The 53,117-nt window shown below is 29.6% G+C and overlaps 5 protein-coding genes across 8 annotated transcripts; 2 read left to right on the top strand and 3 right to left on the bottom strand.

Moving 5' to 3' along the window:
• Positions 1-13,400: 13,400 nt before the first annotated feature.
• On the bottom strand, positions 13,401-16,118 carry LOC112751337 (uncharacterized). Its single transcript, XM_025800433.3, has 3 exons — positions 15,604-16,118; positions 14,691-14,887; positions 13,401-13,935 (listed from the first exon to the last, which is right to left on the bottom strand). Exons 1-3 carry the CDS (start codon positions 15,965-15,967, stop codon positions 13,534-13,536), a joined length of 963 nt encoding a protein of 320 aa, XP_025656218.1. The 5' UTR covers positions 15,968-16,118; the 3' UTR covers positions 13,401-13,533.
• A 9,744-nt stretch (positions 16,119-25,862) lies between these two features.
• Positions 25,863-29,442, bottom strand: LOC112751336 (probable acyl-[acyl-carrier-protein]--UDP-N-acetylglucosamine O-acyltransferase, mitochondrial). 4 transcript variants are annotated; one of them, XM_025800427.3, is made up of 11 exons: positions 29,190-29,442; positions 28,932-29,041; positions 28,136-28,260; positions 27,918-28,026; positions 27,608-27,700; positions 27,391-27,507; positions 27,200-27,283; positions 26,737-26,841; positions 26,567-26,653; positions 26,353-26,483; positions 25,863-26,220 (listed from the first exon to the last, which is right to left on the bottom strand). In XM_025800427.3, the coding sequence occupies exons 1-10, from the start codon at positions 29,281-29,283 to the stop codon at positions 26,364-26,366; spliced, it is 1,044 nt and encodes a 347-aa protein (XP_025656212.1). In that variant the 5' UTR covers positions 29,284-29,442; the 3' UTR covers positions 25,863-26,220; positions 26,353-26,363. The 4 variants fall into 4 exon arrangements, with proteins under 4 accessions (XP_025656212.1, XP_025656215.1, XP_025656214.1 ...); XM_025800430.3 differs by having other exon boundaries at positions 26,353-26,432; positions 26,536-26,653; positions 29,190-29,432; XM_025800429.3 differs by having other exon boundaries at positions 25,863-26,238; positions 29,190-29,432.
• A 10,083-nt stretch (positions 29,443-39,525) lies between these two features.
• LOC112751335 (protein EFFECTOR OF TRANSCRIPTION 2) lies at positions 39,526-42,839 on the top strand. The gene is made up of 3 exons (XM_025800426.3): positions 39,526-40,726; positions 40,817-41,179; positions 41,909-42,839. Exons 1-3 carry the CDS (start codon positions 40,616-40,618, stop codon positions 42,599-42,601), a joined length of 1,167 nt encoding a protein of 388 aa, XP_025656211.1. The 5' UTR covers positions 39,526-40,615; the 3' UTR covers positions 42,602-42,839.
• Positions 42,840-44,564: 1,725 nt separating this feature from the next.
• On the top strand, positions 44,565-46,505 carry LOC112751332 (pentatricopeptide repeat-containing protein At2g15690, mitochondrial). The gene has a single exon (XM_025800424.3). The coding sequence runs from the start codon at positions 44,804-44,806 to the stop codon at positions 46,283-46,285; it is 1,482 nt and encodes a 493-aa protein (XP_025656209.1). The 5' UTR covers positions 44,565-44,803; the 3' UTR covers positions 46,286-46,505.
• A 303-nt stretch (positions 46,506-46,808) lies between these two features.
• Positions 46,809-49,380, bottom strand: LOC112751334 (mitochondrial carrier protein CoAc2). The gene is made up of 7 exons (XM_025800425.3): positions 48,956-49,380; positions 48,578-48,663; positions 48,253-48,460; positions 47,977-48,103; positions 47,712-47,896; positions 47,503-47,625; positions 46,809-47,333 (listed from the first exon to the last, which is right to left on the bottom strand). The coding sequence occupies exons 1-7, from the start codon at positions 49,115-49,117 to the stop codon at positions 47,196-47,198; spliced, it is 1,029 nt and encodes a 342-aa protein (XP_025656210.1). The 5' UTR covers positions 49,118-49,380; the 3' UTR covers positions 46,809-47,195.
• Between the last annotated feature and the right edge of the window lie 3,737 nt (positions 49,381-53,117).

The raw sequence follows: 53,117 nt of genomic DNA, 5'->3' as shown, positions 1-53,117 counted from the left end.
ATGGGGATCAGAGCAAACCACAGCTGTCAAAACCCTGAAGAATATAGCAGAGGACCCCCTCCTTTAAAGATTCCCAGCACAGGAAAGAGAATATTGTAGACAGATGCTAGTGATGAATTCTGGGGAGCTGTGCTGCTTGAAGAGATTGATGGGGCAAGACACTACTATGCGCATGCCAGCGAAAAATTCAAAGAATCTGAAAAACATTACCATGCCACTTACAAAGAGATTTTTGCTGTCAAAAGAGGAATAGAAAAATTCAATTTCCACCTCAGTTCTTATCATTTCACTGTGAAAATGAATAACACCTCTTTCCCATCAATGCTAGAGATCAAGAAAAAGATCTTACCAGACTCTCAACTCTTGCGATGGAAAGACTAGTTCTCCCGCTATAAATTCGAAGTGAGACACATAAAAGGCCACCAAAACACACTTGCTGATTTCCTATCCAGGCCAACCAAAGAACCACCCCCCAAAGCAATAGAATCACTCCCCAAACCAATCCATTACATTTGCACCATAAGTTCCTACAAGCCCTCATACATGATTCCATTCCCTGACTGCCCACTCCACAGAAGCCCATACAGAAGAAAGATTGGCCCTTTTCCACTCCAAGCAACACCCCAGACAGAATTTTAAATAGACAGTCTAGTCAGGCAAACCTTGTTTTACTGGCTACACCAGCTCCTTATCATAACCCAGATCCATCCAAACCCAAGGTACTTCAACATGGATACCCCCTTTTGCACTATACCAATAATCCAAAGACCTATCCCAGAGGAAATGATGTGGTATATCTGGGCTCTTTCTTCCATGTATACATGTGCTATCATATTGCCCATTTTTTCTATATATCACATCTTGTGTAACCGATCTCAAGCCCAGTCTCATCTAGTCAGGTTATTCTCTATGTATGCACCACTTGATGCATAGAGAGGAATGTTGTATAATATGCTCGAGCGACACCAACTATGGAATAAATCCTCTAAGGCAAAATAGAAATTCTGTTGTTTTGTCACCTTATAGAGGAGTTATTTCACTGGAAGAGATCCTCACACCATGAACAGAGTCGATATTGTTGGATACTCTACCATGTGGCCCACAGATGAGAAGACAGTCCTAAATGCTTTGGCCAAATACCTTTGTCAACTTTGGCAACCTGGTTTATATGGAGAAGGAGATGTAGTTGAAGGACTCCCATTTCAAACAGAGGTTCCCCCAATAACCCTCCAAGATCTAGTCCAGATTTATAACTTCTGGAATAGTCAATCAATTTGGACAATACTCTTTTTATGCTCCAAGAGACCAACCCAGCACGTCTACACATACTCCAAACAGAAATACTGAAGAAGATCTGAATTCTGAAGATCTAAGTGGAAGAGTGTATGCCTTACCACCAAGCCCAACTAGAATTGATGCAGGAATACCCAATGATGCTGAAGGCCCAAACTCAAACCCATATGACCCATATCTGCAAGATGCCCAAGATCCAAATGAAGAAAACACTGAAGACCCGCTTGCCTATCTACATGACTCGGATATGGATCTTAGAGCGGTCAACTTGGCTTCTAATTCATCCTTCTCAGATGGTGATGAGACCCTTCCAGAAGACTATTTCAAACCATCCCTTTATTAGGACACTGTTGTTCCCACTATGTATAATTATGAGTGTGCTGAAATAAAGTGACCTCAGTCACATGCCTAGAAAATGCCAAAAAAGATAAGGCTTGTCCTTATCTTCCAGTTGGCATTGTATGATAGGTTTGTTTAGATTTCGTAAGATATCACTTCTATCTAGAGACCTCTATAAAAGGAGGTGCTCACCCCAGTTGTAATCAGATCAGAAAAAACATTGTAATATATCCACTTTTTCTATCTTACAAAATGTTCTAAATACTCCTTCTCTCTCTGAAAGCTTAGCTAGTGTTGTTTCCTTCTTTCTCAATCCAGTGTCATAAAAGTATGCTCTGAGCCTGCCTCTCAAAGAGGATCCTGCTCATCAGAAAATGGCATGGATAGGATCCACGAAAATTTCTCATAGTGAAAAAGGGATTTAGTGTTTTAATGCTAAGTTTTGCTCGAACCCTTTAATCTTACTCGTTTTTATGGTTGCAAAGAATGATTGAGATAAACAAACAATGCATTGTTTCATTGTTATCCTGAAGTACCGGAGATCCACCCCTGTGGTGCCGTTTTGGTTTTATTTATTAAAAAAATTTAAATCATGTACAAAACGTTGGAAGTCTCCAACGTTTTGTATCTTCTGACAAAAAATTCTTTCTCTCCCATATCAGTGTTAAACTCACCTAAAAAAAATATTAAAGAGAAACACACACTTCTCACAGTATTTAAAAAACTCAGCCTTGTGATGAACCTCATCAAAGTTTTGCATTTTCTTTTCTTAAAGAAAAAAAATGAAAAAAAATTCAGTAATTAATAGAGAAAGCACGAAATGGACACTGAAAATGCGCTCTGCCAATTCCAGTTAATGTTCAGCGAGGCTATTTATTATTGTTTTTGAGTCACCGAAAAAAAAAATATTGTTTTCGACTGATTCAGAAATCAACATCAAGCAAAAAGGACATATAGGATATTCTCCAGATTTTTATTTTAACAAAAACGTTTCATTAAAAAAAAAAGAACGAGTAATTAATAATGAACTTTTCTGTAAAAATTTTATTACTAATGAACTAAGAATAAATACTTTATAAGGTTAATAATCAAATTCATCTTTAAAAGATCATTTATTCTTTAAATTAGTTTTTAAATAATTTTTTTAATTATATTAGTCTTTAAAAGATAAAACGTAAATCAAATTGGTATTTCTGTTAGTTAGATGATAACGTGTCAAGTTAAGTACCACGTGACATGATAATATGGTACGTTAATGCCATGTGTCACAAGATGATTGGTTGATATGTCAGGTCAGTGACATCTAACACGCCACGTGTCACTTGATATGTAAAAAAGTTATTTATAATTAAAATAGTCCCTTAAAATCCAGATATAAGTCATTTTCATTCATAAAATTTCAAAAATTAATCAAATTAGTTATTATATAATTTTTTTTATTTTTTTATAATATTAAATTTAAAATCTTTTTTTATAGTGCTAAGTTTAATATTATTTTTTAGAACTTAATAAACAAAATTATTTTCTTTATATAAAATAATAAAAATAATTAAATTATTATAAAATTATTTTGTCATTTATATTTTAAAATTTTACATTTTTAAATGGTAATTTTTTATAGTGAATTTTTTATTTAAACGAGTTTATTAAATTATGGTTGATTATATATTTAAAAATTTAATATTTTAAATTTCACTAAATAATATAGTAATTATTTTAAATTTTAAATATTTAAAATTTTTAATATTATAATTTTTATTATTGTTTAATTTATATGGTAGAACTCAATAATTAAAAAATCGATTTGTGGGATCACTTGTTGAATCTTAATATTTTAATATATTTTTTAAAATAACTACTATTTTTATTCAATAAGATAAAAAATTTTAAAATAACTACTACATTTATTTATTGAAATATAAAATATTAAAATTTTTAGCATATAACTAGTAAATAACTAGTTTTAATATTTTGGATTTTACTAAATAAATATAGTAGTTATTTCAAATGTTTTAATCTTTTAAATCTCACTAAATAAATATAATAATTATTTTTAAAAAATTATATTAAAATATTAATATTCAATAAATGATCCCAACAATTGGTTTTTTAATTATTAAATTCTACCATATAAATAAAATAATAATAAAAATTATAATTTTAAAAATTTAAAATATTTAAATTTCAAAATAAATATTATATTATTTAATAAGATTTAAAATATTAAATTTTTAAATATATAAACAACAATAATTTAATAAATTTGTTTAAATAAAAAAAATTCACTATAAAAAATTACAATTTAAAAATATAAAATTTTAAAATACAAATAATAAAATAATTTATAATAATTTAATTATTTTTATTATTTTATGTAGAGAAATTTTGTTTATTAAGGTCTAAAAAATAATATTAAAATTAGTACTATTAAAAAATATTTTAAATTTAATATTATGAAGAAAAAATAAAAAAAATTATATAAGAACTAATTTGATTCATTTTTTAAATTTTAGAGATAAAAATGACTTACGTCTAAACTTTTAGGGACTATTTTGATTATAAATAACTTTTTTACATGTCAAGTGATACGTGACGTACTAGGTGTCACTGACCTGACACAGTGACACGCTAATCAATCATCTTGTGACATGCGGTATTAACTGACTACGTCATCATGTCACGTGGCACTTAATGTGACACATTATTATCTAACTAACGAAATAACCAATTTGACTTATGTTTTATTTTTTAAAGATTACTATGACCAAAAAAATTATTTGAGAACCAATTTAAAAAATAAATAATATTTTAAAAATAAATTTAATTATTAATCCAAATATTTTCAAAATTCTGCAAATAAATTTTTATCCAATAATGTTTTCAGATCTAGTATCAGAATCAAAGCTAGGATCTGAGCTATATGTGCAGCTGAATAATGATATATAGATGGTGATGAATGAAGTAATTATATATATATATATATATATATATATATATATATATATATATATATATATAACGTGGCGGAAATTAGTTACCACACAACACAAGTTTTAATTTCATTCGAGACAAAATAATATGATTAAAAGTATTGTATATGTCATGAGTGACATAATAATGAGGGAACCAATAAAACAAAGTATATAAAGTTGTTAAGAAATAAAAACACCACATTGAAAATGATATTCATCAGTGGAGAATGTGACGGCATTTAATTTTTCCCCACCAGAAGAGTAAGAACAAAAGTTATTGTGGTCCTTCAGTTCTCAATGATTATTATTATTATTATATATTACGCTATGCTGTTTTGATTTTAAGTAGGGTGTACATGAGTTGGGCCATATTAGATTTGACTTAATTTAGATTCGATCCGAAATATAGATTGGACATCATTTTTAGACCCTAATCTGATCTTAGATCTGATGAAACTTACGCACTTTTAGACTGGATAAAAACCGAATAAAAATTGGGTAAAAATCGGATCTTTAGCATGTAAAAATTACCTAATCTCCAACCATTATTTCACAATTCACATAGTAAAATTCACTTAAAAGAAATAACAAGAATCAACCATTCTCTAAAATTAAAGCATAACTATAATCAATACTAATATTGTCTAATAACACCAAATATTTAAATCAATACAAATAACACAATATTATGCATTAGTCTAAAGTCTTATGCATTTTAAACATAAAATATTAACTTATAATCTTATAATGACTAATAACACAAAATATTAAGATTTACAATATTTAAATTCCACATAAGAATAGCCATCATCCATCACTAATAACACAAAATATTAATTGTGTATGATGACCAGGCACCGGGCCGAGTTCGGGTGACCCGAGTTATGGCCCGGACCTGATCCGAAATAATGACCGAGTCTATTTTTGAGACCCTTACCCGACTCTAGACCCGATGAAATCATACTAAATTAGTCCCTAAAGTGTTTGGGACCGGGTCGAGTCTTCCAACCAGGCCGAACCATGTACACCCCTACAATGAGATGAGACAAATATTAAAAATAAAATATAAAAAATAGAGATATAAAAATTAATATTTTTATATTTTGTTTAATAATAAATTAGAATAAATTATAAAAATTTTTATTTTATTTTTAATAAAAAATTAAAAAAAATATATAATAATAAAAAATATTATTATAAAAATTTGATAAAAATAAAAAAAATAAATTATATTATTTTTTTAGTGTTTTTGTATTTTTTATTAAAATACACTAATTTAATATATATAAATACAATTACATAATATAATTATAAAAATTTAATACAAAAATAAAAAAATAAAAAATAAATTATATTTCTTATTAATATTTTTATATTTTTTTAAATATAATTTTGTGTTTTTGTCTTTTTATCTCAATATCTCGTACCTGTAAATAAATACCGTCTTAGGGATCTTTATACATTTAACTCATCAACTTGATCTATTCATCAGAAAAATAGTTTCTTTCAAGTTTCACCTAAACTTATTTCAAATATTGGTTCAAGAATGTCTAGTTTTATCAAGTTTTCAGTTATGCCTTGAACTGGTGGTAACAATTTCGTTCTCACTTTAGAATTTGTCCTTATTAATTAGGTTAATTAATCAAGTTTTAGACACCTATCGAAAGATCTCTCTTCTATTTGAAGGTTCTTAAGGGATTAAAAATTATCCCTTCATTACTAATTACTAATATATAATATGGTATATATAGTAATTGATTTTCAGCAAATTGCTGAAAACCAAATTTATTGTCGAGAACGGGTAGAATTAAAAATTAAAAAATTTAACTAAAATTTAATCAGGATTAAACTGAATATAATAAAATAATATTTTCATATATATTTTAAATAAATTAATTTTTTGTAATTTATTATCTTAAATCAGTTAATCACTAAAATATCGTACCAATTTAACTGATTATCTGATTTTTTTATTTTTAAACAATTCGCTACCAAACACTTTTATTTTGAACCGGACTAAATTTGTGGCTGATTTTCAGTTAATCGAATTGAATTGGCTGATCCATTTCGATTTTTAGAACCATAATTTCCAGCCTCTCCTATATATTATTTTTCTTAGTTTGTTTTTTTTTTTTTTGACAGAAGAAAACATATCATTCAAAGGAAAGCTAAACGGTACTTATAGATAATAAAGATAAATTAGATCTAAAATTAGAGAAGATGATTAGATAAATTCTATGCTGAACTATAAACTGAAAGTAAGCCCAACATTCGATTACAAAAAATCTTAACCAGTAGAAATATAGACAGATCTAAACTCTATGATTACTAAATCAACACTAAAAGTGAAGCAACATGTTGAAAAATCTGTTCTTCTCAAGATAATAATCACTGTATAAGTATATAATATATATGTATCACTTTCATAATGCATGAGTAGTGACTATAAATAGCAGTTCATGATGTCCCAAAATGGACAAGACTTTAATAACTCATTCGTCGCTGAACATTTTGTTTGCTTTCATGTGCAGCTTCATATGGATGCATTTTTCCTTGATTTTGAGGAATTAAGATAGTAACTTATCAATGCTAAATGATCGGACAAATTAAATCAATGAATGCGACAAAATGTGTCATTGTTGGTCCAGTTTTTATTTATTCATATGGAAATCATTATTTGTCAAGTTGAATAATTTTTTGTGTATTCTTTTAGGGGGACCAAGCTAAGCAAGGTACATATTTTACATGCAATGAAACATGACCCATCGTAACTAATTTTGGCAACAAATTAAAATTGAAGCAAGACCTATATACAATATATAAAGTTAATTATTATAAATAAATTGGAAAATAATGTTGTTGTTGTTGTTGAGTGTTGGTGATGATAATGATTATATTCTTGTAAAATTTTGTGTCTACCTACGTATCAAATAAGCATATTTAACTTGTCATATATAGTAGTTGTGTTGTCCATATATAAGAAACAAAATCTTATCATCCACAAAATTATCATGTGAACATTAATCGAACAAGTATGTATGTAAATATACAAAAAAGAATGATTCGAGTGAAAAATTCCAAACAATAGGACACCTCACAGATGGTTACAGGTAGTAAAGAAGACATGGATTGTTAGTTGAGGAGGGGTCATAATATATAAAAAGTGCTCACAATTATATATCACATTTCTTATTTAAATCATAATTATGTAGTGAAATCTATCCAACTAACATTTTCTAAAATAAAAGATAAATTATCTTTTTTTATATATATGTTTATGATTATTAGATAAAATTAATTAACTTATCGTTGGTTAATTTATCATTAGTTTATAATATGATATATAAAAGTATCATTTATGTAAAATGGAATTCATCTGATTTAATTTTGACCATTATTATTGCTGAAGTAGTGAAGTGCAATGAAATTTTGGTTCTTGTAGACTTCTAGTATACTCAATATTTGAGTAATAATTTACTAATAAATTATTTGAAACTTAAAGAATTTATTTCTTAAAAAAATTACAAATAATTCTTATCATATGTTACAATTGTTTTAATTTGGTTACAAATTATAATAAGCCTTTTGCATGGGACAAATAATTTGCAATTAAATTAAAACAAGAAAAATATTAGAAAACTATTAGAATTAATTATTTTTGGGTATCACTTTTAATTATTAACTCAATTTCTTTAGTTTAGTAATCTAATAAAATACTTTAACCTATACTTTTAAATATTGATAACTAATTATTGATGATCAAAAATAATAAATTCTAATGACTCTCTAATCTTTTTCATAAAACATTGTAAAGTTTCAGAAAGAAAATGGTTGGGGATATTACTAGGTCACAAATTTCCTTAAAAAAAATGACAAGAATCCAATATATATTGAACTATTAATCTACTCGGTATTTCTCTCCTTAGTAATTTTAAGCACATAATACATAAGATAAAAAAAAACAATACATTTGGAAAGTACAACGATCACGCAGAATATAATTCTAAAAGTTAGTTGAAGAAATTAAAATTAAACACTTATAAAAAATGTTATTATAATAATATTTTTTAAGTAGTAATGTGATGTATGTAACTTCCTAAACATTTGTAATATATGAATTCGTATCATATAAGCGAATTACCCTACTAATAGATATACAACATAAATTTTGATATAAAAGTAAGTCATGATACATAGTACGGTTAATAGTTTTATAATCAATATATATCAATCTGATATAAAGAAAAAAAAAAAACAACTAATCGAATATATTCTCTTTCTTTTATTAATAAAAGACTTAGAGTGAAAATGAAATTATTTATTATATATCGGATAAAATTAAATATTGCTTACCTCAATAGTCTTTCTCTTGTTATAAATATTATCAATATCATATTCTTAAATTACGAGGAACTTCTAAAAATTAAAAAAAAAAAGTGAATGTATTAAACCAATATATATATATATGTATATATAGTAAGACTAATTAGACTGAAAATTTTCAAGAGGCTATGGCATACCAACTAATGGTCAAGAGGAATATAATTATGGCTCCTTCTTTATTATTTTGTTTCTACTTATTGTTGGTTGGCTAAAAGCATTATATATAATTACAGGGTAGAGCTAGATAAAATATTAGAGAGAAATTAAAAATATTTATATAATAAAATAATATTAAAATAAAAATTTAAAGAGAACTAAATTAAAATTTATATATAATTTACATGTAAAAATTAAAATTAAGGAGACATTGTCCCTCTTTATCACTATGTGGCTCCGCCCTGTATAATTGCGTACTTAGCTTACTATGTAATAATAGTAATGTTTCAAACCAACTTAAGTTGGTCGAGTGGTCAACTCACTCGTCTGCTAAAACAAGTGTCAAAAGTTTAATTCTTGTTTTGTATATACAGTAATTCATTGACCAACAACAGACTTTTAAATAAAGCTTAGATTTGCGACAGATTAATCTTTAATCTATTAGACTGAAAAATACCATAAAAAACAAAAAAAAATTAATAACATTGTAAAATTCCAATTGACTTCTCAAGTAGTTAACAAAATTTCAAACTTCCAAACATGATTTATCTTGACTAATTATTAATGAGCCAAATCTTGACTTTAAATCTAGAATAAATAATGTATATTCATGTGAGAAACTCATCATGGAAAGAAAACACATACATACAAAAAGCAATTTAGTAGCATATACACATAATGCAAAGAAATTCAAATGATGAAGTCTTTTTTTTTTTTTCCTTCTCATTAGTCACCAAATAAACCCCTTGAATTGATTTTCAACTTAATAATAATGAAGACAAAATGCTAGGCATTTTCATTATAGAATGTCCCAAGTAGGTTGAATCGGCATATTCTCCCTTAGATTTATTTGTGGACAAGTTTCATTTTCACTCAATCCATTATCTTCAAACATTTATAGTCAAAATTCCTATATGCGTCTATTTTGTGGTCACACAAATATAATACCCAGATCCACACTTTGGATATTCCTTCTATGTATACTTTGAAGAGTTATATATTATAATTAAGAATAATTCTTTAAGGCATAAGATCAATTCATCATCTTAATTCTAAGTCCAAAGTTAATTTTTCAAGGGAATTGTGGGTCCATCATTATTAGTGGTAAAGTTGACAATTCAACAAACAATTTTCCTGCCGCGTACGTGGAGATGAGTATAAATGTGGAATAGCTGAGAAAATAAAACCAACTTGGGTTGGTCGAGTGGTCAGCTCACTCGTCCGCTTAAACAAGTGTCGGGGATTTGAATCCCGCTTTGTGCATGCAGTAACCTATTGGCCAGTGGTAGACCCTTAAATAGAGCTCAGATCCGCGACAGATTAGTCCTTGACCTGTCGAGTTGGGAAATATTGTAGAAAACAAAAAAAAAAATTAAGAAAATAAAGTAAATAAATAAATATAGAATTTTACTAACAAGTGTCATTAGACAACTTATTAAGGTGTCAAATATAAAAAATTTGTTTTAGATGACATAAGTTTTTAAAGAATTTATTGTATAGAAAATGTATAAAAATTAAGAAAACTTTTCAACATATGTATAGACACTTGTTAACTTTTTGGTTTTAATTTCTAATTTTTTTAAGTTAAAGTCATCCATTAGTCACCAAATAATAATTATTGTTATTTTCTCTTTTTGTTTTCTTAACGGAATAATATTATAAATTTCAACTAAAAAAACGTTAAATTCTTAGTTGATGTTAACGCTGGGTGTACATATGTACCTAGCATTATTCCTTTACCTAGTTCTTGGGACTTTCCTATAAGATTGAAAATCAAGAAAGCATCTGTTTTTTAGAAATAAAAAGTGAAAGGTTAACGCATCCTTATTACTTAAACTTGTAAAAAAATATTGAATTGAGGATCAATTCAATATTTTTTTGGTTTCTAACTGTATTTCCTATTCCAAAAGACTAAAAATTAATTTATTGTGGATCGAAGTTCTATTTAAAAATTTATTTTTAAGTAATGAATTATTGCATATATAAAATAAAATTCGAATTCCTAATTTTATTTAAATAGAATAAATTAACCACTAAATCATCTCAATTTATTTCGGTCATCAATTCAATAATAGGAGCATCAAAGAGTGTATATTCAATCAAATTAACATGGAAAAATTTAACTAAAATAAATTAAATATATTACCTTAAAGCTGTTGTCCTTCAGAGACCTTTATAAAAAGAGAAGCTCAACTCAATTGTATTTAGATCTCAACGAACACGGTAATATATCTACTTTTCTTATAAAATGTTTTAAATAATTTTCTTTTTGAAAGTTTAGCTAGTGTTATCTCCTTTTTCATTATCCAGTGTCATTAAGTATGCTCTGGACTTGCTTTTGTTTTCAGAAGATCCTGCCCATTAGAATATAGCACGGATAGGATCTACGGAAATTTCTCATAGCAGAAAAAAGACTCGATCTTATATATTATAATACCAAGTTCTGCTCGAACCCTTTAAATCTCATTGGATATGATGATTGATATGGATAAGCCAAAAGGTGTTATAGCATCGATCTTCTAAAATACTGGAGATCCACCCCTATAGTATATTAAAATATTAATTAATAACATAAATTATCTATTAAATAAAAATACTTTTGAATAAACATTTTTACAATAAATTATTAAGTTTGTGTCTTTTAACTCAATACATGTGTAATAATTGAGAAAGTTTTAGTGACCAACATTTTTAACAAATTTTAAGCAATATTTATCAGTATTAGGTCTTTAACATTTTATTGCATTTGAGTTTTTTTTTTTTTTTTTTTTGAATTGATGTACAGAAAATGACTAATTAATGGTTAAAAATAATAAAATTTATTAGTCTTCTTAGATAATTTAATTTGCCTCAGATTAATATTAGTCTTCTATCACTACTGGCAGTAATAACCTCATTTTTGAAACATTAACTTAATATGAACATGACAAATAAAACAGTGTTGAGTAAATATCATCTAACTTCAGGCGATATATATCAATACAAGTTACCTTAAAGAGAAATGAGAAATAATAATTCAAAGATTATTATTTTGGTAAACAAAAATATTACATATACACAAAAAATTTAGCTACTAAATTTATATTTTAACATATATTTTATATAAATAATTGATTGAGGCTTATTTTTTGTATATATATATATATAACATGGTTGTGTACAGAAAATATGACTTATTTTATTTATTTATTTTTTACCGAAGATATGGAAACTCGATCCCACAACCTCTTAATTGAGTATGGGGAGACTATGTCATTTGAGCTATTGCTTCTTGGCCAGAAAATATGACTTATTATTTTATTTTATTTATTAGTTTATATAAAATCCCTATCCAAATTAATGTATATAGGTCCAAATTTGCAATTTCTTATTAGTTTATATATGCATACTCTGAATCACTCCCAAAAATCACGAACTTAGTTACATTACTTTATTGTTATAGAAAACCATTATTTCATGTAATACAAGTTAGTTTGATCAAGCGTTCCTATATTTATGCTAAGGTTTTATTGGACTAATTATAATATTATATAATCATCATCATCACTCAACAAGAATAGAGCAACTTACTATTCATCTTGAAAATGTGTCCGACACATGTTTCCCGTTTCTTTGTAATTAACTATATGTTGATTGATGAATGCTTTAATTTAAGGAAGAAAACTCTTAGAACAAACAAATTTTAGAAAGGTATTAAGAAGTAGCATACTATATATAACACTATATGATGAGAAGTGGAATAATCAGATCAAAAATGCTAATTCAACAGCTTATTTTTTTTTCTTTGGTTAAAATATCTGATTAGCCATTCTTAAATTATTAGACCAATTTAATTAAACTTAATTTTTAAAATGACTTAGTCGTATAATATTATCTTAATTATATTTATATTAAAAGCTAGACGGCCACTACAAGTGGTCCATAAATCTTCTCAACACACAATCAAACTTTACTACTTTATCGAAACTTTCTTCTTTTAATTGAAAAAACAAAGTTGTATAGCGCCAAAAGGTAGGAGTTGATCAATGAATCTTTGTCCAATCACTTGTTTCTTTTTTCCATCATATGTCTCTAACATGTTGAGTCATTGACATAGCAAATTAAAGCACTTCACATAATTATTGAAAAACTAAACATAATAATAATAATATAACTCCATGAATAGGTATAGATGTCCATGACATGATATGGTAGAAAAATTATTCAATTGAATATACATATCTATTGATGTACTATACAAAGAATTTAATTAGTATATAATCAAATTAAAATATCTTATTATTGCATAAATAATCATAAGTGGTGTATATCCCTAAAAGGGTGCATATTTCCCTAAGGAATATTAATATAAAGAGTAATTAATAACATGTAAATCTTAATATAATTTGGTTTAAGTAACACTAATTGGACCAAAAAAGAAGGAACTGGGGGATGTTGATTTATTTTGATCTTCTGGGGCTGCAAGAGTGAGCTCCAAATCAGGCACTGTTGACGAAGAATTCATGTGTTGTTGATGATGATGATGAGGCCAAAATGGTTGATGATTATGATTATAATTATCATTGTTAATGGTATTTACTTTTAGGTCATTATCTGATTTGATTTCTTGATGAAATGGGGTAAGGCGCCCTAGAAGTGATAGAGTGGCATGATCAATGTCATTATTCTCAACAACTTCTTCTAATTTTGACTCATTACAAACAATAACACTTGAATCTCCTGATTTGCAATTAGATATGCCACCAACATCATCATGAAATTCTGTTTTTGTGTTATTGTTGCCTATGCCAACCTGCCATATCCATCAATTACAAACTTCAATTATATTGGGATTCAAAATACTATGCATTATTATTAAAAATAGTATTTATTTATAAATACATCTGTTATTTTATACATTTTTATTATATTTTATAATATATTTTATATAAATAATTAATTGGATGGCTAATTTTTTGTAAAATAAACAATATGATTCGGATTAGGTGCAAATTCAGGTGCAGTCGACTTCACGTGAAGTTGATACCTGACAGTCATTAGATGATTTGACTGATTTGACTAAATTTTTATCTAACGGCTCTCGGATATCAATTTCACGTGAAATCGACTTCACCTGAGTTTTTACCTTCAGATTAAGAGTTTAAGACTATCAATATAACTATCTTTATAAAAAATGTTATATATACATAAAAAATCATCTATACCAAATCAGTTTTTATGTATTTATATATAAATATATATAATATTTAACTCATTTTTAATGTATATTTTGTATTTTAACTTGCATTTTACACAAATGATTTTGTTTTTGTTTTATATACAAATAACGTGATTGTATATTTATACCATAGGTATAAGTTTTAAGCAAATTATTGCATTAATAAAAAGCAACCAACATATCTATAAATACAAATTACTTCTAAATATATACATTGACTTTTAGATGTTAATAAATTTGTTAAAAAAAAAAAGAAAGAAAAATCCTCTGTTTAATTAATTAATTTCAAATTGATGTAAAGAAATGGAGAATTGAAGTAATATACATACCAAGTCAAAGAGACTTGAGCGTCTCTTCTTCTTATTGATAGTTGCCAATCTGAGAAAGTACTTTTGAGCATGGCTTGCAACTTGGGTTGGAGTTCTTGTGGTCACATAGTTTCTAGATATTCCTCTCCAATCACCCTTTCCTAGTTTCTCAAGTCCAACAAGGAAAGTTCTGTGCTCTTCTTCTGTCCATGGAACTCCTAAATAATAATAATAATATTATTATTATTATTATATCCCAGAAAAATAGAATGTTATATTAATTCATGAATATAAAATCATAGATGAGAGTGATGACGATGATAAAGTTTAATTTATTTTTCCAGTAAAAAATACTCCATACTTCCTAAACCATTTCAGACACTATATAAATCCATATATGTTAATAAAAGATGAATATAATATACAAATATAGAAGGATAAGAATTAAAAAATAAAGAGTAAAGTATATTATTTTTTATCCTTTAAATTTGTTAAAAATTTTAAAATATTTATAAATTTTATATTATTTTAATTTTGTCCTATAAATTTTTAATTTGATGGCTATTTTTTTAAAATATTTAAGATAAATTCAACAATAATTATACAAGAATAACCATCAACACAAGTAAATCAGAGATAGTTATCATGTATTATTATTGGACTAGTCCTAAATTTTTAAAAAATTTAGTTATCAATGATATATTTGATATAAATAAAAAATTTTAGAATAAAATTAAAACAAAATAAAATTTAAAGTTATTTTAAAATATTTTCACAAACTTGGAAGATAAAAAATATATTTTATCTAAAAATAAGAAAAACTGAAAATTAAAGAAAATCTAATTATTAGTATAGACATTATTATTATTATTTGAAGATTGTTTGAGATTGAAGATTGTAATTAAATTATGATGATTATTGATAATAAAAATACCCTTTTTCCTGTCTTGAGGGGGAACGATGAGACCATCTGAAAGGTAGCCAAAAGCAGAAGAATTATTGTTGTTGAGGGTGATGTTATCATCAATGGGTAATCTTGAAGATGAGAAGGAAGAAGTAGTAGTAGTAGTTGTTGAAGATGAAGAGGGCAATGAATCCATGCTAAAACTTTTCTTCATTGCAACACAACAAGATGAAGATGATATATCAAGTTGAACCCCAAAGAGCCTAAGCCCTACAAAACTATTATTATTATTATTATTATTTGTTCCTCCTCTCATCATCATCATCATAGGTGATGTTGTGCATGTTCTTGAATTGTGCCCTATGTTCCCACAATGTGAACACTTCCTCCCCATTGTTGTGTGTGATGATAATAATAATAATTAGAATGAAGAAGAGAAGAATGGAGAAAGCAGCAATAAGAGATGTGTTTTGGAGGTATATATCATGATCATGATCATGAGTGTGGGGTATATGAAATTGGACAGAATTTTTCGTTGCTTGGACATAGTTTATTCTTCCATATTTAATCTTTTTATTTATTTATTTTTTTTTACAAAATTTACTTTCCTTATTTTATATTTTGTTTTGTTTTTTTGGATTCCTACAATCCTACTCTGTATTTTTTATCAGCTAGAAAGACAAAAAAATATTTAAAATTTATCTTATTTAATATTTATTAATTACTATTAAAATTAATACATACCAAATAAAATAATTTTTTTATTATTAAATATTTTCGTTTTTTTAAAAGAAAAAGAATAATTGTGCTCACAAGGATATATAGATAATAGATAGATTCCTTATGGGTTATTTGTGTCTCTGGATCTATTAACGGTACACGTGTATCTATCTTGGATTATTCTTGGAAGTTAATTTGACCATTCATGAATTACAGATCCAAAATCTATATTAATTGATTGTTGATGGGTAACTTTTTTTTATATACAGGAGAGATCTGTTTAATTATATCATATTATTTTGGCTTGCCAAATTTCAAATTCAAACATCAATAAATATATAATCAAATTAAATAATCATATTTGTCTGTATTTTTAAATTATAATATATATATTAAAATAAAATATTATGATAATATATTAAGTTAATTCAAAATTTTATAACATTTTATTAGAATATCAACGTATTGATGGGAATGAATCCCTTCTAGTGTGTTTAATTACATAAGGAGGACAGTTTAGACTTGGATCAATTAGTCAAAGTCTACATAATAAGTACTTTCATATAGCTAAGCGTATGCTCTAATTTATCTATTTGAATTTTTTAGTTTCTAGCTATAAGTTAGATTTCACCTATATTAAGAACTTATCAGAATATAATTTATTCAATTTTGATTCAGATATTATTAGAATAATGCATTTTTGTGTGTATTGTAAGAATTTTTTATTTTTAATATTGGAGTAGTAGTGGCGTTTTTCTTAAATGTGGATTGTTGGGGTGTTATACTTAAATGTGGGATCGTTTAACTAGAGAAGCAAAAATCGGACCGTCCAATTTGTTAGAGGTACACAAATCGGACCGTCTCATTTCTAGAGGTATAGAAATCGGACCGTCCGATTTCTGAGAGGTACACAAATCGGACTCAGGGATTTCTGAGAGGTACACAAATCGGTCCCAGGGATTTGTGTTAAAAAAAATTAAAAAATTTTACGTACAGAAATCGGACCCAGGAATTTGTGTACTTTCACAATTTTGAAAAACACCAAAAATTACAATATTAAAGTATATCACCACTTTTACTTTCATAACAAAAAAAATTAGGTTGGAACATGTTTTATGGATCTAATGTGTATGTATCTAAAATATTTCAAATATACTATAGTGCTCAATCTTTTTAAGATAAATAAAAAAGAATTTTTTTTATAAATAATTAAATATTAATAGAAATACTCAGTGACCAATAATAATATTTATAATAAAGTTCAATTAACTACTTTTAATTGTATTTTTTCCTTTTTTTTTTACTCACGCATTTGCAATTCTAATTTCTTTCTTTTGTTATTTTTTTTTTGTCTTCTTTTCCTGCATTTTCTCCTCTATCTTTTTTCCCTTCTGTGTTTTTTTTAGTTTTTTTTATTTTATAAAAAAAACAAGAATAAACAAGAGAAACAAAAAATATTTTAAAAAGGTAAAAAAAAAATCAGACAAAGAGCACACAAATAAAAAAATATAAAAATTCGTGAATGAAAACATCAAAATTCTGCATTTAAAGAGAAAATAAGCTAGGTTGATGTATCATAAATAGAAAAAACAAAACAGATATTTAACACAGAAATTTTTTAACAAAAATACATAAATTTTGAAAAAAAAATGAAAAAAACACATAACTTTTTCACACAAACAACAATATTTTGATCAAACAAAAAAAAAACTTGTTTACACAATTTTTGGACAATAAATACAAATATTTTAAGAAAAATATATAAAAAAGAATACATAAATCGTTTGATGATAAATACGCAAATTTTGGAAACGAAACAAAAAAAATAGAAGAAAAATAAGCATAAAAAAAAACATTTAGAAAAGAATCACAAAAACAAAAAAGAAAACAGAAAAATTTGTGAATGAAAATATAAATTCTGTGTTACGGAAAGAGTAGGCTAAACTAATGTCACAATCATATTGAATATTCAAACTTATTTTCAAAAAATTTTTCATCGGATATTTTGGTCTCTAATAAATTTTATTATTTAAAAGTCCTCAAGAATTATTTTCATCGTCAAATTAATTTGTTCGACTTTAACTATTAAATACTTTTAGAGAATAAAAATTTATATTAGAAGATTTTTTTTTAATATTTATTCCACATCTGTCTCTTTTATGGTACTCTATCATTTTTTTTTATACTCTTTTTCTTTTTCTCGTTAATATACATATAATTTTTACTATAAACTATAAAAATATAGATATGTATATATATTAATTATAAACTTGAAATTTTTTTAAAGATAAACATATGTAGAAAATGCATAAATTCTTTTATTTGACACTGGAATTTTTAGGATAAACACAAAATTTTTATTAATATACACAAATGATTTTAGGAGAAATAAGAAAAAAAATACAAATTTTTTATTCGAACACAGAAATTTATTTATCTAAACTCAAATAATCTTTTTACAATAGATACAAATTTTTTCAAGAGAAATAAATAGAGAAAATGCATAATTTTTCCGCGGCAAACACGAAAATTTAAAATATATATAGTTTTAGGAGAAAGTAGACTAAACTAAACATGCAACCTTAATAGTAATTCCTAGAAAAACTCATGTTTGTATATATGACTCTTAATTTTATTGACATAGGCATGATGAACATTTAATGTCATAATTAATAAGACAACTATATTGGTTGATTTTATTTGGTGATCCAAATATTCACTGGGAGGTTAGGTCTATGTTAACTCTGTGGAAAGAGAAATATCACAGAAAAGAAGTACTTTGAAATTGCATTCAACTAACATTACTTGCCCTTTGGGGTAACAACAGCAGTGAGAAGAGTAAAGCTAATCAATTCTTTAAATATAAATTTAGTTTAAGAGATTTGATTTGGACTTACGACTAAATGGAATGAGAATAATATAATTGGGCCCACAAAGGATTATACTAATAAGATGTTACATTTTACTCGAAATAGTATAAATATAAAAAGAAAATAATCCTTGTAATTTATTAGTAAATTATGTTAAATGAAATTTTTTTTTTTAATTATTTCTCTTTTCTATTCCAAATACATTTTATATCATTTTATGTTCACCCTAATTATACGGTCATTGAATGTTTGCATCTATTGTATCCGTACGAAGTACAGACACTTTGTTGAGTTGTTCTATCCGTATGTCGAATACATTTTGAATACGACACCGTTTGACACGTGTATTTGTTGTGTCTAATTAACTGTGTCTTAATAAAAAAAATAAAAAAATTTTTTCAAACATACTTAAACACACTTAAATATCAACAAGTGTCAGTATATCCAACCTGATTCTTAACATGCATTCTTGAAATAAATTTAAAAATAGTATATATTATTATTTATTAAAATAAAAAATATTTTAAATACTTTATATAATAAAAATAAAACACTAAAAATAATTAAAAAAATTAATTTATATTTAATATCAATAAAATAATAAAATATCATTACGATTTTTCTAAAAATATTATATATATATATATATATGTGTGTCCCCGTGTCTTACAAAATTTCAAAATTCGTATATCGAAATGTCCCGTATCGTGTCGTGTCCCGCGTTCGTGTATCATAGATTATAACTTATGAAAAAAAAAAAAAACTATCATTTGTATGTTTAAACCGAACTCATCATTATGAGTTCAATTTACCAAATTATTGACGAACTAAACTCAAATCGATTCACGAGTTAACTTAATTCATTTCTATCATCACTTGCAATGAAATTATATAACGTACACCTACCTTTGTATATTTATAATTTTATTTACATAAAAAAAAAGGTGAAGAGGACGTGATAATTTAATTTCTTATTTTTTGAAGTTTCATCCGGCCAACTTAAATTTTGAATGTTTCAAATGTAATTCCACTCTCCAACTCGTGAGTCAATAAATTTCCTCTTGTTCAAATTCAAAGTAAGAAATTAACATATATAACACCTTGCTTTAATTTATTCAAGGCTAGAAACCCTTGTGCGGTTTCCCTTAAATTTACTCATCATCAATGGACCTGCATTTTATATACATTTCACAATATATGAAAAGGTTGTTATTAATTACCTCTTATTAAGTCCACTTTCTTAATATTGCCATTAATTAACTTGTTAATTATCAGCCCTTCCTATGCGGTTTAGTAAAGGGATTTGATAAAGACAACTAATTATAATAATCAAAACATGCCACTTTCCACAAGGATTAATTAATTATCATTATCAACAAAAAGTAAAAGGTATAGTTGGAAAAAGGGTTGGGTTAAGTTGCACATGTTAGGTCTCAATTAAGTTCGAGTTTTGTGAAAATAAAAAAAAAATAATAAATAGTACCTTTTTTTTTTAACCTACTAAAAGTGCTAGCTATAGTATTTTCTAGCTAGCTTAAACAAGATTGCCTCCTATTAAAAATAATTGTAGTTTTTAGTTAAAAAAATAAAGAAAATATACCAAGAATCTAAGTAATAGCTGCTGTCCTACCTAATATATATAGTAGATAGTGAATTTATATATAATTTATTTTCTTTCTGTTTGGGGTTAAGAAATAGTTAGTGATTTTCATGTTATTATTATATATGAGCCAACTTGTGGAGAATTTAAGTCCAGATTGTGACTTTGATTTTTGATATAATAGAATTTGAATAGAAAGAGAGAATTCAAGTTGAGCATTAATAATTAAATATATATTCTTGCAGCTGAAAATTCATATTCATATATATCTAGTCATTCAACTAAGGCTCATTTGGCATTATTAAGGGGAAAGAATCTTCTTATTGCAAGAGAAGATACTATTGACCCAATTCTATATACTATGATATTTAATTTGTTATATATGTGCCTAGAGCTAGCCCCATTAATTAATTTTTATTTTGCTTAGTAATTTAATTTACTCAGTCACCAGTCCTTTCAATATCTTTGAGGAGTACCATCTAAATATATAATAATAATAATAATAATAATAATAATAATAATAATAATAATAATAATAATAATCTTGATTTACCTAACCTTAAACATATGATACATCTTCATAGATAAGTGCTTATATCGTTAAGCCAAAAATTATCATCATTGCTAAAAATCAACTATTATAAAAGTGACGTGTCCAGATCGATATATATTTATAACTCCATCAAATATTAAAGATAGATAATATTGGTGAAATAAAACTAATAAAGTTTAATTACTCAGTTAATTTTTATAATTTTGTTATTTATAATTAGATTTTTATAATTTTTTTAATTAAATTTTTATATTATTTTTAATTTTATAATTAAATTTTTTTTATATAAAAATATTAAAATTAACAAAATATTTATATTAAAAAATATGTGATCAAAGATCTAATTATATTCTTATAATTCTAGATATTTTTAATTTGTAGAAAAACATTCGGTTAATTTAATATTTTTATATATATTAAAATAAATTTAATTATAAAATTAAAAATAATATAAAAAATTAATTAATTAATTAATTAATATATATAAAGATCTAATTAAAAATTTAATAAAATTATAACAACTAACAAAATAATTAAACTTAAAATTAACCAAAAAACCATGAATGTGGATTTATATATATCTTCTAATAACCTTTGTTTTTCTCATCCTTCACTACTTTCATTATCGAATGAGTTGCATTATTGCATTCGAAGTAAAGTCTTCAATCAAAGTTAATTTACATCTCTATCAAAGAAAAATGACTTTTTTTTTAAGCAGCCATCATATACTGTATGTGATGACATATATCGTATATTGTGTTCCTAATTATTTATAGAAACAAATATTATTTCTAATTACTCCTGTATATATGATTAGAAAAAGAAGCACCACTTTCAAACACATAGGATGTGGAAAAAAGATAAGGTAACGAACGGGGTAGGTTTGGTTCAAAGGTCTCAATCAATCAACGAATATATATTAGAATAAAGTAACAAATAAATTCTTAAAAATTATATTTATATTTTGGATATATTATTTTTAAAAAAATATTAATAAAATTTTTTAAAATAATAAATATAAATAAGTTAATATAAAAATAGTGTGTAAATATGTTTATATTTATTATTCTAAAAATTTTTATTAATATTCTTTTTAAAAAAACTAATATATTCAAAGTATAAATTTATTATAAAAATTTATTTGTCCTCTTATTCGTATAATTATATAAACAATTGATACATAGCATTAATTAAATGACAAATTAAAAATGCTCTTTTTTTTTTATCATGATCAATCAGTCATATTATATCAAGTGAAAGTTAATACTAGGGACAGTATGTGGCCACTCAAGCTGAAAAAGATAGATTACATCACTAAAATCCAGTAGCAAAGTGAAACTTTTACTGAATGTCCAATGTGCAAGCACTTGGATTCTCAAAATATATATAGTAGCAACAATAATAATTATTAATTATACATTCAACCATTGAATTTGCTACAGCTGCATTTTTATCGAGAGCACGTATAGAGGATACATAGCATTTTTCTGAATCTAGAGGCACCACTTGGTGGGGTTGAAGGATCATGATAACTGTATGTTTTGTTTAAAATTTAAATATTAATTTAAACTCTATACACCTCTGGCATAAACTAATATATTAATTATTTAATAGTTACCTAAATAGATAAATTTAACCAAACAAAAGTGAAAATCGATGCACAATTATTAATCAATTAATAATAAACTTTTAAATAGAATTCAAAAATACAGTAAATTAGTTTTTAATTTGTTAGACTAAATTAATAAATAAATGTAGGTTAATTTTTTTTTTATAATTTTGATATCTTGAATTTGATATAATCTAATATAAAAAAATAAAATATAAATTAATGTGTCAAAATTAAATTCAGCTAATATTTGATTTCAAAAAAACTATAAATAAGTCTCTAATCTTTTATCTCAAAGATAAATAAATCATCGATTAATTGAAAATATAAAAACATCTCTCACTTTTAAAACGTAAAATATCTAAGTTTCTCTAAAAAACTATTTATTTTTATATATTTTGGACAAAAAAATTTAAATATTTTGTATTTTAAAAACTAAAAATATTTTTATATTTTAATTAATTAAAAATTTATATGTCTTTAAATTATAAAATCTGGATCTTATTTATTTGTTTTTTTTATTTTCGTTGATTTCTTATTGGCATTAGTGGCTTTCTAATTTTGCTAAGGGGTATCAATCACTTTCCTCAAGTCAAAAGCAACAGAAATTAAGGAATCATCATTATTAATCAGATGAGGAAATTAAAACGTGAGTTGTTTCTCATAGTTTATATATATATATATATATATATATATATATATATATATATATATATATATATGGTTTAGTTATTCGTTCAATTTCTATAATTTTATTATATTTTTAATTAGAGTTTTACATATTTTTTTAATTAAATCTTTATATATTATATCAAATTTTATAATTAAGTTTTTACTGTAAAAAATATTAAAATTAACAAAATATTATGTTAAACGAAACGAATATATTTAATACTTAATTGAATATTTTATTTTATTTAATAAAATATTTTATTAATTTTAATATTTTTATTATGATAAAAATTTAATTATAAAATTTAATATGATATATAAATTTAATTGAAAGAAATAAAAATTTAATTAAAAATTCAGTGTAATCATACGAATAGACAAAATAATTAAATCTTTATATAATGATGAGTTGATATAGCACTATATTGAGGGAAACATTATCATTATTGAACTTAATCACCTTGATATCACAACCAATCTTAGTTTTATATTTATTTTTAGGTTAACAGTGTTATCAATTATTGATGCCAGTGAATAATTTAGAAGAACAGTAAGATTCATATCTCTTTATCTCTTGGATAATATTATATAGATAATTACTTTGGACATTGAATTAAAATAACAAGGATAAAACAGTAATAATGAAAGGGATTGAAGGACACATGGGGAACGAAGATGGAGAGAGTAACACTTTGGTATATGTATTTGATAACTCAAATTGACCCTAAATCACAAAAAGATTTTTTGTGTAGATTGATGTTACACTTTCCACAAGTTACATCTCAAATTAATCGTTAAGAACTTTTCCTTTTGGTGTGAGGCGAAAAAAAGTGTAATAGCTTGGTGAAAAATGAATGGGGAGAAGAAAATAAATAAAAAAATATAACTAAATGTAATTATTGTTTAGTATTATTTGATTATATTAGCATATATTATGTGATGATTTATGTAAAAAATAATATGTAGAAATCATATCTGCGATTATATATATATCATTTTCCTGTACAAATTAGAATGTATGTTTTTTTTTTTTTGTATTGGAGTGATATGTTTTTTTTTAGTTGCTCACGATATCAGCCCAATAAGTTAAGGAGTAATCCGTCGCAGATGAGTTCCATTTAAAAGCCTGCTGCTAGGTAATAAGTTATTACATACACAAGTCGAACCTAATATGACTAGCCCACACCACAGTTTTACACTTTCCACTCTCCTCCATTCTTCTAAATTATGTATTACTTCTCTCTTTTTTTGCTCATAAATATTTCATAATTTATTTTAAAGCTTCAATTTTTTGGTTCGGGCTTCAGGCTTATAAATATACGTTGAAATTTTGATATTATAAGCTCAAATTCTTGATTGGATTATTACCATGGATATTAGGATTGATATCAAGTAAATAAAGTGAGAAAATGAGCAACTTTTATTATTAACTGGTCGCACTAAGTAAAAATTAAAATTTCAATAGTGATTCTCTCATTTTTTTTATGAACTTTTTACTTTAAACGATTTTTTTTCGGATATTCTATTTCTCATAAAATTAATGTGTGAAATATGTTACATTATACATCAATAATGTGTTATGTGGTTGATGATGATAATATTTTTTATTCTTCAAGTGAGTTAATCAATGACAAGTTTCAGTCTATGTAATTCATATGGATAAAGGTGATATATCATTTCCATTATTGGTCAATAATACGTTTCTCTCTATTTTATGACTAGCATTCTGTGAGGATTTATCAAACCAAGTTAAGGAATCATAAAAGAAAATTTTGTATTGAAATTGTTCTTTAATGTATTAAATGTATCAAAAACTTCAATTTTTTCCTATTCACTCCTTCCTTTAACCATTAGTGTTAGCAAAACTCCTCTATCAATTTCCACAACATTTAGCTTTCTGGTGTATATATTGCATCGAAGAACTCTGAATTGATTAGTTTAAATAGTCCAACAAGAAAATATTCCGTACTTACCTCAAGGTATTAACACTAATCCTTAAATATTACAGATTAAATGAGATATAATGAGAAAGAATTTAATAGAGACAAACAAAAGACAAAGGGAAAGAATTACCAACTTTCAAAGGTCAAAACCCAATTTTTTCATTCCAAATTCAAGAATTTGCCAAACCTTCCCAAGTAGGATTTGTGTGTTTCTTCTGTTTGGAGTTCAATTAAGGAAACATTTGAAAGCTCACTTATGTTGGAAGTTTATACATTTGTATTACACCTAATGTGATTTGTTTAAGCTAATTAGAGATATTAGTTAGTTAAATTGATGTACTCCTGTACTCCTATATATATATATATATGCTTGTAAGCAAATACCAGTAATAAATTCACAATTCTTTCCCACTTTGCATCCCAATCATTTGGGACTAAAAAAAAATTAAAAGTAGAAAAATAACCATTTACACCAAAATAAAGTAATCTAGACAAAATTTGAGAGTTATAAATAAATTCTCTTGATGCTACAAGCTCTGAATAGTACAACAAACTCTTCTGTAATAAAAGAAGAGAATCACTTCAAAATGAAGCAACTTCCTTAGAGCTCCTGGCTAGCAATTATAATATACACTAGTACACATGAACTTGTATTTTTCAGCAGAAACTGCTTCAGATATCTGCAAAAACAGCCAAAACTGGAAATTTGTTAGAATTAATTAATGACGATTAAAATAATCCGGTTCCGTGATTACAAGTTCATTTTGAAAACAAGAGGGTCCTCACTCCTCTGAAGCATGTTATAGGCTCACCTAAGCATGCTTTATGAGCCATTCCAGTGTCTAAACTTGCATATTCCACGACGATCTTCTACAAAAGAGTTGCGAATAGACTGCAACATGGCTCGTACAGCAGGAACACAAGTCAATTCCTCGTGTTGCTCCTGAGAAAATAAGTTTAATGTACGATTTAACAACCGAACAGATCACGGTTACCTGAAAGCGATAAAGCAAAATAGAGAAATACCACTTCGGCAAGCCTGTCCTCAAATGACCCAGCATTTGTATCAGCACGCATGAATATTTTTCGATAGGCTGCTTTAAGGCTCCTGATCTGGATTATTAAACAAGAGAAAAGTTTAGTTGCAATGAAAAACAATTCAAGACCAGTAATTTTAAAATTTTTGTTAGTATAACCTCTGCACTGCTGAATCCACGTCGAGTCAGGCCCACTAAATTTAGACCCCGAAGCTCCGCTCTTTCTCCGGCTACCATCGTGTACTTTGGGACATCTTGTGAAACCTTCATTTATGTAAGAACATGACATTGTAGTTGCACACCTGAGTAATGTTAAATCATTTGGCATGGTAACAGTATTTGCTTTAACAAGTTATACAAGGAAAATTCGATATCAATAACACATTAGGCCCAGTTTAATCAACTTTCTATTAATCATCCCGATGACCAATAATGCTCTATTGAATTCCAAAATCAAGAACAACCAGATTCCTCATACAATACTTACTAATCACAGCCTTCATAAACTTTTTTCTAATTGGCTTAGATGTTGTATGCTATCCTTACATGATATCATAACAATCATATTTTTTTTGTTACAAACAGAAAAATTTGAAACGATGAGATTCAAAGTAAAACGTACCACGGAACCACCACCAAGAAAAGAGAAAGAGCCAAGATGGCAGAATTGATGAACAACCGTAGCTCCTGCAGTGTGAACATAGTCCTACATATGAAAAACATTAATTATTTTCCAATCCCCGCTTCATACACAGGAAATTAACCAAAGAAAATTTATCATGAAAGGTAGCATAGGTTATGAATAGGGCTTACTTCCACCACAACATGCCCAGCTAGAAGAGTATTATTCGCTAAAATGTTGTTGTTACCAATCTTGCAATCATGAGCAATATGACAAGATCCCATGATCAAATTGCAATCACCAATAACCTAGTCATATGAAGACGGTAAGAGTGTAAAAAAGGTATATATGTGTGTGCATCTGTGAAATATTTCCTTCGAAAGCAATTTACTAAAGCCATTGTCTTACAGTTTTATCGGTTGACTTGGAAGAGCGGTGTATTGAAGTATGTTCCCGAATATCGTTATTATCTCCAATTTCCAGGAAACATTCATCCTCTAGCTACAGGGTAAGCAAAATTTAGAAAACTTATTATGTTCCCAAAATAAAGAAAACATGAATTACAGGACTTTGCCACATATAACATTTGTGAACACACTGAAATTGATTCATAATATGGATGTCGTAATTTTAATAGTACAATAGGAAATGACAATTGACAAAATGATAACACAACATTATTAAAAAAAATCCCCAAACTAATTAATCTGAAACATACCTTGTATTTCAAATCTTGACATTTGACACCAATCACAGCATGATGCCCGATTATGTTATTGTTTCCAATGACGGTACATCCAGGATAATCATCACCAACAATAGCACCACTGCCAAACAGAATTCCCCAAACAATATTATGATCATGTAATCGATGAAAGCAAACTACTCAGAAGAAGAAAAACTTAGAAGAACATAATAGGATAACATTGAACTCACGCCATCATCATACAATTGTCCCCTATATATGTATTTCCAAAAATATGGCTTCCAGGATGCAGTTGACAACCATTCCCCAACTTCGCGGAGGGACTCACAGTACAAAAAGGTCCAATGGAAACCCCCTAAGCATAACAAGAAGAGACCCAACGAAAACTTAAGAAGTGAACATATGAGTGCACAGCAAATTTGCATTGATATCAAATGAAGACCGCAAAACACAATAATAAAGTAAACAACAATGCAAACTACAGGTACATATTAAGTGTCCAGAACGAACACCAAGCTCTTTACCTTAATACCATTATGCTTCATTCTTTTTACTTTCTGAATTGCACAACAGAAGGCAGAAGCTATGTCTGTCTTTTATTTATGGTAACAAAACAGACCATGAATTCATGTTCGGATACACTTCTTCTAAACTACAAATAATCTCCGCATCCCGTTCAAATCTTATGGTTTGACTAACAGAAGCAATTAAACAAACAAGTGGTGACCAGTGACCAGTACCACAAAAAAACAGGGACAGAGTCTAATAGAACACAAATTAAGGTCCAAATCATACAATTCTCATTCAAACGATATAATCTCCCTAACAATAGTGAATTCACTACTGGTATTTTCTTACAAGTAAAGTATATATATATATATAGGAGTACATCAATCTAAGTATCTAATTAACTAATATCTCCAATTAGCTTAAATAAATCACATTAGATGTAATAAACTAGGATAATGGAGAAAAGGATGAAACTTTGGTAGAATACTAGAACCCCAATAGAAGAAGAAGAAGTACCTGGCCGATGAGAGCATTGGGATGAACAATTGCGGTGGGGTGAATGAAGCATGGGTTTGTGGCAGTGTTGGAAGAGTGGACATTAACACTTTGCTCCTCCTCTGCAAAACCTGCAAAAACATGACACAGCACAGCAAAGAAGTGGCACAATCAAAGAGAGAGAAAACCATAATAAGAACCCAACAAGGAAGAAGAAAACAGAGTCAAGGTTGGTGGAGAGAGAGAGAGAGAGAGAGAGAGAGTAAAGTGATGGTTTACCGGAGAAGAAGCGTGGGTGGAACACTGAACTTGGGAGGATGCGGCTGCTGCGGCGGCTGAGAGCGGTGAGTTTAAGGAACAGCGACGACATCATTTAGTTTCAGTAGATGCTGCAAGCTAGCAACTACCATCAACCACTTGAATTTTGTTTTGACTAAATTACAATTTACAATTTTACACCATTCTTTCTTTCTTTCTTTATTTTTTGGGTTTAAAAAAAATAATTTTGATATAACTTTATATGAATTTATGTAATCATCGATGAACATTTTAGGGCAGTACTAATATACCCTTGAGTCAGGTTCTTGTTTGAACTTTATTAAATGGTAAATTATTAATTTATTTTCTTTATTAAAAAGATATGAGATTCAAATTCACCTCAATATTTTGTAGAAAATGATAAAATTGTATCTCGTTGGTCATCGAAAATATATATATATATATATATATTACGAGACATAAAAGTATAAAAATACATTGTTTAAAAGTTGTATATAAATACCCTTTATAACCTGAAAGTATTAGGTTCATAATTATCAAGTAATTATATATATTAAAATCAATCACTAATATATAATATATATTAAAATATATATTAAAAATAAATTAAACAACATATATATTCATATATAAATATATAATAGCTAATTTTAGTAACTTAATTTAATATGTAAATAATATAGTTGAGCTAGTAATATATTATTAGCTCCTAACATTCTATTAATTCACATTTAATTTATTTAAATATTTGTAAAAATAATAAATATAATTAATTAAAATAGTAAATCATTTTTAAAGATAATAATAATATTTTATTTAATAAAAAATAAATATAAGGGCAATTTACCCATATAAATAAAATGGATGAAAACTTTACTCAAATACACAAAATAGAAATTCTTTACGTACATGTGCATTTTCACACTTCTATGTAAATCGTGGAAAACTACCACGGTTTCTGATTTTAACATAAACCGTATGGTGTTTGTGGTTTGTGTGTAAATCGTGGCAAGCTCCAACGGTTTACGAAGAGAGAAAGCTAAGCATAAACCATGGCAAGCTTCCACGGTTTATGAAGGAGGAATTTTTATCATAAACCATTTATTTTTAGATGTTTGATTGCATCAATGTGGTATCATTTAGACTGCGCATGATAATTGTGACAGAATACATGTATATAATAGAAGCTCAAACCGCTTAAACTATCAAATACATAGCAGATAATATATTAGACAATTCTCAAACTTTTTTAACTATCATTTCCTGTTACTTCATTATTGTGTCATGTCATGCACCCAACAAAACTAATCTAAAGTAATCTAATCTTCACTCTCAAATCTCAATACTTACTCAATACACAATAGTAAAACAATTTTGTTAACACATTTATCGTATTTTTTTTAAGTTTTGGATTATAAAATTAAAGTATCAATTATATATATAAAATATATATTAAAATATAAAATATATATTAAAAATAAGTAAAATAATATATATTTATACAAAAATATATAATAATTGATTTTATATATATATATATATATATATATAAAGTTTTTTTTTTTGAAAAAATACAATATCAAATTTTTGAAATGTTAGACAATGAGTACAATAACTTTTAAAGAAATTTTTTGGCTTTTTAGGAGAAAAAAAATATTCTTCTTAAATTAACATTAGATCTCTGACAAGTACTCTTGAAACCTCATTAGACCTAATGTTAATTTAAGAAGAATATTTTTTTTCTCCTAAAAAACCAAAAAATTTCCTTAAAAATTATTGTACTCATTGTCTAACATTTCAAAAATTTGATATTGTATTTTTTCAAAAAAAAATTTATATATATATATATATATATATATATATATATATATAAAATCAATTATTATATATTTTTGTATAAATATATATTATTTTATTTATTTTTAATATATATTTTATATTTTAATATATATTTTATACATATAATTGATACTTTAATTTTATAATCCAAAACTTAAAAAAAATACGATGAATGTGTTAACAAAATTGTTTTACTATTGTGTATTGAGCAGTGAGTATTGAGATTTGAGAGTGAAGATTAGATTACATTAGATTAGTTTTGTTGGGTGCATGACATGACACAATAATGAAGTAACAGGAAATAATAGTTAAAAAGGTTTGAGAATTGTCTAATATATTATCTGCTATGTATTTGATAGTTTAAGCGGTTTGAGCTTCTATTATATACATGTATTCTGTCACAATTATCATGCGCAGTCTAAATGATACCACATTGATGCAATCAAACATCTAAAAATAAATGGTTTATGATAAAAATTCCTCCTTCATAAACCGTGGAAGCTTGCCATGGTTTATGCTTAGCTTTCTCTCTTCGTAAACCGTTGGAGCTTGCCACGGTTTACACACAAACCACAAACACCATAATCTGTGGTAGCTTGCCACGGTTTATGTTAAAATCAGAAACTGTGGTAGCTTCCCACGGTTTACATAGAAGTGTGAAAATGCACATGTACGTAAGGAATTTCTGTTTTGTGTATTTGAGTAAAGCTTTCACCCAATTTATTTATTTAGATAAATTGCCCTAAATATAATATCTAAAAGTTAGGACAAAAAAATAAAAAAAATTTTAGATATCCACAAATAAGTAAAATTGTAAGAATATATGAGTTAAGCTCCACTTTGGTCCTGAGATTGGCGAGTTGCACTGAATTAGTTCTCGAGATCCCAATTGCACTAAATTAGTCCCACAGATTTGTAAAAATGCACCACGTTAGTCCTTCTTCCAATTTCCGTCACCGGAGCACTGACGCCGTCAGTGACGTGGCCAGTTCTTGCCACGCTGGACCCAGCAACGATTAGATGACATGGCAATAAATTTGATTAGCTCCAATTTAGTCTTGGTCCCCTTTTATAACCAAGATTTCTGCTCTAACTTCTTCCTCTTCTTCTTCTACCCACTTTTTCTGGTTCTTCGTCTTCTTCCTCACTGTGCAGCTTTTTGGGTTTAGGATCATGAGTGCAAGTGGGAGCCAGAATTTCCTGCGATCAAACAGAAGGATCTCCAGAGGAACCAGTAGAGCATCGAGTGTTCCAGAGTGGTATGGGTGTGGCTGCCGCCCTGTTCTCCGGTGGTCCACAATAGAGGCTAACCCTAACAAAGTCTCAACTAATAAGAATTATACATAAATAGATATGTAATAAAAGCATTAAATTTTTATGAATAACTACAAAGTGATTTCTATCTAATCCTCGAAGAAATTGCCAAAAGAAATTACCAATAACCCATGAACTTGATAGATTTCATTATCACAGGAAATGGTGGATGATGGAAATTGAAAATACCTGGTATCTATGAGAAAGATGTCCACCATGAGGAAGATCAAGTGCCATGATTCTATCATGAGGTTTTAGCAATGTAGTATAAACTTGAAAATTTGAAAGAGACCTAGATAGAGGCTGAACGTTCACTGTAGTTTATGGGTAATAACATATGAGAAAAATTGACACCTAAATATTTTAAAATAATCTACTGAATATCAAGAAAGTTCATGAGCATTCATTTTGAAATTTAACCAGCAAAAAGTCTACAAGAGAATTCAACCTAAATGCTACTTCTGAATTCTGAACAAAAACTCGTGTGCCTCAAGTGGTAGAAGAAGAAAGGGAAAAAAAATAAAAAAAAAAGGGTAATCACAAAGAATATATCATGTCCACCTGCAAGCTTAGAACAATTAGAACAACAGGCCAATGACCAACAAGATGAAATAATGTGCAATCAACAAAGCCAAATAAAAGGTATACCAATATAGTTATTGTACAGTTGCCTCCCCATTTAGCTGAATCCAACCTAAATGCCTCGAGGGCACGCTTCTGACATAGTCTTTCTGCCATATCAATGTACCTTGAGGAAGAAAGGCAACAATTTTTTAATTGGACTAGAAGCAGGAGTCCAATAATAAAATCCAAAATGCTAGCCACTGTATATTATTGTGTTTGTTGAATTATTGAGAGGTGAACGAACACAAAGAAGAAAAGTGAGTTCCAATCCGTATGTAATGTTCTCCCTAGATGCGGTAATTTTGAACAGAACCACGATTAAAACAGAAATAATTTTGTTGTTCCATGGTCTCTGCAATCACATTGCACACAACAATTGTAGCTGCATAAATGAAGAGTCTCATGACCAATAACATGTATGTAAATAAATTACCTTCTATTGCCTAGCTTTTTCGAACTCAATTATATCAGCAATCTAAGGATCAACAACCTCAAGTGGGACATTCAATTGCTTTGGCCATTGAAAATCCCAACAATTTGAAATCAAAACCATCACACAACAACCACAATTAAACTTCTTTTTTCCTATAGTAGAGATGAATTGAAGTGATATCTTACTGTAACTCTTGGTCTCTTTTTGTCGTAGACAGCTTCATCAGAATTTGTTGGTTCTGTGATGTTGGGTGGTGAAGTGTTATCAGTCAGGGCAGCGGGCTTATTGCCTTCGATGGGTGCTGATTCTTCCACCATTGGAACAGAGCATAAAAAGAAACCCCTAAACACAGTCCCACAAAACATCAAAACAAAATCCTAACACAAAATCAGCTTTAAAACTTGTGAACTGACAATATACAAAACACTTAACCATGATCAACACACATCACAGCATTCCATTAAATTTGAAAAAAAAAATTTCATCATCACTAACCTCAGTGACGACACAGAAGATCCTGTAGTGGCAAACGTACTCTTCTGACAACTGCACAGCGAAAGTTGTGTTCCAATGGTATCGAGAAATCCTATTGCAGCCACCTGTTGCTACTTTGGGTCACTCATGGAAGAGAAACATTTTCTTCTTTGCACTGATGGAGAAGTAGAAGACGAAGAGTAGAAACAAAAAAAGGGTGCCTAACGTTTTATTTCTCATCACATACAAACGACGTTGTTCAAAGAGGTGTTTAGCGCCAAATTAGAAACGACCTCGTCTCATTCTGTCCAGCGTGGCAAGAACTGGCTACGTCACTGACGACGTCAGTGCTCCGGTGACAAAAATTGGAAGGACTAACGTGGTGCATTTTTTCGAATCTGAGGGACTAATTTAGTGCAATTGGAATCTCGAGAACTAATTCAATGCAACTCGGCAATCTCAGAGACCAAAGTAGAGCTTAACTCAAGAATATATATATATATATATATATATATATATATATATATATATATATCAAAGAAAAAATCCTATGAAAAAAATTATATTATCTGAGACAATAATAAAATACAATATAGTCAACAAATAAAATTAAAATTAAACTAATATAAAATTATATCACTTTTTTACCATAAAATTTTAATTAAATATTTTCAAACACTTATGTATAATGATAAATATTATTTATCATTAATATTATTTAATTATAACATATTTATGTAATTGAATATTTTTTTGTTGAGCATAGCCCAATAAAAAACGACAAAAAGAAAAAAAAAAACATAACAAAAGAACCAAAGACAAGAAATAAGGATGAAGTCCTAGGCTATGTTATTTATGAGCAATCCGAGCAATAGAGGTGTTTTAACCATTCTCTTGTAATGGAGTTACCCCGTGTTTTAATTTTCGCCAACTAGTTGTCCACACTATTTACATTTCATTGTATCAACACAAAACGCAGCTTTCAATTTTGTACGGTGTTTGTGTGAAAATTAGTAAAGTTAATTTTAGAAAATATATAAATAAATAATAATTAAATAAAATGAGAGGTAATAAACAATCTTAGTTTATAACCTTAGAATTTTAGTGGTTGAAAAAAGAGAAGAATTATATACCTCTAATTGACAGATGGTTCATATTGAAGAGACTCACCTATAAATTGAGTTTTTTTTTAATTCATTTCAATCAAGTCATCCAAAGAGAATAACATAATATTTCTTTGAGTAGTTTTCTTCTATATATAGAGAGAGAAGTGTGTTCTCCTTTTGTCAAGAGAGAGTGTTTTGTAGTCTTCTTGTGATAGAGAGAAGTTGTAATTCTCAAAGAAAGTTATTCAATTGTTTCCATATTTTATACAAATTTCTAATTTTTCATCTCTATATTTTGCTGTGTCATTTGTCTGGTACCTAACAGTGGTATCAGAGCCAAAGGTTGCTGATTAATATTTTTTTTTCCGCTGCGAGTTACCGTCTAAAAAAAATGGCAGCAAAATATGAAATTCCAAAATTCAGTGGGAGTAATTTTTCCATATGGAAATTGAAGATAAAAGCTATTATGAGAAAAGACAATTGCGTGACAGCAATTGAAGAAAGACCCACTGGAATTACAGATGAAAAATGGAAGGAGATGGATAACAATGCTGTTGCAAACTTACACTTGGCACTAGCTGACTCGGTTTTATCAAGTGTAGCAGAGAAAAAGACAACAAAGAAAATTTGGGATGCTCTCACCAAATTATATGAAGTCAAGTCACTACACAACAAGATATTCTTGAAGAGAAGACTTTATACTCTTCGAATGAGTGAGTCCACATCGGCAACGGATCACATCAACAATCTAAATACGCTATTTTCCCAACTCTCATCGTTGGAATATACCATAGCGGAAAATGAACGTGCAGAGCTCTTACTTCAAAGTCTACCAGATTCATATGATCAGCTTATCATTAACTTAACTAATAATGTTTTGACTGATTATCTTTCTTTTGATGACATGGCTGCTGCGGTTCTTGAAGAAGAATCTAGGCACAAGAATAAGGAAGATAGATTAGAAAGCTCAAAACAAGCAGAGGTTTTGTTGATGACAAGAGGAAGATCAATGGAGCGTGGTTCCAGTGGGAGTCAAAGTAAACCAAAGTCACAAAGTAAGAAGCAGGTCAAATGCTACAATTGTGGTAAGAGAGGGCACTTCAAGAAAGATTGTTGGAATAAGAAGAGTATAGAGAAGGTTCCAGAAGGATCAAGTTCTCAAGGATGTGTTGCGAGCACCTCTATTGATGGAGAAATCCTGTATGGCGAAACAACAATTGGTTCTAAAGGCAGCAAGCAGCTCACTGATGTTTGGATTGTTGATTCAGGAGCAACATGGCACATGACTCCTCATCGTGATTGGTTTTGTACATATGAACCTGTCTCGGAAGGATCGGTGTTTATGGGAAACGATCATGCCTTAGAAATTGTTGGAATGGGTACTGTCAAAATAAAAATGTTTGACGGTTCTATTCGTTCACTTCAAGGGGTAAGACACGTGAAAGGCTTGAAGAAGAATTTGTTGTCGATTGGGCAATTGGATGAACTTGGATGCAAGACCCATATTGAAGGTGGGATCTTGAAAGTTGTTAAAGGAGCTCTTGTGGTAATAAAAGCAGAAAAGATTGCAGCAAATCTATACATGCTTGTGGAAGATACTTTGCAAGAGGCAGAGGAATCAGTTGCTTCATCAAGCCAAGAAGAAATGACGATGATATGGCATTGCAAACTGGGCCACATGTCAGAACGAGGCTTGAAGATTCTTGTAGATTGTAATCTTATTCCCGGGCTCAAATCGGTAAACTTACCGTTTTGTAAGTACTGCATTACAAGCAAATAACATAGATTGACATTTGGTAGATCAACTGCTCGGAGCAAGCACATATTGGAGTTGATTCATTCTGATGTGTGGGAATCGCCGGAGATGTCCCTAGGAGGAGCAAAATATCTTGTATCATTTATTGACGATTACTCTAGGAGGCTATGGGTGTACCCGATTAAGAAAAAGTCAGACGTGTTTGTGATGTTCAAAGAGTTCAAAGCAAAGTTAGAAGTTGAATCTGGAAAGAAGATCAAGTGTTTAAGGACAAATAATGGAGGAGAATATGTTGATGGTGATTTTCTAACATTTTGCAAGCAAGCAGGTATTCAACGACAATTCACAGTTGCATATACGCCTCAGCAAAATGGTGTAGCAGAGCGAATGAATAGGACTCTCCTAGAAAGAGCACGAGCTATGTTGCAAACTGCAGGTTTAGCCAAGTCTTTTTGGGCAGAAGCTGTTAAAACCGCCTGTTATGTGATAAATCGGTCACCATCAACTGCAATTGGGTTAAAGACACCAATGGAGATGTGGCAAGGTAAGCCACCTAATTATTCTTCTTTACATATATTTGGTTGTCCTGTGTACGTGATGTAAAATTCCCAAGAAAGAACAAAGCTAGACCCAAAGTCTAGAAAATGTATATTCTTGGGTTATACTGACGGAGTTAAGGGGTATCGCCTGTGGGATCCCACTGCCCGCAAGGTAGTTGTCAGTAGAGATGTAATATTTGCAGAAGATGAATTGCAAAAGGAACAAGAAAATGACAGCACTGTTAAAGAGATAACCACTGTTCAAATAGATGAAAAATGTAGAGAAGATGATCTTTCTGAAGTAGAACCACAGCACGAAGAACAAGAAGCAGAGGCCAATGACATAGAAGTTCGTCGATCCACTCGACAAAGAAGAACCCCATCATGGCACTCAAATTATGTTTTAACAAACCATGATGCATATTGTCTTTTGACAGAAGATGGAGAGCCAACAACTTTTATGGAGGCTATGCGCATTCCAGACGCTTCTATGTGAATGACAACAATGCAAAAAAAAATTGAGGCATTACATAGAAACCATACCTGGAAACTTGTTGAACTTCCAGCAGGTCGGAAAGCCATTGGTAACAAATGGGTTTACAAGATCAAACGAGATAGTAATGATCAGGTGGAATGATATCGTGCAAGATTGGTTGTCAAGGGATATGCTCAGAAAGAAGGTATTGACTTCAATGAAATATTTTCTCCGGTGGTGAGACTAACTACTATTAGAGTAGTTTTGGCTATGTGTGCTGCATTTGATTTACATCTAGAGCAATTAGATGTAAAGACTGCTTTTCTTCATGGAGAACTTGAAGAAAAGATATATATGCTCCAACCAGAAGGTTTTGAAGAACAAGAAAAAGAAAACTTGGTTTGCAGGTTAACTAAATCTCTGTACGGTCTAAAGCAGGCGCCAAGGTGTTGGTACAAGAGATTTGATTCGTTCATTATTAGCCTTGGATACAACAGACTTAGTTCAGATCATTGTACTTATTACAAGAGGTCTGGTGATAATGATTTCATCATTCTACTGTTGTATGTGGATGACATATTGGTGGTAGGTTCCAACAAAGATCAAATCCAAGAATTGAAGGCACAGTTGGCTAGGGAGTTTGATATGAAAGACTTGGGACCAGCAAACAAGATTTTAAGGATGCAAATTCACCGAGACAAAAAAGATAGGAAGATTTGGCTATCGCAAAAGAATTATTTGAAGAAAATCTTGCAACGCTTTAATATGCAAGAATGTAAGCCAATTTCAACCCCACTTCCTATGAATTTCAAATTATCCTCAAGTATGTGCCCTAGTAGTGAAGCAGAGAGGATGAAAATGTCTCGAGTACCGTATGCATCAGCGGTGGGAAGCCTTATGTATGCCATGATCTGTACAAGGCCAGATATTGCTCAAGCAGTTGCGGTGGTAAGTCGATTTATGGCAGATCCGGGTAAAGAGCATTGGAATGTTGTTAAGAGGATCTTGAGATACATCAAAGGAACCTCAAATGTTGCATTATGTTTTGGAGGATCAGAATTCATTGTCAATGGATATGTCGACTCAGACTTTGCAGGTGATCTTGATAAACGAAAATCTACTACAGGCTATGTGTTTACACTTGCAGGAGGAGCTGTGAGCTGGCTATCTAAATTACAGACTGTTGTAGCTTTATCTACTACAGAAGTTGAATATATGGCAGCTACACAAGCATGCAAGGAAGCTATTTGGATCCAAAGGTTGATAGAAGAACTCGGGCACAAACAACAGAAGATTTCTGTGTATTGTGATAGTCAGAGTGCCTTGCACATTGCAAGGAATCCTGCCTTTCATTCAAGAACAAAACACATTGGAGTACAATATCACTTTGTTCGGGAAGTAGTAGAAGAAGGAAGTGTTGATATGCAGAAGATTCACACTAAAGATAACCTAGCAGATGCCATGACAAAACCAATCAACACAGAAAAGTTTGAATGGTGTAGATCCTCATACGGCCTATGGAATACATGAGCAACATGAATTTTGAAAATTTATCAAAATTAGCTTTAAGTGGGAGATTGTGAAAATTAGTAAAGCTAATTTTAGAAAATATATAAATAAATAATAACTAAATAAAATGAGAGGTAATAAACAATCTTAGTTTATAACCTTAGAATTTTAGTGGTTAAAAAAAGAGAAGAATTATATACCTCTAATTGACGGATGGTTCATATCGAAGAGACTCACCTATAAATTGAGTTTTTCTTTAATTCATTTAAATCAAGTCATCCAAAGAGAATAACATAATATTTCTTTGAGTAGTTTTCTTCTATATATATAGAGAGAAGTGTGTTCTCCTTTTGTCAAGAGAGAGTGTTTTGTAGTCTCCTTGTGATAGAGAGAAGTTGTAATTCTCAAAGAAAGTTATTCAATTGTTTTCATATTTTATACAAATTTCTAATTTTTCATTTCTATATTTTGTTGTGTCATTTGTCTGGTACCTAACAGGTTGAGTTCAAAAATCTTGTATCGTCAAATTTTCTTTCATGTTTGTCAGGGATGTACCGATCAAATCACTCAAATTTAGGACAGTAACTCCTGATAGCTTACTAGACCTATGGTGAATCCAATTGTCATCTTCTGTTTGGAATACACAACTAAATTTCGCTAGCTCTTCTTTTTTTAATACATTTCTACAATAATTAAATTTTCGAAACCATGAGTTAGGAGGCAAATGAATCAGCTTATAGATGTTAAAAATTTCTGATTTTCTAAAAGTTTTCGTTATAGCACGCACTTTGATTCACCAAAGAAGCAGAAAAGCATTTATTAGTGATGAGTTCTTCGTACTGTTAATATTCAAGTGTGAGGAGTGCATGAAATTAGTCCCACATCAAAGAAAACAAGAAAGAGTGGGGAGTTTATAAGATGAGAGATCCATTAAAATTAACTTGACATCTTAAGGTTTTGAGTTAGATGTGATGTCTTCTCATTTAATATTCTCTCGTTTGATTCCTTCCCAAAACTAGAAAGTGGGGGAGATTGCTAACTGCATGAAGTTAGTCCCACACCAAAGAATAAATTTTAAAATTTTTTTGCTAATATTTTTTTTTTAGTCATTAAACATTTGCTTAATAACAGTATCTCTTGAAAGGTTGAATGAAGAGGGAATATCAGTAATTTAATACAAACAAATGTAGAGTGCCAAGAAGGGGCATTTCGGTGATATAACAAACACAACATATATAATAATATAAAATAAAATATATATAAATGTGCACTAACTAGTTAGCAACGGTCATATGATATCTCATCAAAATCAAAAACAAATCAGTGCAGTGAAGTGAATGACGGCGCAGCTCAATAAATGGTAGCAGTGCCAAATCAGGATCACCATCATTCCTCCTTCATCTTCAAAAGGCTCAAGAGGGAGGAATGCAGCCACACCAAACATGATTCTATCTTCTCCAAATGGAAGGTTCTTCATACAATAATATTACATATTTACAAAACACAAAATTGCTTACTTCAAAGGAATTTGATCAATTTTGTTGCTGAATTGTTGCAGATTTTAATTGGTGCTTCCGATTGGGAAGATCATTCAAAGGGAAAAGAAGGATGTGCAAGATACAGGATCCATAACCTGCCAGAAAAAGCTTGTCCAGGTGTATATGAGCTTGGAATAGCTGTGTCATCAAGGAGTGATTTGGGGAGGCAAATTTACAAACTTGCCCCTGAGTGTGTAGTTGTGACTTACCTTGGAGAAACTGATAATGTAAGGGATAGGTTGCAATGCTATGGCAGAGATGGATCTCATTTGCACACCAAAACTTCTCTTGAATACTCAATTTATGATTCTCTCCAAAAGAAGAGGCCATTGTTTCAAGAGATTTTTTCACAGGGATACCCTATTGTTTATAGATGGGTTGCTGTAAGTCTTTTCTTACACATTTCATTTCAACTTTTTCAATCCTTAGGTTCTCCTATTCTTAAAGTCTTTGGTTCTATGTCGATGTGTTGCTTGATAATATGTCTAAAAGGAAGACTCTTTCTTTGTTTCTTTTTTTTTTATTATTATTTTAGGGTCAATAGTTCTCAATCTCATAGTTTAATCAGCATGAACATTCATAGTCACAAGTGTCTCAGATGAAAATTCTTAGTTATCAAATATTGGGATACAAATCTACAATTAATATGAAAACACGTATGAGAAATTCAACACAGAAGTTTGAATAAGGTTAAATGGTTCTCTTAGTCCCTACACCATTTTAAATTTTATAATTAGATTCTTATGATGCAAAAGACGTTAAAATTAATAGAATATTTTTTTTTTCAAATTAAAAATACTCATACTTAAGAGCTAAATCCCTATACTTAAATGTCCTCTCATCTTCAAAATATTCTATTAACTCTAACGTTTTTGGCGTAATAAAGACTTAATTACAAAATTCAAAACGATATAAGAATTTATTTGAAAGCTTTTAACTATGAGGACTTAGTTATAAACAAAATTCAAAACGATGTAAGAATTTATTTGAAAGCTTTTAACTATGAGGACTTAGTTATAAATTTGGTGAAATTATAAGATTAACAGAGCATTTTAACATTTGAATAATGCAATCTTTTTAACTACAATGATTATTACTGTTTTGATGAACAGATGAACAATAAAGAAGAGGCCAAGAAAATAGAGTCTCAGCTGCTCAAAACATTTGATTATGCATGGAATATAAGCAGTAATGGTTGCCGGCGGCCGAACGATATTCTTCAAAAGATAAACAAGATTTCTTCCAGCACAAGAACAATCTCAAATATGGCCAGGGAGCTCCTACCTTTCACTCGAAAACAAGTCGGTATCCGAATCAAAGTAGATGAAGAAGAAGAAGACAGTGATGGCATCTACAGTTTCCTATCTAGGGTGTTCAAATTCAACAAATCAAGGCCTAGGAAAGTCAAAAATATCGTCATTGCCAATCAGCAGGATGCTATAATTTGTGGGGTGGCTTTAGGTGATGGTTCTGTCTGTATAAATACACCAGCTGAAAGAAGAAAGAGGTGTCCTCAACACAAAGGAATGAGAATTAATAATGTGTCCCCTGCCAAAGCATTTGTATCCCCAAAATCAAAGAGCAATTTGGTTTCAGAAATCAATAAGTTTATGGACCAAAATGTTAGCAATGATGATGTACAAGGCATTCCAAAAAAACCAGTTGAAGAGAGTAGTAGTGAAACCAATATATGTGGAATCATATTGTATGATGGTTCACCTTGTAGGAGAGTACCGGTTAAAGGAAGGAAAAGGTGCCAAGAGCATAAAGGAAAGAAAATTTGTGCCAAGCAGAAGATGATTTAAGGATTTGGTGATTTGTTCTGTTGTTGTATAAGGTAACTTGTTAGATTATGTTTAATGTCCAAAAGGAAAGTGAGTCAACACAAGAAAATGTGAGGACATCAAGTCCTAATTCTGTTGGTTGACAAAATATAGAGGAAAATAATGTATTTAATGTTTCATGTTGTTGTAATATGAATTGTATTTGGTGTTTTACATTGTTTTATAAATTCAATGTTAAATCTGTTGTTGTTTTAGAAAATTCTTCGCTGTTAGAGAATTAGAAATTTTCAAACTCAGTAGTTAAGTAGAGTAATAAGAAGGAATGTGCATTCAGCTAATGTTAATATCACAAAACTCTCTTTTAATTAGTCCATGATAGATACAGGTTATATTGTATTTGTAAAATTTATTGTTGCTGAATAAGCTTTTTAGAAATCTAAATTATTGATATATTTATCTTTTTCGAAATCAAAATAGTAATACGGAAGGGAGTTTTGAGTTTTCTCCGTGTGACTTTAAGATTATGGATTTAAGTCGTGTACATTACATCTTTTGAGTATAACTCCTTCTTAAACTCTGCGTTAACACAAGATGCTTGTCCATCAAATTATTCTTTTTTAAATCTAAAATAGTAATATAAGAATATATAAAATATATGATATTTCATATAATAACAATGATTTTATTTAAAGCAAGAAATAATTATGTTTATATCCATTTTATGTTTTTTCTTTTTTAATCAGACCTAGAATCTCATTAGTTACAAACTTACAATGTATTCACAGTTCACATAGTCTCTATCAGATATCACAATACCAAATTTATCATGTGTTAATTACATGTCCTAGATAAAGCAAAGAGCCAATTATATGAAAAAAAAAAAAAAAAAAAACCTTAGACGAAAATATTGAGACGGCTTTTTTTATTGAAATAAATATAAAACTTTTAGTATTAAAACGAGTCTAAGTCTAAAAAAAAAAAATTAAGTACAAATTAAATGGGATAAGATAACCTCTCTAGCATTCTCACAGAGGATTTTTGACTCACTATAAAAGAGAGTTATTCTAAAAGGTGGATACTACAATGAAGATTTTATAATTGTCTTCGTATGAATATATTGCTTTTTGATCCTTGGATGATGGATTGTATGGTTAGATTTTGATATTTATAAAAATGTTATTTTTGTTTAAAGTGTGGCTAAATAAATAAACCACACTTTTAACCAAAGCATCTTCATGAGAAAATATTTTTACCATCTTTATTGTAGTATCCACCATTCTAAAATAAAAAATTTATTTCTAAATTTACGTTATTTTAAGCCAAATTACACATCTATATATCTATACAAAAAGAACTCTACAATTTTGTCTTTTTAACTCATAAATTTTCCTAACAAAAAAGTTTGGGTGTTGCACATTACACTTGCTCCTATTGATTGAATAAATCACTGGTTGTGAGAACTTGTTTCATCTCCAAAAACCAAGCTAACTTCAAGCCTTGAACAATGTCCCAGAATTCTGCCTTAAATGCTGAACAACAACCTATATTGTGGGAAAATCCTACCACCCATCTACCTTCTTCATTTCTAATTATGTGAATATCTACACTTTTTAGAGTTTGCATATATGAATTAGTAAAATTTAGATTTATTCTGTTGGTCTTTAGTTTTATCAAATTTTTTATTAGATCTCTATAATTTTTTTTTAATTAGATTCTTATACAACTTTTAATTTTATTATTAGGTTCTTTTTAGTGTAAAAAATATTAGAATTAATTGAATATTTTTTTACAAATTAAAAATATTCATAATTAAAAACTTAACTAAATCTTTGACCACATGTATTTTAGAAAAAATATTCTGTTAATTTTAATATTTTTGACATAAAAATGATTTAATTATAAAATTAAAAACTATAAAAATTAAATTAAAAAATATGAAAATAATTAAAAATTTAATAAAATTATAAAAATAATAAAATAATTAAACTTAAAATTTATTTATTAAAAATAATTTAATATTATATTAGCTAAATAATAACCAAAAATACGCAGGATTACAGTCTCCACAGATTCTCGTTGAATAAATCAAAATTTGGAGACAAGCAAGAGTGTAAATTGAAGGAGATATGAGTGTTAACTCTAAAAGTAGCCTATCCGTTTGATTTCGATATCCGATATTATTCTTCTGCAATTGTTCCATACAGCCTCCAAAATCAGAACTCCATGGAGCTCAAACTCCACTCATCAATGGCGTCACTGGCACCCGTTCCCCGCAAATTAAACACCGTCATCTCATCCCATTCCAAATTCCCACACTTCTCTCCTCCGAAGCCCTCCAATTGCTCTCTCCCTTCCACTCCTCTATGCTCCTACGCCGTTCCCGATTCCAAGAACCCCACCACCAACACCAACAAGGTCCAACCCCGCCTTAAAAACGCCACCCCCACTGGTCGTTTCGCTCAAAAGACCCAAACTTCACTGAAGGAGAATCTTCCCAGAGAACCAAAACCCAAACTTGATAATACTCATAATAGGGTCGACCAGAACCGCCAAAACGCGCTGTTTGATGCAACCACCCTGAACGTTAATTTGATTGAGTTGTGCGAAGAGGGTAAGCTTGCTGAAGCTTTGGAACTCATGGGTCAAGGTTCTGTTGCTGATTATGGTGTTTTTCTCGCCATGTTGAATTTGTGCGAGGGTACGAGGTCGCTTGAGTATGGGAAAAGGGTTCATGAGTTCTTGAGAAGATCGAGGTTTCGAGGGGAGGTTGAATTGAACAATAGGTTGATTGGAATGTATGGGAAATGTGGTAACATGAATATTGCACGCAAGGTGTTTGATCGAATGCCAGAGAGAAACATGAGTTCTTGGCACTTGATGATCATTGGATACACTGAAAATGGAGCTGGTGATGATGCTTTGTTGGTTTTTCAGGAGATGAAGGAGGCAGGGATACGGCCTGAGAGTGAAACTTTTGCATTGGTTTTGGCTGCGTGTGCAAGGGAAGAAGCTGTAGAGGAAGGATTATTGCACTTTGAATCAATGAAGGAGTATGGAATTGTTCCCACCATGGAGCATTACATGGAGATCATTAACATTCTGGGTAATGCCGGTCAGTTGAATGAAGCTGAGGAGTTCATTGAGAGTAAGCCATTTCAGCCTGAAGATGACATTTGGGAGGCTCTCCGAAATTTTGCTAGGATTCATGGAGATATGGATCTTGAGGATCGTGCGGAGGAGTTGTTGGCGTGTCTCAATCCTTCAAAGGCCATTGCTGATAAGCTTCCAACACCTCCAAGGAAGAAACAGTCTGCAATTAACATGCTAGAGGAGAAGAATAGAGTGGCCGAGTATCGGTGTGCCGTTCCGTATAAAGAGGCTGATGAGAAATTGAAGGGTTTGAGTGGCCAGATGAGGGAAGCAGGTTATGTGCCTGATACAAGATATGTTCTCCATGACATTAATGAGGAAGAAAAAGAGAAGGCCTTGCAATATCATAGCGAGCGATTGGCCATTGCTTATGGTCTAATCAGCACTCCCCCGAGAACTACACTTCGGATAATAAAGAATCTGCGTATTTGTGGTGACTGCCACAATGCAATCAAAATCATGTCGAAGATCGTCGGACGGGAGCTTATTGTCAGGGATAACAAGCGATTCCATCATTTTAGAGATGGAAAATGCTCATGCGGAGATTATTGGTAGAGTTACTACTCAAGTGTAGATACTCTGGTGCTGTCTTACTAGATTGTTTCTACCAAAATGTGTAGGGTTTCAAATCCATTATCAAACAGATAAAATATTAAAATCTTTTTGTTTCATCTAAAGATTGATCTATGTAGCTTCTCCGTTGTACATGTTGGCTGCATATAATATAAGTTCCCACGAGCACAAAAACACTAATTTTTGTGTCTTGTTCTCAGTATCTTGTTTTATCCTGTTCTTAGAACCAAACGTAGCCTTCTATTTACTATTTAGAGTCATCAACGTTCAGACTTTAGACCAGAGAAAAAAAAAAAAAAAAAAAAAAGACAAGCTCACTTGTACTTCTGATCTTTTCAATGTGATGCAGAATCATCAGTCTAATGCTTTGGTATCAGCGTGCAGATTTCATTGGATTGTAATTGTAAGATTAGCTTATTGGAATTAGCTACTTATAATCTTATATAGTACAAAATAGCCAACAAAAGTTGAAAAGTAGTAGAAGTAGAAATCTGGCGCCAACAGGTGGTCAAAGGTAATACGAATCTGGCTTTGTTACATCAACATATCTATATAATCCTCTGTGCTTGCACATTCAAAAAGTGCAAATTATCTTTTATTTGTATGTACATAGTTTGTGTCCTACCTCAACAACATATTGTCTTCTCGTTACATCATGAAAACAATGGGATCTGCCACAAGGGATCATTCATTCCCTTGCAATCTGCAGAGAAATGCATGCTGTATCCTGTTTATGATGGAACATAATCTCCATCTCACAATGTACAACTTGAAAGAATGGCATGTGGTGCTAAAACAATGTGAATAGGATGAGGCCAAGAAACCTTTTTGAAGCCTATGAATTGAAGAGTTAGACAGGCGAAAATCTGAAAGGTAGCATCATCTGTTGCTGTTACTGTGTCTGCGACGATGGTTGGCTGATTCTTTTATTGGTTACCACTTCAACTGCAGCATCATCTCTTGATGGAACTCTCAGGTATGATTTCATGGTATCATAAACAGTAAACCCAATTGCCACTGATGGAACAACCTGAATTGCAAAAAAAAAAAAAACATCAACTAGAAGGAATCTAACTGCGTATTGCTTTTTGCATTTTTGTTCACAAATCCTAAAAAGGAAATAGTTAAAATTAAAATGGAAACCAAACATGTTGTAAAGTTTTAGTTGCTCAACTATGCAATTAGTTTTCCCATCCCACCTTTATGTAATTGATGCTGAGCCCTGAGAACAGCTGCTTCCAGCCCTGATTTCGAGCAATCACAACAAGTGATTTCATAATCCCCTTCAGTTCTGCATTATCAGATGCCAGCAGAGTTTGAACCTAGCCAGAATGTTGTCAACTTTGTACTATGCATTATTTGATATCCATCTACAAAACTTTTCCAATGACCAAATGATTTAAGTTACCTGCATTTGCCTCCTAACAACTTCAAGAGGATATGTGAAGGTCTGCCCCAATAGACCTGCTATGGATCCACATGTGAGTTTCACCATAATGCTTTTCTTGTACTCCTCAGGGACATGGCGCTTCATTTCCTCATAGAAGTAAAACTTCAAACCAGCATACGGGAATATTCCGACAAGCGTTGGAGCTGTTGCCAGGAGCAAGTTGTGAGAATATCATAACTATGAAGATACAGCACTACAGATATAAGCAGATTTGAGGGCATACCTACTCCCCTATAGAGACCTCTAATGCCACCTTCTCTGTAAGTTTTTGCAAAGCAATCTTGGATCCCTCTATAAACTTGTTCATTATGAACCATCCCTGAAACATTCAACTTTTCTGGACTAACAACCTGCAGTCACAGATAACATATGTCAATCAGGGTTATCAAATTCTTGAGTTAACATGTAAATTCTTTACCTAAACTCAGGAGTTTATAGAGAACTCTCAAGTTTGATAACTAAGACGGTAATCATATTGATCAGAATTCAGAAACTTTACCTGATAAGCTAACTTAGTCCGAATCAAGTCGAGAGGATACGTAAAAAGAACAGCCGTCCCTCCGGATAATGAGCCTGCCATGAGATCAAGGGTAGGGCCTTTCGAAACATCAGGGAAAGTAAGCATGATCCATCTGCGGTATTCCTCATAGGACATATAATGAAGTGCTGCATAAGGTATAATCCTTGCAACACTTGCTCCATTTCCTCTGCAATTCAATAATGATTAAATTAATTAGACAGCTGCAGAAAATTTCTCAATTATATTCTCTCTCTACTTTCTTGTTTCAATGTGTTAGTTGAGTTGAGGTTCTTCTAAGTTCTACCTGTAGAAACCTAAAAAGCCTTCGGTCTTGGCAATTCTGCTGACTGATCCAACAAGTCCTGAGCTGTGAAACTCAGCTCTTCGAGTCTGCAAGGAATGACAACAGAAAATTACAAAAAATGGGGTAAAGAGAAGAAACCCATTTCACCATCAATTTTGAAGCAAACAACAAATACAATAAAGATGCAATCTTTCTAACTTTGAAGAGTAAAGGGTATCATAAAGAGACTTCATTTCTTGAAAAAAGGGATTAAAACCAATCAATCAAAATATTCAACAGTACGAAATTGGGGGATAGAAAATGAAGCAATGAAGTAAAGGTGAAATCTTTGGAAGAATATGAAGAGACCAATTGATGAAAAGAGTTGAAAGGTAGAACCTGGAAGAGGATTTTGACACGTTCGAGTGGGGCAACGACGGTTTTGGCGAAACCACCAGCTGTGCCACCCGCAAGAAGCTCCTTAGCGAAGAGGGGCATGGAGTCCAAGACATCATCAACCACCATGGCTTTACCTTCTTCTGCTCCTCTTTTGATTCCCATTCAAAGAAGAGCGAAGAGAGAAGAACAAAAAGGGAAGGTTCTTTGGCTTGTTCTGTTCTGTTCTGTTGTTCTGTTTGGTAGTTTGAGTTAGGAAGAGGAACCACGTAGGTTGGAAAGGTCAGAAGAAGTTGCGTTGAATAATGGATTTGTAACTTATTTATTATTTGGAGTGCGTGGTTTATTGGAAAACTATTTTTACCACATTTTGATATCCAACCAGTTGGTGCCAAGTAGGATCATGTTTGATGAATCTTCTCTCTCCCAACTTCTCTAAACAAATCTATTCCCTACTTTATGCTCAAGCCTCAAGGATTGGTTTAATGCTCAAAATTCCTAAACCACCACCATTTGAGGATTTATTGTATTTAAATGAATAAAAAAAAAATTTTCGAACACATAAAAACAAAACTGGAGAAGTTAAGCATCTACACAACAAATGTTGTTAAGAAATTTATAGAAAAATTGATAAAATAATTATTTTACTATAGAAATATATATCTAAAATTTATAGGGAAAAATTGATTATACTGTTTGTAAATAAATTTAATTATTTTATATATATATATATATATGGTAGCTAATTCTTTTTATTCATAGAATATTTTGTTAAACAAATTATCTATTAGAAAAAGTGTTTATATTTATTAAAACATAAAATTATTTTTTATATAGAAAATCCCTTTAGACAAATAAAACATATTTTTTAACAATAAATCGAAACTCAACATAAATACATGCTTGACTAACATGGTCCATTAATTGATACAAACATACTGATAAATATATGTTTCAATAAAAAATCGATTTATTGTTTAAAATATGGCCATTTAAATAATCGTTAAATAATTTAAAATATTTAATTAAATTATTGGATCATTGAAGTACTGATTTTAATTAGTAAATTATAGATTAAATTGATTGATTCTATTATAATTAAATAATTATATAAAAATTTTATTTTTTTATTTTTATAATGAGGTTTTTAGTCTTATTTTTATATTAAATTGACTATTATTTTATATTTTTATTTATAAATTAAATTAACTATTTTTTAAGTATTTTATTCTTTTAATTTATAAATATAATTTCATTTCATTTCATTTAAGTAATATATATATATATATAGCAAATAATAAACTTTGTCTGATGATAAGTCTTAGTTTAACTTTTAACTAGACTTGGACTATTTTGAATAAGTCTGACTAGTTTTTTTTACTGAATTTGACCAAATTAATTATTTAATCAATTCAATTGATGACCCAACTTAATTTAAAGATTTTCGAGACCAAATTTTCAGTTCAACTAACCGATTCGAATCAAATTTGATAATTATATTTTATTTATACATGTATGAGTTAACCCCTCTCTCTCTCTCTCTTTAAATAATTGATTTAGTAATGTATTTTTTTTAGTGTTCTATTAGGGTTTTATCAATATTCTGCTAGGTTTTATTAGTGTTCTGTTTAGAGTTTTGATCTTTTCACCTCTTTTCACCTCTTTTTTACTTTTCTATTTCTAACTTCTTCTTTGATCACAACAATTTGTACTCCTAATTTTCGTTACCTTATAATCAACTTCTTTTCAATTAGTACTCTCAATCTAATATGAATTTCGGTGAATGGAGAAACTCTAAAATTGATCTAAGTAGTGAGGAAGATGAAGAGGATATTGTGGTATTAGAGACGGAAGATTATTCTCAGGAGTTGGAGGCTTGTGTTAAGAGTCTCTCGAGGAGATTCTTTGCAGATAAGGTGTTTTTGATGGGCATAATTGACAATGCCCTAAGGGCGATATTGGGTAAACCGGAGCAATTCCGATTGATTGAGAGAGGTCCTAATCAATTCCAATTCTTCTTTGAGAATGATCTTGATGTTCTCATAATTAAAAAAGGATCTCCTTGACTCTTTAAGGATTATATCTTGCATGTGAGAAGATAGGTTGAATCGGATGAACAGGACCAAGCATTACTTATTTTTCAATCTAGATCCAATTCTAGGATCTGTTTGAGCAGTTCAAAACTATTCAGATTGGAAAAAGATTTGGGTAAAAAATTAGAGAGATGATAGACATTAATTTTTTTTCTGTTTGTGCAAGAGAATATCGAATTCTCAAGATCAAAGTCGGACTGGATTGTGATAAAAGGGTGAAAGACAGCATTCGTATGGCTGAACTGAATGAGCCTTTTTTCTTAAACTTTGAGCCTAAGGTTACAGTTAGCATGAACTATAGGCTACAATGTCCAGTCTCTTTTGAGAAAGTAAAGAAAGCTACCTTTAGTATACACCCACAGAGTGCTCCAGAGGAAGATGGGATAACAGCTAAATTCTTCCAATTTTACTGGGATACATTGGGCGAGGATGTATTCAAGGCAGTTAGAAGTTTCTTTTGAGGAGGGCGCATTTTAAAGAGTTTCAACCACACTAATATCTGCCTCATTCCTAAGATTCCTGATGCTTGTGACATGTCTTGGGTACGACCCATTAGTTTATCCTCTGTATTCTACAAAATCATCTCTAAGATACTAGTTCATAGATTACAAGGGTGTATGAATAAATTTATTATCCCTAATCAGAGCGCATTCCTAAAGGAGAGACTCATTTCAGATAATATCCTGATAGTACATGAATGTATGCACTACCTCAAGCAGAAAAAGAGAGATTTAGAGTATGAGATGGCCTTAAACTTGATGAGTAAAGTATATGATAGGGTTGAGTGGCAATTTTTGTGGTTTATCATGAAGCTGATGGAATTTGATTCTACGTGGATAGGTAGGATTCATGAATTGGTAACGATGGTTTCTTACTCTGTGGTTGTAGAAGGCCAACCATACGATTTTTTTAAAACAAATAGAGGCATCCGTCAGGGTGACCCTCTATCTCCTTTTTTTTTTCTATTTTGTACAGAATGCCTCTCATTCTTTCTACACAAAGCAAAGCAAAATTGACACATTGAAGGGATTCAGATTACAAGTAGATGTCCAAAAGTTATCATTTACTTTTTGCAGATGATTCTATATTATTCTGTAAGACATTAGAAGACAATTATGGGAGGATCTTAGATTTATTAGGGGACTTTGAAAGCTTCAGTAGCAAAAAAGTTAACCTTAATAAATTTGCAATCTTCTTTAGCAATAACCCTCCTCATGATATACGCACATCACTTGCTATTACCATAAATATTTTACACGTTAGAGCTCAAGACAAGTATTTGGGACTGCCTTCTTTAGTAAATAAATCGATAAAGGCCACCTTTTCTGTTGTCAAAAAAATAATTATAAAAAAATCCAAGACTAAAAACGATGTCTTTTATCTAATGGAGGAAAACAAGTATTACTAAGGACAGTAGGAGAAGCAATCCTGATATATACCCTGTCTTGTTTCAAACTTCCAGATAATCTAATCAAGGAAATCCATTACATTCTTAATCAATTTTGGTGGGATCAACAAGTTGTGGAACGTCGTATAGTTTGGATTAGTTGGGATACAATGACAAGGGCTAAGAAAAAAGGAGGGCTTGGCTTTAAAGACCTACGTGCATAAAATTTAGCTCTCTTAGGTAAACAATGTTGGAGAATTGCCATTAATCCTGATTCTTTATTATCTAAAATCTTAAAAGAAAAATATTTCAGATATAATTCTATTATATATGTAGAGTTGGGATCGTTACCTTCTTGGGGATGGAGGAGTATCCTTGCAGGTAGAAGTGTCGTTGAAAAGGGGTTAAACTGGAGAGTTGGTTCTGGAACAGCAATCTGAATCTTTAGAGATCCATAGTTCCCACCTCCGTATCCATTCTCAGTACCAACTCTTACAAGTGAGTCCCAAACTGGACATTCAATCTTCTTAGTTCGTGATCTGTTCTCTGCACATAAGCAATGGAATCAATTCCTAATTAATTCAATATTCTCTCAAGATGTTGCCTAGAAAATTCTATCTACAGTATCAGGAGAAGGGGAGGATGGAATTCAATGGACACTCAATAGATCCAAGATATATGATGT

This window comes from Arachis hypogaea, chromosome 15, assembly GCF_003086295.3.
Source record: "Arachis hypogaea cultivar Tifrunner chromosome 15, arahy.Tifrunner.gnm2.J5K5, whole genome shotgun sequence".
Taxonomy (NCBI): domain Eukaryota; kingdom Viridiplantae; phylum Streptophyta; class Magnoliopsida; order Fabales; family Fabaceae; genus Arachis; species Arachis hypogaea.
This window is presented reverse-complemented; position numbering and strand designations above follow the sequence as displayed.

Bases quoted from the DNA above. Each gene is read 5' to 3' on its own strand.
- LOC112751337 (XM_025800433.3), bottom strand. From the start codon at position 15,967: ATGGGGAGGAAGTGTTCACATTGTGGGAACATAGGGCACAATTCAAGA. The intron at 14,888-15,603 runs GTATTTTTATTA...ATTATTATTTAG, and splicing joins CCCTCAAGACAGGAAAAAGG to GAGTTCCATGGACAGAAGAA. The intron at 13,936-14,690 runs GTATGTATATTA...TGGATATGGCAG, and splicing joins GCTCAAGTCTCTTTGACTTG to GTTGGCATAGGCAACAATAA.
- LOC112751334 (XM_025800425.3), bottom strand. From the start codon at position 49,117: ATGGGAATCAAAAGAGGAGCAGAAGAAGGTAAAGCCATGGTGGTTGAT. The intron at 48,461-48,577 runs GTAGAACTTAGA...ATTGAATTGCAG, and splicing joins GGCTTTTTAGGTTTCTACAG to AGGAAATGGAGCAAGTGTTG. The intron at 47,626-47,711 runs GTAACTTAAATC...CATTCTGGCTAG, and splicing joins TTGTTAGGAGGCAAATGCAG to GTTCAAACTCTGCTGGCATC.
- LOC112751332 (XM_025800424.3), top strand. From the start codon at position 44,804: ATGGAGCTCAAACTCCACTCATCAATGGCGTCACTGGCACCCGTTCCC.
- LOC112751335 (XM_025800426.3), top strand. From the start codon at position 40,616: ATGGTAGCAGTGCCAAATCAGGATCACCATCATTCCTCCTTCATCTTC. The intron at 40,727-40,816 runs GTTCTTCATACA...GAATTGTTGCAG, and splicing joins CTATCTTCTCCAAATGGAAG to ATTTTAATTGGTGCTTCCGA. The intron at 41,180-41,908 runs GTAAGTCTTTTC...TTTGATGAACAG, and splicing joins TTGTTTATAGATGGGTTGCT to ATGAACAATAAAGAAGAGGC.
- LOC112751336 (XM_025800427.3), bottom strand. From the start codon at position 29,283: ATGATGTCGTCGCTGTTCCTTAAACTCACCGCTCTCAGCCGCCGCAGC. The intron at 28,027-28,135 runs GTGAGTTCAATG...TCTGTTTGGCAG, and splicing joins GACAATTGTATGATGATGGC to TGGTGCTATTGTTGGTGATG. The intron at 27,701-27,917 runs GTATGTTTCAGA...CTTACCCTGTAG, and splicing joins GTCAAGATTTGAAATACAAG to CTAGAGGATGAATGTTTCCT.